At 37.6% G+C, this 72,089-nt stretch overlaps 4 protein-coding genes across 6 annotated transcripts; 3 read left to right on the forward strand and 1 right to left on the reverse strand.

The window, feature by feature from the left end:
• Nucleotides 1–28,036: 28,036 nt before the first annotated feature.
• LOC145104710 (uncharacterized) lies at nt 28,037–28,723 on the reverse strand. Its single transcript, XM_079041904.1, has one exon. The coding sequence runs from the start codon at nt 28,721–28,723 to the stop codon at nt 28,037–28,039; it is 687 nt and encodes a 228-aa protein (XP_078898030.1).
• A 7,729-nt stretch (nt 28,724–36,452) lies between these two features.
• Nucleotides 36,453–38,662, forward strand: LOC145109865 (uncharacterized). Of its 2 annotated transcripts, XM_079046990.1 has the most exons (4): nt 36,453–36,627; nt 36,769–36,979; nt 37,439–37,553; nt 37,626–38,662. In XM_079046990.1, exons 3-4 carry the CDS (start codon nt 37,441–37,443, stop codon nt 38,542–38,544), a joined length of 1,032 nt encoding a protein of 343 aa, XP_078903116.1. In that variant the 5' UTR covers nt 36,453–36,627; nt 36,769–36,979; nt 37,439–37,440; the 3' UTR covers nt 38,545–38,662. The 2 variants fall into 2 exon arrangements, with proteins under 2 accessions (XP_078903116.1, XP_078903115.1); XM_079046989.1 differs by having other exon boundaries at nt 37,439–38,662.
• Nucleotides 38,663–41,773: 3,111 nt separating this feature from the next.
• LOC145104711 (uncharacterized) lies at nt 41,774–42,856 on the forward strand. Its single transcript, XM_079041905.1, has one exon. It carries the CDS (start codon nt 41,774–41,776, stop codon nt 42,854–42,856), a length of 1,083 nt encoding a protein of 360 aa, XP_078898031.1.
• A 4,410-nt stretch (nt 42,857–47,266) lies between these two features.
• Nucleotides 47,267–49,251, forward strand: LOC145109866 (uncharacterized). 2 transcript variants are annotated; one of them, XM_079046991.1, is made up of 2 exons: nt 47,267–47,477; nt 48,060–49,251. In XM_079046991.1, exon 2 carries the CDS (start codon nt 48,071–48,073, stop codon nt 49,136–49,138), a length of 1,068 nt encoding a protein of 355 aa, XP_078903117.1. In that variant the 5' UTR covers nt 47,267–47,477; nt 48,060–48,070; the 3' UTR covers nt 49,139–49,251. The 2 variants fall into 2 exon arrangements, with proteins under 2 accessions (XP_078903117.1, XP_078903118.1); XM_079046992.1 differs by having other exon boundaries at nt 48,069–49,251.
• Nucleotides 49,252–72,089: the final 22,838 nt, after the last annotated feature.

Raw genomic sequence — 72,089 nt, forward strand, 5'->3', positions numbered from 1 at the left:
TCAAGGATGGAAAGATCAAGCCATCCTACACAGGTATTTACACTATTAAATTTAATGATTCATCACATGCTATTTCTTGGGTTCTTGATACAGGACGTGGTTTTCACATTTTTTCTGACTTGCAGGGCCTAAGAAGAAATAGGGATGTGGAGCATGGGAAGATAAACTTGATCATGTGGAACAGAAGATCGTTGCCTGTCACCAAGATTGGATTTTAATCTTTAGTGCTTATTAATGGATTAGGATTAGATTTAAATAATTGTTGGTATTCGCCAGATATGGAAAGAAACATCATTTCTATACATGGTTTGTATAGACAAGGGTTTAGATATTCATTTGATAATGAAAAGGGTTCTATTAATGCTTATCTTAATGGTGTTTTCTATTTTGAAGCATTGCCTTGTAATGGAATATATGAAACTTGATGGTTGTAGATAACTTAGGAAATGATGTGTTGTGTATCGATTCTTCCAATAGTTTGGATAAAGCATGCTTGTGGCATTGTCGTCTTGGACATGTCAACAAGAAACGCATATCCCAACTCCAAAAGGATGGAGTGTTGGAGTCATTCGACCTTAGGGACGATGACGTGTGTGAGTCTTGTTTGCTTGGAAAGATAACCAAGTCACCCTTCACTGGCACTTGTGAAAGGGGTGAGGGTTTATTGGATCACATACATACAAATGTATATGGACCTTTTAGATCCACCACAAGGGATGTGTGCCGCTTCTACGTGACTTTTACCGATGATTATAGCAGATATGGTTATATCTACTTAATCAGGCATAAGTCAGAAACCTTTGAAAAGTTTAAAGAGTTCAAACAAGAAGTAGAGAATCAATTGGGCAGGAAAATCAAGATGCTTCGATCCGATCAGGGAGAAGAGTACCTATGTCTTGAATTCCACTACTACCTTAAGAAATGCGGAATTGTTTCGCAATTGACGCCACCTAGGACACCATAGTTGAATGGTGTGGTTGAGAGGTGTAATCGAACCTTGCTTGACATGGTTTGTTCCATGATGAGTCGTGCTTCGCTACCTATCTCATTTTGGGGTATGCCTTAGAGACTGTCGCCCATATCCTTAACTTAGTCCCTACAAAGAAGGTTGCCAAAACACCTCACGAGATGTGGACAGGGGAAGATCCCTTGTTGGCACATATCAAGGTTTGGGTTTGCGAGGTTTTCATAAGACGAGAGACTCACGACAAGCTCGAACCTCGTAGTGAGCGGTGTATTTTCATCGGCTACCCATAGAAGTCCTTTGGATATCTCTTCTATAGACCGAGTGACAATGTTGTCTTCGTTGCAAGGAGAGGGGTTTTCCGAGAGCGAGAACTCATAAGCCAATGGGACAGTGGGAGGCAAATTGATCTTGAATAGATTCAAGAGTCGAGCGATGAAGGAGCCTCTAACATTGGCGCCCAACTCAAGGAGGAAACCCCGGTTGAACCGATTGACGAATCCTTACCTCTTAGACGTTCCAGTAGAGTTAGTGTTCCGCCCGTGCTATATGGTTTTCATATAACCAGTGAGGGTGATACGTTTATTAGTGACAGTACACTAATAAATTTGGATGAACCTAATAGCTACAAGGAAGCCATGGCAGGCCCGGATTCTGCAAAATGGAAAGAGGCTATGGACAGCGAGATTCAGTCCATGTATGACAACCAAGTTTGGAATTTGGTTGACAATGTGCCTGGTCGTAAGACGGTCGGGTGCAAGTGGATCTTCAAGAAGAAGACCGACATAGATGGAAATATGCACACTTATAAAGCGTGATTGGTTGTGAAGGGCTTTACTCAAACTCCCGGAGTTGACTATCATGAGACCTTCTCACCGGTTGTGAAGATAAAGTCTATTAGGGTGATGCTAGCCATTGCAGCATTTCATGACTATGAAATATGGTAGATGGACGTCAAAACCGCTTTCCTTAATGAGAAGTTGGCTGAGGATGTTTACATGAATCAGCCAGAGGGTTTTGTCGATGCGAAGCACCCCAATAGAGTGTGCAAGCTTGAAAAATCGATTTATGGATTGAAGCAAGCATCTCGCAGATGAAATCTTTGTTTCGACGAGAAAGTCAAAGAGTTTGGTTTTCTGCGAAGCAAGGATGAATCATGCGTATATGTCAAAGCCAGTAGGAGTATAGTTAGCTTCCTCGTATTGTATGTCGATGACATACTACTCATAGGAAACGACATCCCGACGCTGCAGGAAGTCAAGTCCTGGCTTGGGAGGTGTTTCGCTATGAAGGACCTCGGAGAGGCTGCCTATATTATGGGAATAAGGATAGTGAGAAACAGAAGTAAGAGACTAATAGGACTTAGTCAGAACACTTACTTAGAGAAGGTACTAAAACGTTTTAGTACAGAGAATTCTAAGAAAGGGGAGTTACCAATCCAAAGTAATGCCAAGTTGAGTAAGCCTCAAAGTCCGAGTACCGAAGTCGAGATAGCAGAGATGAGCCGAGTACCATACGCTTCCGCAGTAGGCTCAATCATGTATGTTATGACTTGTACTCGCCCTGATGTGGCCTTCGCTTTGAGCATGGTCAACAGATATCAAGGGAACCCTGGAAAAGCACATTGGACCGCAGTCCAGAATATTCTTAAGTACCTTCGGAGGACTGTTAGGTGCAATTTGTGCACCTTTTTGCACACCTTTAGTCCCATTTCATGCATCTATTTAGCATAATTGTTCTTCCTTTTTATTGCATTTCATCATATTCATGTTACTCTCTAGAACAACCTTATTTGCACACTTTCATGTCTTTTTCAGGTAAACCGGAGCTTGGAATGCGCTTTGGGAGGTGCCAGGAAGCATTAGTGAAGATTTCGGGATGATCGGGCGAAGAACGAAAAAGTTGAAAAAATCAAGTTTGGATTCGGAGTCAGAGGGGTACACGGGGCGTGTTGGATTTACACTGAAAAGTGAGCATAGGACGTGTTTGACCAAGAAGAAGCTGTTGACCATGCTGAACACGACCCGTGTCAGTTTAGCCTATTTTAACACGGGCCGTGTTTGACCCAAAAACTGTCTTTTGACAGTTTTTCCTATTTTTCATATCACAGGAATTGGGTCATTTTTTACACAAACAGAACATACCAGAGCACTTTTGGAGAGGAGAATTCAAGGGTTTTAGCAAGGGTTTGTCCGTTAATCATTGGGAAACATTTTAATTTCTTCTTTGTAAGCACTTTAGCACTTAATTTCATCTTTTAAACTTGTTAATCTTGTTCTAGCCATGTGTGGCTAGAACCCTAACTTCTCCAATTTCATGTTTTGACTTTTTGGTTGTGAATCAAATCATATGACCTGATGTTTGTGTTTAATTTCTATCTAGTGAAACTGATTTTATTTCAATCGAATGTTTGATTCTAATAATGATTCTTATTGGCCATTTGAATTAGGGTTAGGTCATTCAAGTTATTCATTTTGCAAAATCCGTAATTGTTTTGTGAATTGAACTAAGTAACAAGCATTAAATTGATTTCTTATGAATAATTTAGTGTAAATCTTTTCACACATTCTTACGCTCCCGAGCTTGTGAGGAGTATTGGGTGTTGTTGGGAACATTCACAATAAGCTTAATGCAATCTTTTAATCTAATTCTAAGAGCTTGTTTAGATTAGGTTAGCAAGGTTAGGATTAATCAAAGAGCTTGTTTTGATTGATTAATGTGGTGAATGGAAAGTGTTAGAGCTTGTTAACACTTTCAAGTACCAACTTGGATAGAATGAAACAAATGTCTTGTCATCTTTGATTCACATTGCTGGATTGTTATACATGAAGCTGGAGTCCTTACAAAATCTGAACTTAATTCACGCCTTTATTTGATTGTTTATGTTGTTTTTTGTTTGTTTAATCACTGCATTCTAAACCCCCCTCTCTTTACTATTGGTGACCATAGTACCTTGTGCAAAGAGGTATAGACCAATTGTCCCGTGTCTCTGTGGATCGACCCTGCTTGCCTTGTACTACCTTTTAGTGCAATATAGTAGTGTTATTTTGGAGTATATATCGTACCCCTATTATTTGTTGGGTCTGACACCCCTAAGAAATTGGCGCCGTTGCCGGGGACACGGTCTTACTAATTGTTTATGCCTAGATTTTTGTGAGCAGGTACATCTCTATAAAATAACACAAAAAAAAAAACAAAAAGTGTGGCTCGGAAATGAACACTCCTTTCATTAAAGACCAACTTTCTGAGCTAGCTCAGTTAGTTATGATGATTGGAAATGACCAAAGTGCGCAACCTACACCTATTCCTTGTGATTTTTGCACTCAAAATGGACATCATTCCAACATGTGTCCATATTTACAAGGGGAATGGGAGGAAGCGCATGAAATGGGAAGCTACTACTGGCCAAACCAATGGAGTTATGATCAACCTCAACATGATCAATGGTGGGAAAACAACCAAGCTTAGGGGAACAACCAATGCCAAAACCCATACCAAGCTTGGGGAAATGACCAATACCAACTAACTCCACAGTTCCAACATCCATATCTTCCACCTCCCCAACAAACTGAAACTTTGAGCATGTCCTTGGAAGACATTGTGAAAAGCATTGCCACTACTACCCAAATCTTCCATGAAACAACCAAAACTAGCCTCAAAAGCTTAGAGCAACAAATTGCACAACTTACTCAATCTGTGAGTATATTGGAAACTCAAGGAAAATTACCATCGCAGACCGAAGAGGACCCAAGGCATACTGTTTCTGCCATCACCTTGAACGATGGGAAATTTTTTGATGACCCAAGCTTGCAATTTGAAGATGGGGAAGAGGAGGAAGAAGTAGAAGTGGAGAAGGCTGACATGGAAGTTGTAGAGGATGTGTTGGAGGTTGATGAAAGAGAGGCTGAGCCACCCACTACCAATGATAAAATCCTTTCACTGGTAGACCAAACACTAGAACCGAAAACGATAAATCTGTCGGAACCTTCAAAGGATATATATCCCGAGAAGGAAGAGACACAATCGGTCATCAACTCAACCACCCTATCAAAGAAAGAAGAGTTGATTACCTTAGTGGACAAGTACATGAAAATGGTCAGTTTGATGATTGTTATCATCAAGGGTCTAAGTCCAACATGGATCCCAAGAAAAAAGAAAGTCAAGTACAAGATAAGTTTTCCATTGAAGGAGGTGGCGAAGAGTTTACTGAGTTGGAGATCCCCACATACTTAGATCGATGCATATTTAGGGGTCATGTCGAGCCAACGACTTTAAAAAAGGGCGGCTAACCGGGAGGCAACCCGGGGGTATTTTTGTCCTTTCTTTTAAAACTTTTTAGTCTTTGGTAAATTTCAAAATTTTAATGTCCCAAATGGTTATAAACTTGTTTTTGCCTAGAAAATGACTCTCGGGCTCCAAAAATATTTCACGAATAGCTTGGGGAAGATGAAGAGAAGGTTCTCACCACAATTGTTAGACTCTAAGAACGATTCGGTAAATTCTTTCCATATCTTTAATCGTCCACATTTTGCTTAAAATTTCAATTTGTGTGCACTTATGACTGTTTTGGACCTTACCCGACCCGACTACCATCCCGCACCACCTTCCGGTGATTAGGTTGTTCCACCCTCTCCGAGCATCGGGGACGATGCTTATCTTTAAGCTTGGGGAGGGGTAGAGTTGTACATTAGGTTTATCCATGCATTTCATGTTCATATTCATGCATAAAAAAAAACTCAAAAAGATTTTAGCCTTCTTATTTTCTTTTTCTTACATTCTGCATTTTAAAATCTATAAAACCCAAAAACATTTTCTAGTTTTTGCATCCCATTTTCATTCATTGTTTTCAAAAAAAAAAAATTAATACGAGATGAACACAATCTTTACATACAATAGCTCCATGAAGTGGGAAAATGAGAATTCAAATGAAAAAAATTATGAGGCGACCGGATAGTTATCGGAAGTGTAGAATCACCTGTCATAACTAGGGGGCCCAAATACCGTAATTCGAGACCCCAGCCTTAGATAATAAAAAAATGGGATACTGAAACGTTTTTGTGGGTGGTAATAACAAATTTAGGATGATTTGCTTCTGAATGTTGAAAAAGAATCCTTATCGACAACTCTGAACCCACAGAACACGGACCTATATGTTGACACGCATTACCCTCGCGGTAACAGAGAGCTTAAGTATCAGATCCACACACTCAAGAAGGAAGAAAGGGTACAACTGTCATATTCAGTACCCAAATCAGAATTTCAAGTACTCAAACGAAGAAATTTTCAGAAATTCAAAAGATTGAAGAACTGAAGCTCAAAACGAAGATACAAATCCAAGTTCAATCAAAAATCAAAAGCCATCTCAAAGTCAAATCTGGCGAATGAAGAACTGTGTGATATGATACTTGTGGCTCTCGAAAAAGTGAAAGCATAGGAGTTGGGCCCCTTCGGGTGGGCTCACTGTTTCAACGAAAGTTGATTCGCCGTGACGGGTTCTTAAGGATGTGCCGATTCTGATTCTTGACTATCTAGTCTTAAGGACATGAGATCCCGAACTGTGTTATTTTCGCTTGCAAAAGCTAATTAAGGTATGAAGTTTAAATAAAACTATGGTTGGATTATTGGATTACACCGTTTCGAGGTATTCCTCACTTTGGGAGTCTGTGATATGTGGAAGGTAGCAGGATGGTCGCCTAGGTATTAATGATTGGAGCCCCATTGATGTAAAGTCTGATCGTATATGTCCATATTTATATAAATAAATAAAAAGATTACTTGTGTTCTTAAATTTTTCTTTAGTTCATTTTTGTTCCTTAAGTATCTTTTGTACATATGTTTCTTTTTCATGGTTTTCATTGCATGCATTCATTCTTAGCTTTTAGGATCTTTTTGTCCCCATTTGTTCTATGTTTCTTTTGCCATCTAGAAATCGTCCTATTTGTCTGGTTCTTGTTCTTTCTTGAGGACAAGAAAGGTCTAAGCCTGGGGAGATTTGTTAGGTGCAATTTGTGCACCTTTTTGCACACCTTTTAGTCCCATTTCATGCATCTATTTAGCATAATTGTTCTTCCTTTTTCTTGCATTTCATCATATTCATGTTACTCTCTAGAACAACCTTATTTGCACACTTTCATGTCTTTTTCAGGTAAACCAGAGCTTGGAATGCGCTTTGGGAGGTGCCGGGAAGCATTGGTGAAGATTTCGGGATGATCGGGCGAAGAACGAAAAAGTTGAAAAAATCAAGTTTGGATTCGGAGTCAGAGGGGTACACGGGGCGTGTTGGATTTACACTGAAAAGTGAGCACAGGGTGTGTTTGACCAAGAAGAAGCTGTTGACCATGCTGAACACGACCCGTGTCAGTTTAGTGCAAATCAACACGGGCCGTGTTGACTGATGAACACGACCCGTGTCAGTTTAGCCTATTTTAACACGGGCCGTGTTCGACCCAAAAACTGTCTTTTGACAGTTTTTCCTATTTTTCATATCACAGGAATTGGGTCATTTTTTACACAAACAGAACATACCAGAGCACTTTTGGAGAGGAGAATTCAAGGGTTTTAGCAAGGGTTTATCCGTTAATCATTGGGAAACATTTTAATTTCTTCTTTGTAAGCACTTTAGCACTTAATTTCATCTTTTAAACTTGTTAATCTTGTTCTAGCCATGTGTGGCTAGAACCCTAACTTTTCCAATTTCATGTTTTGACTTTTTGGTTGTGAATCAAATCATATGACCTGATGTTTGTGTTTAATTTCTATCTAGTGAAACTGATTTTATTTCAATCGAATGTTTGATTCTAATAATGATTCTTATTGGCCATTTGAATTAGGGTTAGGTCATTCAAGTTATTCATTTTGCAAAATCCGTAATTGTTTTGTGAATTGAACTAAGTAACAAGCATTAAATTGATTTCTTATGAATGAATTTAGTGTAAATCTTTTCACACATTCTTACGCTCCCGAGCTTGTTAGGAGTATTGGGTGTTGTTGGGAACATTCACAATAAGCTTAATGCAATCTTTTAATCTAATTCTAAGAGCTTGTTTAGATTAGGTTAGCAAGGTTAGGATTAATCAAAGAGCTTGTTTTGATTGATTAATGTGGTGAATGGAAAGTGTTAGAGCTTGTTAACACTTTCAAGTACCAACTTGGATAGAATGAAACAAATGTCTTGTCATCTTTGATTCACATTGCTGGATTGTCATACATGAAGCTGGAGTCCTTACAAAATCTGAACTTAATTCACGCCTTTATTTGATTGCTTATGTTGTTTTTTGTTTGTTTAATCACTGCATTCTAAACCCCCCTCTGTTTACTATTGGTGACCATAGTACCTTGTGCAAAGAGGTATAGACCAATTGTCCCGTGTCTCTGTGGATCGACCCTGCTTGCCTTGTACTACCTTTTAGTGCAATATAGTAGTGTTATTTTGGAGTATATCGTACCCCTATTATTTGTTGGGTCTGACACCCCTAACAAGGACCAAGGAATGGTTTCTAGTCCTCGGTGGGAGAGACGACTTAAGGGTGCGAGGGTATAGTGACGCCAGTTTTCAGACCGACAGGGACAACTATCGTTCGGAGTCGGGCTAGGTATTTACCCTTAATGGAGGAGCAGTGACTTGGAAAAGTTCCAAGCAGGAGACCGTAGCTGATTCAACGTGCGAATCAGAGTACATAGCGGCGAGCGAAGCGTCAAAGGAGGCGATATGGTTGAAGAACTTCATTGGAGACCTTGGAGTTGTGCCAGCCATAAAGGAACCTATGGAAATTTTCTGTGATAACAAAGGTGCGGTTGCCTTGACCAAGGAACCGAGGGATCATGGCAAATCCAGGCATATCAACAGGAAATACCATTTCATTAGACATCGGGTAGAAGAAGGACTCCTCGTAGTGAAGTGGGTATCGTCGGAGGATAACCCAGCAGATCCCCTTACGAAGGGACTGAGTAGGGTTAAACACTTGCAGCACACTAGGAGCATCGGGCTGAAGGACGATATTAGTTTAGATTAGATAGCTTCAAAACATGTAATAGATAAATGTAATTGAAATTTGATGATTAAATAAAGGAGTATTATTTATAAGTAAAGTTACTGTCTTATGTTAATTATTTACCTATTGTTTCATTTTGCATTGTTTTGACTTCCTGAATAATAAGATTATTCGAACAGTCCACATTCGTTCATATGTTGGAAGTAGATATGAAAGAAGACTGTCATGAATTGGTGTGTAGATTGTCTAAAGTGTATTAGACATAGCAAAAGTATGCTACAACGTTCATGAGTGCTTATGAATTTGATTTGAGCATTGGATTAGACCCACGCTTGCTGGTATCACTTCATGGAATTTATCTCGAGTGATCGCAAGACGATAATATCATATGGTCTTAAAACCTAGATATATGGTTTATTATTTACAAGTTGGTTATTCATTGATAATGCGTAAACGCATTAGTAACTTGATGTTATAAAACGCATTGTTGTGCATGATTTGATGAGTGGATGGTAAATGCATATAAGTCGAAGTTTATCTGTTCCTTTTATCCTAAGAGGGTAAAACCGATATCAGGGCCCCTCGATGATTTGGTTTGACTTATGTGTCGGGCCCGGTCAGGACTGAATTGATGTGTTCAATTAAGTTCTATGTCAGACGAATCAGAGATCGAGAAACAAACAGCTGGACAATAAGTATGACTATGTTCCATGTAATTGTCCGCACGATATCTAGAACGGAGGACTATACGATCCCTTATCTAAAGGACATGTTACTAATAAGATCAAAGTTTGACAGCGTCTTTGAGAGCTACGATTGCTAATCGGATTGTACCTACACTATAGTTACTAGACTTATCCAAGTGGGAGACTGTTGGATTAGTGTCTAAGCCCGTAACTATATTTGGTAAGTACTTTACCCGGTTGTCCATGGTCTTTTTGGGTTGCCTTCACCAAAGCAACTAGATAGGATGATTTATGAAGAGAGAGGTTATTATGGTTTATTAATATATTATGTGAATAATATATAGTATTAGACAAGAATTAATTAAGAATTAATTATGTGTCTAAAAGACATTAATTAAATAAAGGGGACTAGAACTGTCAGTTGTGTGATAGTTGAATATTGGGCTGAGAAGCCTTATGGATTAGGCATGGACGAAATTAAGGATGTGCCCATCTTAATTTCAGCCATAAGGGCCCTATTCCAGAAGGTTCCTTGGATTGCTTAAGGCCTAAGTTGTCCATTAGGGTTTTGACTAAAACCCTAGCAGCACAAGTATAAATAGACCCCTAGGGCATCAGTTTTCGGCCACTGGAAACCCTAGAAGAGTTCATAGCCGAAATTGTGCCTCTCCCCTCTCTCTAATATCATCTTCTTGCTTGTGGTGTTTGTAAGCCATTAGAGGAGTGACATTTGTGACTCTAAGCTCCAAGAGAAGAAGATTCAAGCCATTGTTGAAGAGGTAATCATCTAGATCTGATTTCATATGATAATTTTGAAATATGTATGCTAGATCTAGGGTTTATAAGTCTTGGATGAATTGACTGTATAATAGAGAAACCTAGATCCAAGCTTTAGGGTTTGCATGAGCACATACGATGTTCTTTTGTATAAAACATATCAATGTCCACCATTTCAATTGGTAACTGTTTATCTACAACTCAATTTATTGTTATTGTCATTCAATTTTTATATTTAACTTAGTTTATAAAAATATTGTTTTATATCTTATCATTTCTTATGTCACATAACAAATACATTCTCTTATTAATTATTATTACGATAAACAAGGGTCAAAGACAATCGCTATCAGATGCGAAGTCGTTTTTGAGACAACCAATGTTAATTCATGAACAATTTTATATGTAATACGACATCTGATGTTATATATTGAATTACTTACTTTATTCATTATATCTTTTGTATTTATGTAAAAGTACTACTTTAAAAAAATATTTGATGCTTACGATTTTATCTTAAATTTTTTTTTAATAAAGATGTGTAGTACATAAATCTCACAATTGAAGAATTCAAGTTTATCAATGACTACATGTTATGATTGGTGAAAGATGAAGGAAAAACCTATATGAGTTCAGATTCTAGGTTACAGATTGTTAGGATTGGAAGTCACGTCATTGAATCCCGAATCATATATTATAGATTCTTCAACGAGACTACTTATATATCTCGCATGAAGTTTACTCCTCCTGATAAAATAATCTCATTCCGTTTTCAGTGGAGGCAATTCTCATAGTTGTTTGTTTTGCTATGATCATTAACAAAATTCAAGGACACTCATTATCAAATGTTGGATTATACTTACGTAGACCCGTCTTCACTCATGGTCGGTTATATGTCGTTGTTTCTCGAGTTACAAGTAAAAAAGCTTGAATGTATATGTGGCGATGAATGTCATCCAACTAATGAAACAAAAAAATATTGTCCACAAAGAGGTCATTCAACGATTATAGATATTCATACATTTCATTGTTTTTTTCATATATTTCAATGTTACCAATAACGCTAAATATGTTTATGTTACTTTATCTTTATTATTATTATTATTGTTTTTTTCATATATTTCAACGTTGTTTCTCGAGTTACAAGTAAAAAAAGCTTGAATGTATATGTGGCGAGGATAATGGTACTTATAAGGATAAATTGTTATTTGCAGCCAAAATAGAGGCATTTTCGAAGTAAGGGACCAGAATTGACAATATTTGGAACTTTGGAGGCTTGAAGGGAAGAAGGATGAAAAACTCCGCAAAAAAAGCGTTCTCACGACGTGAATTGTTCATGATTCATGACGTGAGAAGAGTATTCCAGAAGATTTACATCCGGGTGAAAGAGTCCTTGTCGAATACGAAAAGATCGCATTCACGACGTGAATCCGTATGGTTCACGACGTGAACTCGGGAAATCAGAAAACTATAAATTCCCTTGCCAATTACGATTTGAGAACTTCTTGGCTGAGAGAAAGGTGGCCTGAAGACGATTTGGAGCAGAAGAAGAGTTCTGGAAAAGGCTTTAAACACCCAAAGGGGGTAAAGGTTCATAATTAGTTAATTAGTTTGATAGTTATGAACATGTTTGATAATTTGATTTGTGTTTGCTTACTTGTTACTATGAGTAGCTGAATCTAGCAGCTCTTGTCTAGCTAGATGAAGCTTCTGAATTATGTTTTAGCTTAATGACTATTGAATATGTTTAGTTGATAAATTACTTGTGTTTGATTATCATTACCTAGCATGTTATTTTAGTTTCTTAGTTGCTTAAATTCATATTCTGTGTAGCTTAGTGACCATTAAATTACATGAACTTGAAACCTAGTAATTTAGTGAACATTGAATTGCTAGAGCTAGGATCGACCAAAATCTTAGATAAGTGATAAAAGTAACTAATTTAGCTGTGCTAGAGGACATAATTTATGACCATAATTGTGTTTGCTTAGATAAATCTTACATAGCTCACTTATAACTGATAACTAATTCTGTGTTTTGCTTATGTGTGACCATACAAGGTAATTCATGAATTGGTAAAAAGATTAGTAAATTTGGACTTAAATTGCTAATTACATACTAATCGGTGACCAACTTTGATAATAAATAATTATTAGCTAAACATAAATAAAGAAGTGGATTCAAACTAGACAGGAGTAATTTTAATTAATTGATTGAATTTTGTGACTTAAGTTCATCTGGTCTTGCAAAATCAGATAAAACCTCATCTTTATTCTAAAAATAGGTTAATTTAGTAAATTAATTAGTTGACACCGTTCCCTGTGATCGACACCCGACTTACCCAACTATTCTATAATTCGACTAGGTACACTGCCTAGGTGCATTTTAGTTAGTTAAGTTAGTAGGGTTACAAATTATAAAATTAGTGGGTATTTTTGTGCACATCATATATATATATATATATATATATATATATATATATATATATATATATATATATATATATATATAGGAAGGATCATTTGAGAACCTAAAGTTTCCCGAAAACCCGAGAACTAAAAGTGGAACGTTAGATCAAAACTTTTAATGGCCTAGATCAAATGTAGCACTCGGTTCCCGGTATGTAATTTATTTTATTGTATTTTGCATTTTTGGCCTTGGACTCGGCGAGTTGAGGTCCAACTCGTCGAGTCGGAGCGTATTGGACACAGAAGTTTAATGACCTACTCGACGAGTCCACGTCCTGACTCGGCGAGTAGGCGCTGTCCGGACAAAAACCCTAGATGAGGGTTTGCACCCTATTTAAACCACTTATTCAGCCTCCTTTTCGTCCCCAATGCTTCCAGAACTCCCCATAAGGAAACCCTAGCCGTTTTTGAGAAGAGCTAAAGCATTTTGTTGGATCTTGCTAGTTGGGACCATAAGGAGGAAGGGAAAGGCTTGAGGAAACAAGTGAAGACCAGGGGAAACCGAGTTTATGCATCTTCTACAGTCCATTGGAGGTATAAAGCTGTAACCTTGTTCTTTCATTTGATAGATCCCTTTTTGGGGAGATTTAGGGCTTTTATAATCCATTTTGGTAACCAACCATGATTGCAAACATGGTTGGGGGTCAAGGCTTCGGATCTAGCACTTGGGAAGAGTCACAAGGCAGATTTGGGTTGCTATTGCACCCAAGAAAGGTCCCATGCATCATAAGAGCTTATTTTATGTCCTTTTGAGCTCAAAGTCCCATGCATGCACGTAAAGTTTGTAACTTTACGTGCTAGAACGATTGAAGGAGCTTAGATCTATCTTTTGGTTAAGTGTTGTACATCAGAAATCGAGGATTTTGGTAGTGGACGTTATCGACTCGGCGAGTCCGTTCTTGGGACTCGACGAGTCCAAGGCTTCGAGTCTCATATCTGTTGAGGGTCAAAAGGACTCAGTTGGGTGTTAGAAGGGTTGTAGCAGGACAGAAAGAGTGACCCAACGCATTGGACTTAATTTTAGACCTGGAGTTCATGGGACTCGACTAGTGCTAGAACAGACTCGGCGAGTCCAAGGCAATCTCCTTATGTTTGAAGATGAACTCGACGAGTTGTTCATACAACTCGGCGAGTCGAGGTCAGGACTTGTTCATCAGTTGAAGGTGAACTCGACGAGTGTTCATACGACTCGGCGAGTCGGATGAAGGTTCATTGATGTTCGTAAGGAAGGGGAACTCGTCGAGTCGTTGCCAAACTCGACGAGTCGAGTCGTGGATAAGGACAAGTAAAGGGAAGGGACTCGACGAGTTGACGGACCAACTCGGCGAGTCGGGTCAACTGGAAGTTGACTTTGACTTGGACTTGGTTGGGGGTAAAGTAGTCATTTTTGTTGGATTAGTGTCTAAGTCCATAACTATTTTGGTATGTACTTGACCCGATTATGAGCATGGTCCTTTTGGGTTGCCTTCACCATAGCAATATGTAGGATGAATTAAGGAGAGAAAGGTTTAATTATGATTTATTAATATATTATAAGAATAATATATTAAAGGAGAAATCATATTGTTTAATTAATATTAGTCAAGAATTAATTAAGAATTAATTTTGTAGCTAAAAGAGATTAATTAAACTTAGGGGACTGGAATTGTAATTATAGGATAATTGCAATTGGGCTATGGATCACCTTGGAATAATAGGTTGGACGAATTCTATGGGGAAGCCCATTAGAAATCGTCCAAGGCATGTTCCAGAAGGGGTCCATGGGCTGCTTAGGGCTTAAGCAGTCAAATTAGGGTTTCCTTGTTAGATAACCCTAATTGCCTACCTATTTAAGGAGCCCCTAAGCCCCAAAAACATGGACAACTAATCCTTTAGGGTTTCCAGCCGTTTTTGGTGCCTCCTCTCTCCTCCCTCTTCATCCAAGTTGCTTAGTGGTGTTTGTGACTCCATTAGAGGTGCAACACTTGAGGCACTAAGCTTTATGAAGCCAATCAAAGAAAGGATTGATTGTTATTGCTATATAACAATCAAAGGTAATTACTAAACCCTTATTTCAGTTCTTATATGATAGATCTAGGGTTTGTAAGTCTTGGAAGTTTATTGCATGTTCAAAGTAGAAAACCTAGATCCAAGCAATTAGGGTTGCATGAACACCATAGGATTGATGTTATGCTCAAAACCCAACAATTTTACCCTAAGGATACATGTCAGATTATGACTGAGTGTTTTGTGGGGATTGTAGCCGGACGATTTTCGGAGCAGCAGCAGACAGAGGTTTCCCGCCCGGAGTATCAGCAGCTACTCGTACGAGGTGAGTTACCTTCCAGTAGGGGTGGGTCTAAGGCCACAATGCCGACCCACCAAAGAGGAGTATTTAGAAGATGATTGTCTTTGTGATAATTATCTTGGTCTGGTTACATGCTTTGGTCATGAGTTTTATTTGTATGATATGTTACGTGTATGATAGGGATTGGTATCCCTGATAGCGGTCCTTAGGACCAAAGGGTAGGTCAGTACCCGGATATGCCTGACTGTATGTTTATATCTTGTTGTTGTATGCTAGTGGTAGGGGGTGGAATAGTCCCCAGTTACCGGTTGAAAGATACCGATGATGATTACCGGTTGAAAGATACCGATGATGATTACCGGTTGAAAGATACCGACGATGATTACCGATTGAAAGATACCGAGGATATTGTATGGTATGTGGTATGATGGGGGAACTCACTAAGCTTTGTGCTTACGGTTTCGGTTTTGGTTTCAGGTAACTCTTCGTCTAAGGGGAAGGAGCCGGCGGCGTAGCATCGCATCACACACACACACACATGATTTCCGCATGGAGCTTTCTGGGATTGTACTCTGATATGTATTATTTTATGACTTGGGTTTTCAGACATGATGCTTAATTTTATGAGATGACGTGTTTTCACAGTATTTTCTTATGAATGTTTTTATGAGTCAGTTAATCAAAAAGAAATTTTTGGACTCGAAAATTAGGTCGTTACAAGTTGGTATCAGAGCCCTGGTTTGAGGGATTCGGACACACCCTCGGGGTGTCTGGACTCAAACTGAGGGGCTAAAAGGTTTTTACAAGGAAAAATGATTTTCTAAAATCTAAATGGAAGGATTTTAAGAAAGACGAAGTGTATGATGCATGCGACCGGCCGGGCTCAAGTAAGTTTTCCCCAAGATACCCATACTTGATATGTTATGCTATATGGTTTTCATTCAGAAAACTGCATGCTAGAATAGGACTAAGGATCTAGGAGGATGCCTTGTGTGCCTGATATATGATTATGAGAATTGCATGCTAGTTAGGGCTAAGGATCTAGGAGGATGCCTTATATGCCTGTTGTATGAGCTGTATGCTAGGACTGTTTAGTCAGCAGTAGGATGGCCTGTGTATGTTATGCCTGATTTGGTTACCCAATGCACGAATGCTGCTTGCTTTGTGCTATGGGGGAACTCACTAAGCTTTGTGCTTACGGTTTCGGTTTTGGTTTCAGGTAACTCTTCGTCTAAGGGGAAGGAGCCGGCGGCGTAGCATCGCATCACACACACACACATGATTTCCGCATGGAGCTTTCTGGGATTGTACTCTGATATGTATTATTTTATGACTTGGGTTTTCAGACATGATGCTTTGTTTTATGAGATGACGTGTTTTCACAGTATTTTCTTATGAATGTTTTTATGAGTCAGTTAATCAAAAAGAAATTTTTGGACTCGAAAATTGGGTCGTTACATCAAACATGACATATTTGTAATTATTAACAATTTCAATGGTAACATCGACTTTTTACAATAAATTACAAGGGTAGTTAAGGGATACAAATTAACATACATAATAATGAATCAAAATTAATTTTGAAAATAGAACTCTCTTTCACCTTCTTTCTCTCTCCTTCATGTTCATCTTCATTCCATGAAATCACCGAATCTCACCTCTTCATCCCAGATTTTAAGATGAAATCACCGAATCTCATCGCATTCTTATTGTCGTGTTCAGTCGCCGGAGTGTATCACCTCCACCTTTGCTCTTCCACACTCCTGTGAATCACCAATTGTCTCATTGCCATTGATTTTCCCTAAAAGAATTTATTCATTGCTCGTACACACTCCTTTGAATCACCAATTTTTGATCTCTGACTCCTATCCGTTCATCGATTTACATCTCCACCTCATTTAATCTCATCAAGGGCGACGAGCGGCGTATTTCAGTTGATTGTGTGGATGACTTTTAGGGAGAAGACCATCATGTCTGTAAAAGGAGGAAGAGGTTAAGATATCAAAGCCATTAAAACCACGGGTGCTTGAAAGGAGACCGAAGTTGAAGTCGACAAGCCTTTTGGCCTCACTTTAGGTCCTAAACCTAGTATTGGTAGTGACGTTGTTATCACTGTGCAATTGAGGCGTCCAAACCAAACAAATCCTTTTCAATGACTTTGTGGAAGAATCATCGGCTCACAAAGCAGATTCATCTTCCTCCCCAGCTCCACCGCTAGCACGACCTCTATCAACTCTCCCTAATTTCCTCGAATCGGAACTGTCTGGAGTCAGATCGACGGTCTCATCACTAAACGACTTAAAATTAGTAAGTTTATTCACCTGATTTTGTTGCGATTGCCCTTGGAGACTTGAAATAAACTGTAGCAGCTTCAGGTCTCGTTGTCGTTCTGTGGCAGGTGACTATGAAAGCACTTTCTTACAATCTCAATTAATCGCATCATAATCTGTTTTTTGTTCATTAATAGGTGATTGAAATTTCAGCTATTTCAGTTACTCATGTTCATTTTTATATTTCAATTAGGCTAGTACATAGTCCCACACGTTCTTGTATCATGTCCATAATGATGAAGAAAACTTTATGCACATTGGGAAATTCTTGAATCCTCGAAGATTACTTCCTTAGTTCCTCTATGTTATCCAAATTATAAACGTATATTTTTATTGCATGATGTTATCTGCTCCTGATTCCTAAAGGATAAGCGATGAACAAACTTGAATATTAAATTGCGACAATTTTAAATTGCATGGTGATGATCCCCTTGTGCATAACTTGCTGACTTGTTGACGCTAGATTGTAAGACATCTCTGTTCTTGCGGAGTTGTTTTAGGTGTTATATTCCTTGAAACAAAGTTTTGATCTTGCTAGTGCAGAGTTTCGATCACAAATCACTTAATATCATGGAAGAACCACAATCTGTTAAGAGCGAGGAATATGAACACCAGGGGTAAAATCGTCCATCTTCCTGCTATCATTACTCCTGAGGTTAAAACTGATCATATAACACCTGTAACAACCATTAGTCACCCTATAATCGCTAATACCAACACTACACATATTCCAATAAGAAATTATTTTTAGTTTGTGTTGTACAGTACAAACTAAAATTTAATGGAAATGGTTCTCTTTGATCTAGAATCATACAAGAATGATGGGTTTAGAGAGAAGTTGAAAAATATCACATATAGAAAAGCATACTCGTTAGATTATTTTAACTAGCTACACGTTTAAAACCAAAGCAACCAAAGTTTTGGTGGTATTATAAAGATATGATGATATCCTAATGTACAGTTACTACATTTCATACCAATTAATTTTCATTTTCCATTGTAGTAAGGTGACTTTGGCCTCTTTGATTCTTGATACTTTTTAGCCTATTACTAAGCTTGTAAAACTTTTCAGGGACATATAAAAGCCTTGCCAATCCAATAAGAAAATGTATATGTTTATCAACGTTCAATGTTCTAAGAAGAAAAAAATTGACTTCACAATAATTTAAGTTTTTATTAAAGTGGGACTTAATAGAAAAAATGAAATTACAATGCTAAAATAAATAAGTAAATGGAAGTACATTGCTACTTCCTGCATTTAACCTTTTTTGAAATGTTAAAGTACATGCTTACATGTAGTCTGACTTTGTCTCCTTTTAATTGTTGATTTTGTTTTTTTTCTTATAAAGGATGGGAAAGGAATCACAGATCTTAATTCTTCTCTTCAAGTGATCATTGAGTACTCACTTTTTACACTTTGTTTTATTTTTATGATAACACAATACTGATCTTTATAATTTTTTTTCTTGCATAACATTTTTGCATATAATCTTGTTGAGACAAAAGATGACTTCCTCAAAACATTTTCCACTGAGAGTAATTATATCATGTATGACCCAAAACATTTTCCTCAAAAAATTGCATCTTGTTACATGTTTTTCTCTATTGATTCTTGATGGTTTTTCATTTACAGATCTATGATCTCAGAGGGAAAAACAATTTAGCAAATTGTTCCATCTTCATATAACAATGAATCAAATGGGACTTTGAAAGCAGATTGTTCTGAGCTTGAGGTGAATTTTACTCTTTATCTTTTTTTTTTTCCATTCTGGAAGTTTTGTTGGTTTAAATGGTTTATTCTTTTTTATTAGGTTGTTCGTGTTGAGAGCACATCTATGGGCCTTCTGTATTGTAGATTGGTGTCACTTGTTCTTCTTCTTGTTGATGGTAATATTTTAACCAGTAAGCAATAATTCACAATCTACATATACATTTTCTTAACAACTTGAACATGACTATAAGTGTGTAGTGATTCACATGTAAATCACATATGAATTATATGTGATTCACATGTAAATCACATGTAATTCACATATGAATCACATGTAAATCACAATTACATGTGATTCACATGTAATTCACATATGAATCACATGTGATTCACATTTAAATCACATGTAATTCACATTAAAATCACATATGATTCACATGTAAATCGCAATTATACGTGATTCATATGTAAATCACATGTAATTCACATATGAATAAGATGTAATTCACATGAAAATCACAAGCTGGTCACATATGAATTATATATGATTCACATGCCAATCACAATTACACGTGATTCACATGTAAATCACATGTAATTCACATATGAATCACATATGATTCACATTTGAATCACACGTGATTCACATGTGAACCGCATGTGATTTAGATATGATGTCATATGTAAATGTGATTCATATGTGAATCGCATGTGATTCATATGTGAATCGCATGTGATTCATATGTTAATCACATGAAAATCACATATGTATTTTTGTGAGTGTTTTTGCATCAATCATTTTTTTTTTAATTTTCTTGTAGATTTGAATTTTTTTTTGATGAATATTGAAGATGTGAAAAATGATAAATTGAAAAAAATAAGGAAATATTGACACGAAGACATGAAAACACTTTGTAATTTGTAGCATTTTTTATTTTTTTTATTTTATTTTGTATCGAATGAAATACTTGTACTATTATGTTTGTAGATTAATTAATAAAAATGAGATTTTTTATGATTTACTTACCAATATTATAGTATAAGAAATATGCATATATGCATTTGAAAAAATATGCATATATGCACCTAAAACTTTGATTTTTATTGTTAAAAACAAGAGTGTTTTTTTAAAAATATTCTAGTTCATTTTTTTAAATTTATTGATTGTTAAAAATTTACTTTTTTAAAAAAATGCAGTTTTTTTGAAAAAATTGCAGTTTTTTTAAACATAGTTTTTAAAAAAAATGCATTCTTTTTTTGAAAAAAATACAACTTTCTTTAGAAAACCTGCAGTTTTTTTTTTGAAAAAAATGCAGCTTTCTTTAAAAAAATTGCAGTTTTTTTTTTGAAAAAAATTGCAGTTTTTTTATTTAAAAATGCATTTTTTTTAAAGTTGCAGTTTTCTTTTAAAAAATTGCAGTTTTTTTGAACAAATTGTAGTTTTTTTTTTGAAAAAAATTGCGATTTTTTTTTTAAAAAAAAAATGCAGCTTTTTTGAAAAATAATGCTGTTTTTTTTAAATTGCAGTTTTTAAAAAAAAATATTTTTTTCAAAAATTCATGTTTTCTATAAAAAATTAAAAAATCTGCACTTTATTTTAAAAAAAAATCGAAAATACTATTTTTAAAAAAAATCCTAAAATTTGATTTATTATTTAACTTTTTAAACATTTATATTAATATGATAAATAACATAAAAAATTAAACATTAAATGAGATTGGTAAGATGACGATCATGTCCTTAATGAATAAATTTTGATCCAACGCTCCACTTTTAGTTCTCGGGAAACTATGAGTTCTCAACCGATGTCACCCCTATATATATATATATATATATATATATATATATATATATATATATATATATATATATATATATATATATTTATATATATATAGGGCTAGGTTATTTTGTTTCTTACATTTATTGTGTGCTAGAATGCACCAATAGGAATTTAATAAATTAAATAATTATTTAATTAAATAAATATAGATATTAAATGATTTCCATAATTATATGTATATTAAATGATATGTATAATTATAATTCTCTTTTTATGGAAATTAATTAAATCCGTCATGAATGTCAGCAATAACATTCTTTGAGAATGAATTCGCATCTAGGTTTTTATGTATGAGTTCATATTTTATTTCAGGACTCACTTACTTAAAATACAATAAAGTTGCATGGAATATGAAGAACGAAAGTTTATTCTACTAGAATACACTCTCATTCTGCTGAAATACACTCTCATTGTTCTTGATATGAATTTATTCTGAAAGAATATTATTGTTGATATTAATGACGAATTTAATTAGTTTCCATAAAAATGAGTTATAAGTATGGATAACATTTAATATACGTATAATTAATACTAAATTTCTATTGGTGCGTTCTAACACACAATAAATATGAGAAACATTTGAACCTACCTCAATAGAAAACCATAATTATTGGTTCTTCAAGGAACCAAATCTTTTTTTCAATTTCTAGAGCTTATTCTTTATCGAAAAAAATCTAAAAATATCTAAATTCATATATTAACATTGTGAATGTGAAAAATATTTTTCGGATTCACCGTGTGAATCCGGATTCACATTGTGAATTTTCAAAGATTCACATTGTGAATTTGACGTAAAAAAAAAATCGAATTTGATATCATTGGAAAAAGGATAAAAAGTTATGAATTTCTGTATTTTTAGTTTTTTTTTTTGATAAAAAATAAGTTCTAAAAGTTAAAAAAAAGATTGGTTTCTTGGTTCCTTGGTTAATTATGGTTCTCTATTGAACCTCACCCTATATATATATATATATATATATATATATATATATATATATATATATATATATATATATATATATATATATATATATATATATATATATATATAACATCTCCTTTATGGAATAAAAATCAACCAAAAGAAGGAATCACGTTCCGTAAGAAATGCTCAATTGCTCATGCTCTATTTTATTCCTTATGGCATCCAAATAAGATTTTTTTTTTTTTTTTATTTCCCCGAAATTCTTAATTTAATTTCTTCTTTGATTATTACATACCAAATGCCACCAAATATCTTTGCATCATGTTTATTTGTTCAAGTGAGAAAAGTTAAATTAAATGTGATTGTTACAATGCAATTAATTTATATGAAGACATTACCACTGAGCCAAACAAGTATGTGGTTAAGATGTCAAAGCCATATGGATCACAATTAACCAAGAAATATGCTGAACCATTTGATGACTAGCCACAAGAACCTGCTTCACAAATTGTAAATACGGCGTTATTATGGATTTCAAGAAACGAATAACAATACTATAATTTATCTATTTTAGGTGGCCCACAAAACAAATAAAAATTCAAGCAATTTAGATAAAACAATACATAAATTAATAAACCACAACTTGTTTTAACATCAATCCAAAGAGATTAATCAAATAATTAATAAACAAAATTGCGAACTAAAAACTAGAAATTAGGTTTTTAGCATAATATGGCTAAAAACGATCTCAAGTCTAAACGATGAATTAAATGTTAATTAAAATTACAAATGATAGAAAGTAGAAACAAAGGTTTCCATATGGCTCTTGACGACTAATGAATTCAAAATAGACTTCATAGTGCTCTGAAATCAAATATGTTAAAAATAATGCAAAATGACGACGTTTTTACTAAATTAGAAATACTACTTAAAGGTAGTTATTGGACTTCACACAGACCGTGTGTGTTTTTTTTGCCTAAGAACCCACTGCATGTGCCCTTCCAAATGTGTTCAAACCATAGGACATTGCTTTTTCTGTTGTCTTCCCAACACACATGACCTTTGCCTTTTTTGCACTAGAAACCCACAACTTGTATCACTCTTGAAAGTACTATGCCTATTTGTTGAAATAGACAAATTAGATATTCCCAACATCTTCATTTCTTATATCATTTAAGGATTAAGAAACAAAGGTTTTCACCATACTTACAATAGAAAACTCTCTACAAAAAATCTAATCTACTCTCAAAATTGTCATTCATCCTAATCTATATCAATTCTACAACTCATCTACCAGATGTTTATACACATAATAGAACAAAACATTGATTATAACAGATAAAAGAACGAGAGAGATACAGAGACGAAACCCTAATCCATTTGATCTAAAACAACTGAATGAATGAACTCAGTAGTCTCTCTCTCCACCTTTATATCCCAGCTCATAGAAAATGAACCGGGTCCGGGTTTAATTTGAACCACAAAAAGATCCGCGTGCTTTACCTGCAACTTACTTTCACACCCTTATATAATTCAAACTTAACATAACAAACCCTTTTCACATTAATAAGAAAAATAACAAATATATGATTGTATTTAAAATATTTATTATTTTTAACATCCCCTCAATCAAAATATTTATTATTTTTCTTTTCTGAAAACATCTATAAAACCCATTTTGTTTAACAAAAAACTATGTTGTTTAACACTCAATGACTTAGTAAGAATATCAACATTTTGATCAGAACAATTTATTTTTACCAATTTTAACATTCCATTTGAAATCTTTTCTTTAACAAAATGAAGGTCAATTTCAAAATGTTTTGTCCTTTCATGAAAAACAGGATTAAGTGCTAACTTAATTGTTGAGTCATTATCACAGAAAACTGACACATGAATAATACCTTTAATATCCAACTCAAATAAAATCTTTAAAATCCATATTATTTCACATGTGATAGATCCAAGAGCTATATACTCAGATTCAGTAGATGATCTTGAAACACTGGACTGTTTCTTACTTTTCCATGAAATTAAGAAATTATTAAAATACACCATATAACCTGTTACAGATTTTCTAGTGGTCAAGCACTTAGCCCAATCTGCATCAACAAACCCTTTTAGTTCAAAGCCACCAGACTTAGTCAAATCAATACCTTTTCCAGGACTATTTTTCAAATACCTTAATACTCTAAAAAACAATCTTTAAATGAGATTTTCTTGGTTTATGCATAAATTGGCTAAGAACTTGAACTGCATAAGAAATATCAGGTCTTGTAACTGTAAGATATATCAATTTCCTAATAAGCTTTTGCAATTTCATTTTATTATTCAACAATTCATCCCTTGTATCAAACTCCCCTGAACTTATTACAAAATTAGTTTCCAAAGGTGTATTTACAGGTTTACATCCAAGCATTCCATATTCACGCAAAAGCTCAAGACAGTACTTCCTCTGATTTAAACATAATCCATTCTCAATATTCATAACTTCTATTCCTAGAAAGTATTTAAGAACACCTAAATCTTTAATCAAAAATTGACTCTTCATAAAATCTTTGACCTTTTTAAGTTCAGACTCATGACTTCCTGTTAAGATAATATCATCAACATATACTAACAAAACAGTAATTGAACTTTCACATTTTCTAATAAACAAGGAATAATCACTAACACTTTGTTGAAAACCAAACATAACAGAGCAGCACAAAGTTTCTCATTCCATTTTCTAGGAGCTTGTTTAAGGCCATATAAGGACTTAGTCAGTTTGCAAACCCTAGGATCATTATCAGAATAATAACCAGGTGGAAGACACACATAAACATCTTCTGAAATGTCACCATAAAGAAATGCATTATTTATATCCAATTGATATAATGGCCAAGAATTATGGACAGACAAAGAAATAATCATGCGAACAGTTACAATTTTTGCAACTGGAGAAAAAGTTTCTTCAAAATCTATACCCACTCTTTGATTATATCCTTTTGCAACTAGTCTTGCCTTATAACTTTCTACTTCACCATTTGACTTATATTTGATTTTGAACACCCATTTACGACCAATTGGTTTTCTGTTATTAGATAACTTAGTTATTTCCCAAGTATGATTTCTATGCAGAGCTTCCATTTCCTCATTCATTGCCTTAACCCAATTTGGGTCAGACAATGCTTCATTAAAAGTCTTAGGTTCAATTGTTTTATTTAAACTGGAAATAAAACATTTAGTTTCAGAACTAAGACAAGAGTAATTAACTGTTCTTTCAATACCATATTTGTATTTACCTTCAACCACATAATCAGCAAACTTAACTGGCATATGTGACTCACGCCTAGTCCTAGAAGCACCTATAGACTGCTCAGTTGGAGGAGAAAAGTGTGACTGACTACTTTCCTCAGACACACTTGAGGAAGAAGGAACAGAAAAACCAGTAGGAGGCACAGTTGCCTCGCCACTACGGTTGATAGTCTCACTGGTACTAACATCATCCAGGTTGGTGGCTGCATTAGCACCATCCAACTGGGATTCAATTCTCAGCTCATCAAGATTAATAGAGTCATTAAGATGTTCATTAGTGTAAAAAACATCGTAGGAAAACGGATCACTAGGGCCATGATTACTTGATATTTTATCAACATAAGTTGATTTTAATTTGAATGGAAAGACAGATTCATAAAATTTTACATCCCTGGATACAAAAGAAGTATTAGTATCCAAACTAAGAAGTTTATAAGCCTTTTTATCAGAAGAATATCCTAATAGAACACATTTCTCAGCACGTTCAGAAAATTTATCATTGACATTTAGTTTAACAGCAAAACATAAACAACCAAATACTCTTAAATGATCAAAACTAGGAGTCCTTTTAAAAACAAGTTCATAGGGAGACAACCCATTTAAAATATAAGACGACATCCTATTTATTAAAAAAATAGAAGTCAAAATAGCATCTCCCCAATATTTAAGATGATCTCCTGATTGAAACAAAAGTGAACGAGCTACATTGAGAATATGACTATGCTTTCTTTCCACAACTCCATTTTGTTGTGGAGTGTAAGCACAAGAAGTTTGATGTAAAACCCCATTTTCAGAACAAAAATAATTCATTTGATTATTAACAAATTCTATTCCATTATCAGTACGGATTAATTTGATTTTTACACTAAATTGATTTTGAAGAATGTTTACAAAAGATTTAAAACATCCAAAAACTTCACTTTTTGATTTTAAAAGAAAAACCCAAGTGGCTATAGTAAAATCATCCACTATAGTCAGAAAATACTTAAAACCCTCAACAGAAGCAAGTCTATATGGTCCCCAAACATCTAGGTGAACCAATTCACCAAGTCTAGTTGAATTATGTTGACTATGTGGAAAAGATTCTCTTGTTTTTTTGCCTTATGACAAACATCACAAGGTGGAAGAGATTCATTACCAAGTTTTAATTTTTCTTTTAAAGAACTTAAAGCTTGATCAGCTGGATGACCAAGCCTACTATGCCAAGTAAGTTTAGAAACACAACACTTAGTGTTAGTTGTAATAGTAGAATTACCTGAGGGGATACATTCAAGATAATACAGCCCCCAGATTCTCTACCATTCTCCACCATCTCCTTTGATATTGAATCCTGAATTTTGCAATTATGCTCAGAAAAAACAACTTCACAACCATTATCTTTACATAGCTTATATACAGACAAAATATTAACACTAAAGTCAGGAACAACAAAGACATCAAACAAAGTAAGATGTGAGGACAACTGGAGATTTCCTATTTTGTTTATAGGAGCAGATGATCCATTTGGATGTTTCACAAGAAGATTAAGACCAGACACATCCACTGCATCTCTAAGTTGAGACTCAGAAGATATCATATGTTGATTTGCCCCTGAGTCTACTATCCACCTTTGAGAGTTATCAGAACTAACAAAAGAATTTCAACACTGAAAGATAGATGTACCTGCCATATTAGCAGTAGCAGTAACATCCTCACTAGCAGAGTTCTCATTGATGAGACGAAGGAATTTGTTGCACTGTTCACTAGTGAGATAGTGAGCATCACTATTATGAACAACCTCAGAAGGTACACATGTGACGCTGCTGTTAGACCCAATAGAAGAAGAATTCACAGCACTGTTTTGAAAACCAGACCGGACCGGCCGGTTCAACCGGTTGAACCGGGAACCGGCCAGGAATCCAGTTTAATAAGCCTCAAAAACCGCCTGTTTTGAGAACCAGAAAAAACCGCCGGTTTAGTCAAAAACCGGTCAAAACCGTTGTGGTTCAACCGGTCAAAACCATATTTAAAATTTTAAATTGCTAAAAAACTTCGGCCATCTCAAGTAGAAACGCCAACTTATGTCACTATGAGCCACATTTGTTTTGCAGTAAGCCCATTTCTAATCATCTGGTGGAACTTGGAAGCCGTTTAAATAATAAATGTGCAGACCCATATTTTCTTCACTTGGTCGATGTGGGATTAGAATGCTTTTCATTCTTCCTTTAATATTTATTACTTCTACTGTTATACAACTTTTCTTTCTCTTTTCAATTTTTGAGTCAATCATTCTTAGACGAAATTAAAATGCAATGTCACCTTTTAACTTAAACTCTATTTCATGTGGGGAAAATCTTATATAATTGAATGATATATATATATATATATATATATATATATATATATATATATATATATATATATATATATATATATATATATATATCCGGTTTTTAAGACCGGTCCAACCGGTCGGACCAGTTGAACCATCGAGCCAATAAGACGGGCGGTTCGATGTCCGGTCCGGTTTTCAAAACATTGATTCACAGAAAAGGTTTTACTTTGATTATTATTTTCATTTCTAGGTTTAAAATCCTTTGGATACCCTATCAACTTATAGCATCTATCAATTGAATGACCTTTAAGACCACAATGTTTACATTGTAGTCCCTGATTTATATATCTATTTTGACCCTGTGCCCTTTTAAAATCATTGACTTTACTATTAAAAACTGAAACCTGTGATTTTGAAGAACTAGAGGAGCCTAGAGAACCATTCTTTTAAAGAGATTCTTCTCTAGAAAGAATAGAAAAAACAGACTTAACATTCGGTAAGGGTTCCATCAAGAGAATATGAATTTTGACTTGACTATAAACATCATCAAGACCACTAAGAAACTGCATTAGTTTCATTAGTTTAGAGTGATCATTAAGCTTGGTAGCAGCCTCACATACACATTCAGTTAAGCTAGTTAAGCCATCAAAATCTTTCCACAAGGAATCAAGTTTGCTATAATAATCTGAGAGAGAAGAGCCATTTTGTATTAAAGTATTAATTTGTTGATGAACATTAAAGATTACAGAACCATCAGCTTGGTTATACGTTTCAAACAACTCATTCCAAATATCCTCAGCTTTATCAGAATACACATGACTAGCATATATAGTTTCAGATATTGATCCTGAGATCCAATTACACACAACAACATTAACACGCTCCCATTTGGAAGCTTTAGATGATCCAGTTTTCCCAAGAGTAAGAGTACCATCTACAAATCCTAGTTTATTCCTAGCTTTTAAGCCTCTTATCATAGCACTACACCACAAGCGATAGTTCTCATTTCCACTAAGTTTAATAGTTATGATAGAGGTTACAACATTATCATAAGGATGAACATATAAAGGATCATCCAAGTCAATAGGACTATCTTTAGGAGTACTACTTCCTTCAGGAATATCACCAGACATAATGAATCGCAAAAGATATAACAAAGAGAACAAATAACAGACAACTATGTTGACTTAAAGTCCAGATGGTCACGACAGTATGTCGGGGCCCAAGACAATCAACACAAAGTCAACAACAAACAAAAAACAATCAGAGAACAAAAGACAAATAACAGGTGTACACAAGACAACCAGGATCCCACGTCTACAACTAAAAAGAAAGAAAGAAAGGAACGAGAAACCCTCACAGTGCAATAGGCAAAGATGTTTGTTGGAATCGACTCCATGAATCCGTTCTCTTCAAGGGTTTATCGGTGATGAAATCCGACCCCAAGAGAGTTATTTCAGATTAGAGGGATTGATCGATTAATCTTCACAGTCTTAGCCAAAGATCACAACAATAACACCTTAGTCAAGGAACCAAGTTCACCGATCTGCAAGATCAACCAAAACAACTCGCAGTACCAGGATCTTCACAAAAAATAGATTCGATTTTAGGGGAATAAGAAACGAAAACCCTAAAAGAATAGAAAACTCTAAACCTTCACAGATTCAATCGCAAAAGGAAAAAAAATTAAAATGAACAAGAAAGAATACCTTTCAACAGATCGTCGTGAAGAAACACCCAACGATGAACAAAACGTCAGGATCGAGAATCACGAGCCTTACAGCTCTGATACCATGTTGAAGTAGACAAATCAGATATTCCCAACATCTTCATTTCTTATATCATTTAAGGATTAAAAAACAGAAGGTTTTCACGATACTTACAATAGAAAACTCTCTACAAAAAACCTAATCTACTCTCAAAATTGTCACTCATCCTAATCTATATCAATTCTACAACTCATCTAACAGATGTTTATACACAAAATAGAACATAACATTGATTATAACAGATGAAAGAACGAGAGAGATATAGAGACGAAACCCTAATCGATTTGATCTAAAACAACTGAATGAATGAACTAAGCAGTCTCTCTCTCCACCTTTATATCCCAACTCATAGAAAATGAACCGGGTCCGGGTTTAACTTGAACCACAAAAGATCCGCGTGCTTTACCTGCAACTTACTTTCACAACCTTATATAATTCAAACTTAACATAACAAACCCTTTTCACATTAATAAGAAAAGTAACAAATATATGATTGTATTTAAAATATTTATTATTTTTAACACTATTTCTTCTCTGATTTCCAAACTAATGTCCCATGTGAAATGCATGGATAAAATCATACGACTCGGGTGGTCTTTGAACTCCAAAGTCTTGATTATGAAAACTTGAATCTTTCATTTTGTGCATGTTGGTCCCGAAATTGATAGGCAAGCTCCCAAACATATTGTAAGCTTCTAACATTCTCAAAACACGTAAAATTACAGTAGTCATAAAATTCCATCAAAAACTACATAATGTCCCAAACATGAATAAAATACATTAGCTTAACAAAAATACTATACTAATACGCGAAATAAACATGCTAAAAATGCATAAATTGCCTCAAACAATGTTGTAAAAAACAGTGTAAACCATCTCCATACATAACTCTAGCTATTTTTACATGAGATATAGTTTTATGAATAAGTTTACTCCAATTTTGTAGCATCACAATTCATTTGCACCAAAATAGTATTGAAGTTTCACTTTGCATATTTTGGTCATCAAGTTTAAGTTTTAACTATATCTAATCTCTTTAATTTGTTTCAATTTTGAGTTAATTTAGTTACATCACATTAAATTTGAATTATTTATATTCAAATTATCTGTTTGCTTATATTTACGGTAACAATTTTTTTAGATATATTTGAAAAATATAATAAATAGAAGTGTTATCTATAAAAACATATAAAAGTTAAGAAGAAATGAATATATTTAGAATTTTGTTGGGGTAAAAAATAGAAGAGTTGGTGATTAATATATATTTACAATATATTTACATTTTTTTTATAAAAAAAGGAGCATGGTTAAAGATGGTACTATAATACCATATGGATAGTTGTTTTATATATATTTTCTTAACGACAAACGTACACGCTATTATTTTACTCGTAGATTATATAATTATTTTCTAGTTGTATCTAATTCATAGTTTGTTTATAAAACATAAAATAGATGTACACCATCGACAATCTACCTGTAACTCCTCTAATAAATGAATCATATAAATGTCACATGTCACTTTTCTAACCTCTGTTTTGCCACATGACATCTTCTTATTAAAAGTTTCTCTCTAATTCGTTCCTTCATCTTTAATCTTTATTTAGTCCCTACAAATTAGGATTTTCAAATAGAAAGTATTCTATTATCCAACAATTCAACAACAAAATCATCTGATTGAGGAGTGATTTGGATTTTCAAATTTCAAACCCCTATCCCTCTTATTCGTATTTCACTTTTGACTGCTCTACTTCCCACAATCAAGACCAGAATCGTTGAAGCTTGAAGCGTAATTTCTTCATTTATCTATTTACAAACACATTATGATCGAGGGTTTGTTATATCTATGTATTTTTAATTATTGTTTTCTTTCTCAGTACACCGATGGAAATCCAAATGGATGTAACTAACTTAAGGCTTCATGCTTCCTATTCTCGACCAATTGGTTAAACAGGTTTGATGGTTTGTTTTCTTTACTCTATTTACGAGTTTTGTCTCCAAGTTAACTTTAGTGGCCATTCGACATATATCTTGCTATCAACTTCTTAGATATCTTGATATTCTGATGGTTTAAAAACTAATATGCTTTTAATTAAATTTGTTTTGAATTTTTGATACTCACAATATGGCGTTTCTTCCTACCCTATTATTGCATTGTAGGTGTTCGATAAAATGCCCATGAGAACTTTGGAATTAAAAATTATTTGAATTCATGTCGTCTTACCTTCCCTTCAATTCGTTAAGGATAATTTTTAACGTTTCCAAGTTTTATTTCGAATTGTAATACAATATAGGGTTTGGTGCTCCAAGGTTTTTCTGTATACATTTTACAACAAGGTTTTTCTCATTTGGTATTTTGTTTGGAAACTCCATTGATTTTATGCTTATTTTTCTTCACTGCTCTTGAATTCTATCTAGGGAACTTTCAATTCAAATTGCTCAGCAATTTGAGGCCTTGAGATCAAGCATTAGTTTAAAGACAAAAGTGGTGAGTTTTTTTAATGTTGTTCCAGGTCATATAAATATTAGTTAGATTGTGTTAAATTACATATATAAGAAGACAAATATTTTTGTGACTACATTTGCATTTCTATTTTAATAAACACTTGCATGTTAATTGGATATTTTCACTACCCGAGTCATCAATATCAAACTTAATGATGATTTAACACCAATGTTCATATCATTCTCCATTTATGTTCTTTCTAATGATGTCCAGGTCAGTTTTGTTTGGTTAAGAGGGGATTTTAACTAATACTTTCATTAAAATGTAGTGAAAATGTTGGAAAAGCATATCTGGAAAGAAGCCATGGGAGGATTTCTTAGGTCAAATTTAAGAAAATAACAAAGACATTCAATTTGGGATTCCAATTTGAATTTTTACCACCCCCCATGTAACGCCCCATTCCTGGTACGAAAGTAATTCTCTAAATGTTCATTTTATAAGAGCTACTCGACGAGTTGGTAGCCCTAACTCGTCGAGTAGATGCGAGCTGGACCGCGGGGTTTAAGTGGACTACTCGACGAGTCAGGAATGGACTCGGCGAGTAGGTCCATCAGGAGGAAACCCTAATCCTTAGGGTTTGCACCCTATTTAAGCAACATTATGAGTCTTTACCCCAGCCTCCATCACATCCACAGTCCATTCTCGAAAACCCTAGCAACCATTGAGTGTCCTAAAGCCTTTCTTGCCATTTTTGTGTGATTTGAAGTTAGGGGAAGGAAGAGAACTATTGGTGATTCAAGAAGAGGCAGGAGATCCAGAGTTTTTGTTGCATTTCAGAGCCCTTGAAGGTATAAAGCTTGTACCTTGGCTTATTTTCACTTAGATCTTCATGAAAGCTTGTTTGTTGCCACTTTTGGGTACTTTCCAAGCTAATTTCGGGTTGAGAGCTTTTGGGACTGTAAGGACTTTAGATCTAGGCACTCTTGAGCTCCAGAAGCTCAAAGTTGCACCTTTATTCGGCCAAGATCCCATTCTATGCCCTAGACTCTCATTTCTAGCTTGTTTTGGGTGATTTAGCTTCATAGCATCATGCATGCACGTAAAGTTAGCAACTTTACGTGTTATGCTAGCCTAAGGAGTCCAAATCTATGAATTAGAGGCAGTGGAATCACTTAGGATCAACTGTATAATCTGAGCATGCAATGGACTCGCCGAGTTGTTCTTAGGACTCGACGAGTCGGATCGATGTCCCCAAACCCTTCTTTGATTATGAGTGAAACCACTAGGTTAAGGAGATGACTCAGCGAGTTGGAAATGAGTGAGACTCGGAAGCAAAAGAACTCGACAAGTCCAAGGAGAGACTCGACGAGTAGAATCGAGATGTCCCGATGTTATGACCGTTTGAACTCGACGAGTCGGTAGAGGGACTCGGCGAGTTGGGTTGACTGAGAGTTGACTTTGACTTTGGCTTTGACTTTGACCATGGGTAAAGTGGTCATTCTTACCCATAAAGGAATCCTCAGTATTTGACTTAGTGTTATTATCGGAGAGTAATTGGAGCAGCAGACAGATTTACTGTGCATGGTTTTCAGCAGCCAGACTGAGAGGTGAGTTTCCTTCCAGTAGTAACGGGTCTACGGCCACAATGCCGACCCGTTTAAGTTGTAGAGTATGCCGGTGTGAGCCCGATGTTGCGGTTAGCCCGATGCAGTTTATATGTTTCCGGACCTCGGTCCGATGCCGGGGCGGTCCCGAGAAGTAGTTTAGTATGCTTGATGCCTTTGTGATTCATGCATGTATATGTGTTATGTGTTATGTGTTCCGGGGTAAGCCCGATTCCGGGGCAAGCCCGATGTATGTTAGTTTACATGCTATGTGATTATGTGTTCCGGGGTAATCCCGATGTCGGGGCAAGCCCGATGTATGTCAGTTATTATGCCATGCATTATAGGTTCCGGGGCAAGCCCGATGTATGCTAGTTTATATGTTATGATTATATGTTTCGGGCTTCGGTCCGATGCCGGGGCAAGCCGGATGCAGATCATGTGATTATGTTATGTGTTTATGATATATGTTATGCTGTGTATGTGCCAGTGTAAGCCCGATGTCGGGGCAAGCCCGATGCCGGGGTGAGCCCGATGCCGGGCAGGAGTCCGATGTCGGGTAAGCCGATGTCGGGATTCGTCCCGATGCAGTTGGGAGTAGTCCCAGAGTTATGTGATTGTTATATGTTATGTGTATGGTATGTGGTAGTTTGGGGGAGCTCACTAAGCTTCGTGTTTACAGTTTCAGTTTTGGTTTCAGGTACTTCAGCTAGCAAGGGAAAGGGCTCGGGATAATGGCATGGCACGCACCACAGTTTTCTTAGCCTGGGAGTTTACTCTGATATTTTATATGAGATTGTGATATGATTACAAATTTTATGAGATTTTGAGATACATGTTTTATGATTTTAAACTATGGCGATGATATTTATGTTGTTAAATGATTTTGAAAACGAAATTTTTGGCTAGTATTTTTGGGATGTTTCACCCCACCCCACAACCAAACCAGGCTTCGATCAAAGATGTGCTTTTCTTTGGATTTTCCAAACGACGATATTAAAATTCATCAAAGTTTAAATTTGTTTTCTGTTTATGCAAAACAGAGGAAGTATGGTTGTATGACCCCCACATGTTTGGTGAAATATCTGGCAAATCAGTTCTATCTCAAGAATTACTGCATGAATCTGCTTTGGGAATTACCGAATTCGAGTATTAGGTTCTATTTGTTCTCCTCATTTAGTTTTATACCGATAATGAGTAAAGTGTTTTTTATATAAAAATTGTTCTATTTTTGCTTTCCAATTGGCTGTTTTTGCATTAATTGCTACTTCATCAATCTTATTGATTAGCGTATCCGTTGTATTTGCTTCACCATCTTTTCATAGAGTTTTCTTGCTCCATATTTGCATGAAAATACAATAGATGAATAGTCATTCGACGAAAAATCTAATAGCTCTAGGCAACTACCTAACGGACTAAGAAGAAGCCCAAAGAAAGAGTCTTCTTACAGGCTTTATTTCTTCTATTATAGAATAGAAATCTATAAATGGAGGAGTAGGCTAGCTAGGTCTTTGCCGACTCTTAGCTGACTGGGTGAACTCCTTGAAACCGAGTAAATGTCCGTTTTATCCTTCGATAAAAAGTGTTTATTTAAATTTTTTTATAAATCATTATTTATTCAATCTTAATATTAATAAAAAAATTTAAACAAAACATGATAATTAATCATAATGTCGTTGAAATAAAGGATATTTGAACTCATTGAGCATGCTTTATGACCTTGCTGTTGGAATTAAGTCGAAAAGAAATATCCAGCAATAGATTGAAAAATTATTAATTTTCCTAGAAGAGTGTATGACCTCCTGATGTTTCTTTTGTTAAAAGCATAAATGACCTCCTGATGTACACATTGAAGAAGGTGATATACTAAAGTATAATTTCTTATCTAGGTTTCCAAGATTGAAGGATGCAATGTTTCAAGATCATATTAGAAGTGCTTTGTTGCAAGTTGATGAGAAAAAAGGCCTCTGAGATGCAATAGATTCAAATCAAAAGGGTGAGAAAGGGAAATTATTTAAACCTTTGTTCTCATTTTTTTTAATAAAGCAGAAGTTTTATTCATCGATTCATTCTATTTTATTGATGCTTTCTTCAATTGCGTTTCCGGTATGTAAATCTTCAACTCTATTTAAGGTAAATAAAACACACTATTCCATTTTTTGTTTTGTTTTTATACAAGGATTGATTGTTTTCTTTTCAATTACAACTTGATAATGTACCGGTTACTGAGTTCTATTATATCATAGTAATTGCTACTATCATATTCGGTTTATCTGCATTAATTTTAGTGTTTCACTTATACTATATATATATATATATATATATATATATATATATATATATATATATATATATATATATATATATATATATATGTTTTTGTTATTTTAAGTTGTCAACCTCGTGTAATACACGAGTTATAACCTAGTCATTATATAAAGTATAAGTATCTAAATATGATAATCTAAACTATCAATAATCGTTAGTTTTATAGGTTTTATGTTTTAACACATGTATTTCTTCAATCCGATAAACATATTTATATAATATTATTTTATGGTATATTTATTATACTTTAATAATGTATGTGATATAGTTGTAAGAAAACACATATATTTTCAATCATTGTGAGAGCAAGAAGATAATTTTTGTCGACCACTAAGTTGAGATTGATCTATTTGAGCTTTATAGTTTATACACGGCCCAGATGATGTGAAGCTTGGGCCCAAAAAGGGCCTAATTTTTTTGTTTGTCAAAATTGGGCTTTTTATGGATACTGTCAAAATGCTCTTGGATTATTCAATTTTGCTTTGGAGAAAATAAGTTTTTGGTTCTTAGACACTGTTTTTGTTTTCAGGATATAAAGTGTGAAGTCTAAAAGTTTCTGGGTTAAAAGTGAATCAGGAAAAAGTTGGAGGACTGAAGCTGTCAAGTGGAGTGGAGCAGTATTTTGAAGAAATACGCGTTGTTGTACGGAAGAATGGAAACTACACTGTAAAAATTGGAAGACACTTGCTAAATTCATATAATCTGAGTTCTTGGATCCTTTGATAAGAGTGTGTAATCTGAGTTCTTGATCCACAACTTTCACATGTGAGGGTTTTCTCTCTGATTGCCCTCTTTCGCTGTTCTTGCATTAAGATCAATCTTCTGGTTGTGTAATCTGAGTTCTTGGATCCTTTGATAAGAGGTGTTAGAAGTAGCTCTTAATTTTAGGCGTAAGTTTCTTGTCACGATACTATTCTTGTAAGGGTTTCAGTTAGATTGTTTGTTAAGTTCTTAATCAATTGAGTTTTTGGTTGATTTTGTTAAACAAAAAGTTGATATTCATATTTGTTAGTTATTTGGTTTGACAACAGATACGCATTACGGCATTAGCAATTAACTTGTAGCGAATAGAACTAGAGGAGACATCGTCATCGAATTAGGGGTTAAACAACATGGAAATTACTCGCAGCGATTGCTATCACGGAAGCAACAGTTATCTTGGAGTTCTATCTACCGATTAATTCTTAAACCTATAAACTCAAGCCGATTCTTCTACCAAAATCGTTCACTGCCTTCAATAAGGTAACTTTTTTGTCAGTTTTATTATTTCAATTGCACTTGGTTGGTTACTTGATTATCTAAGTCATTAATAGTTTATATCTATGCGATTCAGTATTCGTTTGTAACTCTTCTTGAGGTAATGATTTTCTGTTTTTGTAATGGAGTAAATCAGAGTTCAATGTTTATTGATTTCTTGAAATATGTTACTGTAGAAATTTACACTTTGATCCATTTGATACGTGGGTTATTGGTATTTAATTCTTGATTCTTGTTTTCTTTAGTTGCCGCTGATAAAATGAAAAAACATAGTTTTTTTTTTTCATTCAGAAGTTGATTGATCCTCTAATGTTTTTCACAGTTTTGTCTGCTTTTGTAATCGAGTAATTGACCTAATGTTTTTCACAGTTTTGTCTGCTTTTGTAATTGACCTTTTGCATTTTCAAAGATCTTGAATATTTATTTTACTTTTGCCAAGTATAGGAATGGCTAAGACAAGGAGTATGACTAGAAACCAGAATCATGATGATGATGAGGCATCATCATCTAGCAGAAAGAAGAGGTTCAAGACTTATGATCACGGTGGCGTGGCACCTTGGTTAGAACTTAACCATGATTTACTTTTTTTAGTGATGATGCAACTGGGAGTTGTTGACTTTCTTGCATTCAGTGGAGTTTGCAAGTCATGGAGATCACTCGCACTCGATAACAAGAACAAGTTTATGGCCTCCAAACCACCCATGTTGATGTCCATCTCTGATCCTTCTTATAAGAAGAAAGAGTGCTACTGCTGTCTGGAGGATTTTGAAGGAAGAAAGTTCAAAACCATGATTCCCAATTCATCTGGAAGGACTTGTATCGGGTTAACTTGTGGCTACTTAATATTGTTAGGGGAGGAAACTCAAGACTTGTGGCTTGTGAATCCTATCACAAGGCATCAACTTCATTTCCCATGTGTTCCTTTCAATGCCCCTCTTTTTCCAAATGGAGTCAAGGCTATCCTCGTCTTTTCACGTACAATAAATGGGTGGGTGTTTGTTGTGTTAAATCAATCCCAGCATGAAATATGCTTTTCTATATCGGGTAAAGCTGCATGGAATCATGTCTCTACTTCCTACATCCTTGATTTACATGTTTTCAAGGGGAAGATATATACGATAGACGTGTATGGTGTTGTATGTGAAATGGTACTCACTCCAAACCCTAAATTGACATTACTCAAAATCAAGGATATGTTGAAGCCACAGTTCTTATATCCCGGGTTTGTAAGTTGGGATGAAAAACTTTATGTGATGGATATCTTTCTAGAATATTCCAACATGGTTCAGCTATTAGATCTTGATGAAATGAAATGGGTGACACAAAAAGAAAGGGCAATTGGAGAACTTGCTTTCTTTCTTAGTGTGTGGAGGTATGATGCTGCCATTAAACCAGAGTCATGGGTTGACTCTGTGGACCCTCTGTTGAAATATAAGAGATATGAACGCTTCATTGACACTAGTGATAAAAGTCGAAAACATAGGTTTTTTGCTGTAGACAAATGGTACTTCCCTGATCGTTGTGTGAATGTTGATCATGTAAATGAGTGATCATTGAGACTATTATAGACTTGTTACTTTTTTTTGTATTTGCTTTTGTTAGCTTCTTTCACGACATGCATGTTGTTGCAACTTATTGTATAAAAATAGACTATATCTCCCTTTTATGTGTGTGAAATTCAAATGGTGGATATAAAACTTGCAAAATTCAAATATCACGATAACAAAAAAACATTACAATGAGTACATTCAAATTTAACTATGCCAATTGACATATATTGATGAATGTAATCTTTCTAAATCTTTAAATATACGTACTTAATTGTAATTTCACTTTAAAAGTTTTACTTTTCTGTATATCCTACTTTAAACAAGAGAAGGACTTTGATTTCATTTAGCAAATAAACTGTAGAATCTTAAATTATAGTTATACAAGTAACTTTTTGCTGCAATTAGCACTCATGTAGACATGTAGTCGTATTGAAGATTGCTGTAGTGAAAACAGAAAATGCAAAAGAAAGATACCCATTAGTCCCCAAATTATGGGGAACTTGCTGTTGTTCGATTTTCCCTTGAGCTTCACCAAACATGACCCTTTGAGAACCCAAGGTTAAATCATCTATTCTATCTATAGGAAACACAGTAAGTTTTTTTTCTTCTTCCAAATATTTTCTCCCAATTTTTGGGAAGAAGGGGAGGAAAAGGTTTCATAAAACTTTGATATGATTAAAAAACCAAGGTTTATCTTACCAAGTATTTGAAATATATATATATATATATATATATATATATATATATATATATATATATATATATATATATAGTATACTATCATGTTCTCTTAAATCTGCATATTTACAATCATAATGTTCCTGAATAATAATGTCAATTATATATACCTTCTTTGCCCCACAAGAATTGAACCATTTTATCTCAAGGGTTTCTTATAATAATACATCCCCTAAGGTCTTTACGTCCAAAAAATACCACTTTACCATTATGATTTATGCACATTTATGTTTTGAGATATTGTGTAACCAAATTTAGGAACACGGATTCCAATTCAATGTGAAGATTACACATCATAAATGCATGTGTTATACATCTATACGCAAACACATACGTATTTTATATATATCGAAATCCATAAATTTTGTTATCATGTTCAACAATTTGAAGTGTCAAGATTATGATCCTGTAGTGTGTACTATACGTGCACAAACCGGATTTTTTTCTCACGCACAGTAATTTATGTTTTATAGGGTTGTACAGTATACTTTCTAAAACATAAATTGTTTATGAAGAAAAAATATAATGTAAAAATCACTTCCCATATTTTTAAGGTTGCTATTAATACTTTATTGTTTGTAACTTAGCAGCATCTTGTTAATTATTATTTACTGGTTAATAGTTCATGGGCACATTAGTTCTTTAGTTGGATATTATGAATGATACAAATATAAACATTTGTATGCAAAAAACTAAATAAATGAATAATATGTTAAAAAAAATCATTAATCATTTTATATTAGACAAAATTTGTCAAACATTGACAAACAACTTATTAATTATTATATTTTAATATCATGTAAAATAATTTAAATAATTATTTTAAGTCAAATAGTATTAAACATTTTTTAACATAGTTGTCAAAATCGCGATCCTGATCGTAGGATCATACAATCCTAGGTATGAAAAACAATCCGAATCGTAAACGGATCGTAGGATCGAGATCCGATCCGATCCTACCTTCCCTTGATTTTTTTTTTTTTTTGAAAATGAAATTTTTTTTACCACTTTATGTCTTTTACTCTTTACCAATTTACAATTTATCATTGTGTGTTGTGACTTATGACTAATATTTTGAAGTTTTTATAACTTTTGAACAAAAAATTGAATGTTTGAAATATTTTCATGATTAAAAATTATAAATTAAAATTATAATTTATTTTGTTGGATCTTAGGATCCCGATCCCGATCTTACAAACCAAAAACCGATTCTACGCAGGATCCCGATCTTGACAACCTTGCTTTTTAATTAAAATATTTCAAGCCGAAACACGTAAAAGTGTTGGGCCCAAAGGTTTTTATGTTTCAGCACAAAATTGGGGCCCATTATCGATACGCATTACAAGAACTACTGAGCGATTGTTATGATTATGGCAGCAACGAAAATCTTGGAGTTTTATTTCTACTCATGAAACTCTAGCCGATTCCCGAAATTGTTTACAACAATCAATCGGGTAATTTTTTTGTTTTATTATTTCAGCTTTTCTTGATTGATTACTTTGATTATGTAGCTTGATTGTCTATATCTATACGCTTCGAACTCGTTCATAGCTCTTCCTGAAATGATGATTTTCTGCTTCTGTATTTGTGTAAAACAGGGCCTAAATGTTAATTAAGTTCTTGAAGTATGTTACTATACAAAGTTATTATAGTTTTTCTGGTTAAGAGGTTAATTGATCATTTAAGTGCCCCTCATTTGATTCTCCACTGCTTTTTCTGCTATTCTAATTGAGTAATTGGCTTAGCCAGTTTTATACTTTTATATATTTGGAATGTAACTTTTTCTATTCAAAACCTACTTTGCTTTTCGTTTACAACTTTTGTAATTGAGTAATTGTCTTCATGTTTTTGTTTTATAATAATGTCTGATAAGTATTAAACTATATCATCAATGTCATAGAAAAGGTTTAATTGGGTCATGACTCAAGCACATATCATGATATGCAACTGGTTATCTTTATCATAATATGCTTAGATACAATTATTTTAATAAATTGGATTATCTAGGGTTGGTTTGAGTTTGGTATATTTGTTTCATGTAAGGTTTTGATTACAAGAAGCATGGCCAAAGACAAAAGTGTTTGAGTAAAAAGGGACATGTCATTATTGTGGTTGTAACCTTGTCTAGAAGGTGTAATCTTTTTTAGTTTTTTAAAAACAATGTTACAATTTCCAAGTAGTATTTTTTAAGAGCGTTCATCTTCTTTAGAAGTGCTAATTTTCACTCTTGAGTCATCTAGGACTTTCTTAATATTTCTAGGCACAATTAGATTGTATATCATGTAAACATTTTCGTGTTTGTTTTCACTTGAGGACCCTTTTACATTGTGTTTGTCTTGTCTTTTTCTTGCAACATTAACATATGATAAAGTTGTACTATTTGAGAAGGTTATAAGTGTACGCTTGTCCTGTTTCATAACTCATATATCATATGTAGAATTCGCATTTACCAAGATCTTGAATAGTTAAATTTTGTTTCACAGTTGTAGGAATGGCTAAGACAAGGAGTATGACTAGAAACCAGAATCATGATGATGATGCATCATCATCATCTAGCAGGAAGAAAAGGTTCAAGACTTGTGACAACCGTGTTATGTCACATTGGTCAGACCTTAGCCATGATATGCTTTTTGTAGTTACAATGCAATTGGGAATATTTGATTTTGTTTCATTCAGTGGAGTTTGTAAGTCATGGAGGTCATTTGCACTTTGTAACATGAAGAGGTTTATGGCATTCAAACCACCCATGTTGATGTGGATCTCTAATGATGCAAATATGAAAGAGTGCTACTGCTACCTAAAGGATTTTAAAGGAGGAAAGCGCAAAACCCTACTTCCCCATTCCACGGACACTAAATGTATCAGATTAACTTGTGGTTACTTGGTGATGTTAAGTTTGAAAACCAACGATTACTGGCTTGTGAATCCTATCACGAGGCATGAACTTCATTTCCCTGCTGTTCCCTGTTCACCAAATCTTAATCCATTCAGGGCTATCCTGATCTTTTCACCTTCCCTATCTGGGTGGTTGTTTGTTCTTATTCAGAGATTCTCCCGTTTAATATGGTTTTCAATAGTGGGTACAGGTGCATGGAATCATGTCTCCTGTGCTATCCCCATTCTTGATTTACATGTTTTCCAAGGTAAGATGTATACCCTAAACAAGTGGTGGGATTTGTGTGAAATGAGACTTGGTCCAGAGCCCAAATTGACATTACTTGAAATCAGGAGTTTTCCAAAGAGACGCTTCATCCATCCGTTGCTTGTAAGTTCGGATGAAAACCTTTATGTGATGGATGGTTATAGTTTAAAAGTTCCGTTTGAGGAAATGGATTTTCGTGAAATGAAATGGGTGTCACTAAAAGAAAAGACAATAGGAAAATATGCTTTCTTTTGTAGCGACTTTGCGTATAGGACTGCTATAATACCAGAGTCGTGGGCTGACTCTCTGTCACAATACAAAAGATATGAGATCTTTCATAACATTACTGAGAAATGTCAAAAAGGCAGGTTCTTTTCTTCAAGCATGTGGTACTTCCCTCGTGATTGTTTGAATATTAATCTTTATACGTGAGTGATAGACATCTTGCAACTTATTGTTTAAATACTTATGTTCTTGCTCACCCTTTTGTTTCATGTGGGCACACCTATCGTTTATATCTCCATTTGATGTGTGTGAAAAGGTCGATTAAAAACTTGCAAAATTTAAATTTTAGATTGCAACTCTTCTAATTAATATAAACAAAAAAAGGGAAAAAAAACATGTTAGTAGTCCTATTTTAGTCCCCTTCAATGTATTGTGATTTGTGAGCTTATTGAATTGATGTGTACCTCATGTATCATGCATAGTTCAAATTCAATTTTATGGATATTTGATGGTCGTGCTCCTATTTTTATATTGACGAGAGTAGTCAATCTACATCTCATCTATAATTTCATTTTAGTAGTTTTAAATTTGTGCTAATTTCATTTTAAATGATTTAAAAATTAAGATGTATACCCTAGTTTAAACCAGAGAAGAAGTTTGATTTTATTTATCGAATAGATTGTAGGACTAATATTATAAAACCCTAAATTTTTAACGCGTAATTGGAAAAAACTCTAATATTTTTTTATTATTGCTATGGCTACAACTTTTTCGCAGAGTTATCGCTCTAGCACACTTAACGAGTTTCATGGTTAACGTGGTTAACTTTTTTGCAAAATCAGTCCTAAAAAGTTTAAATTTGGTCCCTGAGGTTTGCAAAAAATTACACCACATGATTTTTTAACTTTATTTTTCGTTTTTTGTATACTTTATTTATTTTCGGGTTTTTTTATAAATATATATACGTTTTTTATTTTTTTATATATACTTTATTTATTTTCATTTTTTTAACTTTTCAACAATTTGATTTTTTTTTACCTTTTGGTTTCTATTTTTTTAGTTTATATATAGAGTATCTTAGAGTTTATTTTTATTTTTATTTTTTTATTTTTTTTGTTTTTTTAGTTTTTTTCATTTTTCTTTTCGTATTATATTTTTAATTTTTTCATCTTTTTATTTATTTTTTTCTTATTTGTTATCCAATTATTTGTTTTCTTGTTTGTATTTTTAACTTTTTTATTGACCTTTTTCAAAAAATATAAAATGTATTAATATATTAGAGTATATTACAATTTTGATAATTTATAGTTTTTGTAATTTTTTTATTTTTATTCAAGTAAATAAATAGTTATGTTTATATTTGTAATTTCGGTCCAACTTATTTTCTTTTTAGTCTTTTTTTCTTTAGTGCTATTATATTTATATTACGAAAAAATGAAAATTAAAAAAAAATTAGCTTGTTTATTGAGAATTAGTGTTTCAATGTGTTATATAATTTGTAAATTAAATCATATTTCTATATGTGATATCAGTAGTTTAAATTCAAGATAATATTTTTCAATTTGATAATAGACTAAAAGAAAGAACAAAAAATATAATAATAGCCGGTCTCCATAAAAAAAACTTGTTATAGTAATTTAAATTGAATTCAAGTTCGTTTACTTGAATCAAAATAAATAAAAACATTAGAAAAACCATAAATAAGTAAAATAGAAAAAAAATAGAAAACAAAAGGTAAAAAGGTAAAAAAAAAAACAAATTGTTGAAAAGTAAAGTTAAAAAATAAAAATAAATAAAGTATATAAAAAAGAAATAAAAAATGTATATATATTTATAAAAAAAACCAAAAATAAATAAAGTTTACAAAAAACGAAAAATAAACTTAAAAAACCATGTGGTGTAATATATAAAAAATGTATATATATTTAGGACTGATTTTGCCAAAAAATTAACCAAGTTAACCATGAAACTTGTTAAGTGGGCTAGAGTGATAATTCTGCAAGAAAATTGTGGCCAAAACAATAATAAAAAAAAATATTAGGGCTTTTTCCAATTATGCATTAAAAATTTAGGGCTTTTATAATATTAGTCCTAGATTGTACAGTTTAAACATGAAGTTAAATCATTCCAAAACCATTCCAAACAAAGATATTTGAATTGTAGACATGAACAAACCCATTCCAAAGCATGAAGCTAAACCATTCCAAACAAAAAAAAACATTTGGATTGTAGACACGAACAAAATTATTTCAAAACATGAAGCTAAACCATTCCAAAAACAATGCACACAACACCCATACAAATCAATCTCTTTTACCCCTTCCAAAAATTTTCCAAGCAACAACTCAAGGCAATTCACGAAAAATGGCAATGTACTTTAAAATTCAGTTCTCTTCGGTTTTGGAACTGAAAATACGGTACCGATACCGCCACCATACCTTCCTATTTGATTTGACTAATTTACACACTTTAATTTATTTTCTTGACATTTCACAATAAATCCTTCAAGCCAATTCCTGTATATTTCTAAGGTTTGTAACACATGAAATCGTTTTCTGGACGTGGATGTTGCTCTTTCTCACACATACTTTATCTTTTTTTTTTCTCTTTGTTTAGTGATTGCATTAATTCTTTCCTAATCGTCTTTTCTCCGATTATCATTGTGTTGAAAAAGGTTGCAACATCTTACTATTGAGAATATGCAATTTGCAATGATTGGAGTCAAAGAAGATGGCGATGCAATTACAAAAGTTTGTATTAATTTTTAAATAACCTGATTTGTAAATGATTTATTTTGGGAGTGCAAGTTTAACATGCAAATTAACGTTTAGAATACAAGTTTTTGGAGTAAAAACTTGGGATATATACACTAAAGTCCCAATATTTTCATCGAGTTGACAAGAAAGTCCTAAACTTTATTTTTTTGACAGTGAAGTCCAAATTACCGGTAGTTTTTGACACTTTTACCTTTTTTTTCCAGTTAGCCGGTAATTAGGTTTTTTTTGTCAAAAAAATAAAATTTAGGATTTTCTTGTCAAATCGTCAATTAGGACTTTACTGTCAAAAAAATAAAGTTTAGGACTTTTTTGTCAAATCGTTGAAAATATTGGGACTTTAGTGTATATATCATTTTTTTTGTTAGAAATTTAATGGTATGATACTCTTTAAGCATAAGAGTTAGTGAAACCTTCTCTAATCAGCTATATCATATTGAAATCCTTAACGTTTGCTTCTTGTTAAATCGTTTTTTAATCTCAACAAACCGACATTGAAAAAATGGAGATAATTAATAAAGAAAGAAAGAACCAGGGTTGTGTTGGCTTTTTGCATTCCCAAAAATGGAGAAATAAGAAACCGAAAAAAACGAAATTGCCCTTCTTTCCCTTCTCCATTTTTTTAAATGTCAGTTTGTTGAGATTAAAAAAACGATTTAACAAGAAGCAAACGTTAAAGATTTCAATAGGATCTAGCTGATTAGAGAATGTTTCAATAACTCTTATGCTTAAAGAGTATCATACCATTAAACTTCTAACCAAAAAAATGATATATACACTAAAGTCCCAATATTTTCAACAATTTGACAAGAAAGTCCTAAACTTTATTTTTTTGACAGTAAAGTCCCAATTGACGATTTGACAAGAAAGTCCTAAACTTTATTTTTTTGACAAAAAAGTCCTAATTACCGGCTAACCGGGAAAAAATGGTAAAAGTGTCAAAAACTGCCAGTAATTTGGACTTTACTGTCAAAAAAATAAAGCTTAGGACTTTCTTGTCAACTCGATGAAAATATTGGGACTTTAGTGTATATATCCCTAAAAGCTTAACATGCAAAAGATTTATGTTTAAATTGTATTTTGAATAGATTAATGATTAATTTGGATTTTTATGATTTTCTATATATATTTTTACTTATTCAGCAAGTTGGTTCATATATGATATGTTTTATATTTTATAAAACATGAACATATCACTCAAGTAAAATAGTTCGGAAGGGTAAAATGATCATTTTTATCATTCAATTCGGTCATTCGTATATCTAATGAAACATCTTGTTTTATTTCATATGCAGATTTATTGAGAACTTCTACACCATTCATGCATTTAGAAATCAGTTTGATCCTACGAAACAACCCTAAAGAGTATCATTGTGTACAACAATTTGTCAACTTGAGATTGATCGATGATCAGTTTGAGTTAGAGATCCACATTGGCTACCCCAGACCGATACCAAACAGTCACAAGTCGGTCTTTTTCAGTCTAATCCTTTTCGGATTGGTTTTGATCTTTTTTCGTATGGCCATGAATGCGTCTTTTTTGGTTTGGTATCAGGGTTTTATCGGTTCCGTTTTTGTATTTCAAGTGTTTTGGTTTTGGCTTCGAGTTTTTTCTTTAATAAATATGTGATTAACACCAAAATGATGGATTAATATTTGTGATTAACACCATAGGAGCATGGTCATAGGAGCATGTGATTATCCTTTTAGTGTTTTATCCCATTAAAAAAATACGTAATTAACATACAAGTTATATGTATGTAAATTTTTAAAACAGACCGTTTTTTTTTTTTTTTTTTGACCGATTTCGCGGTCCAAACAATATCGGACCGATTGGGGCTTTTTTGATCCTGTCTTATTTTAGAACTGATTCGGTTGAGGCGATTTCGTCGTCGGATTAGGGATAAGCAACACCAAAATTACTCGCAGCGATTGCTATCATTATGGAAACAACGGTTATCTTGGAGCTCTAATTCAGTATTTATACCCATTGGTTCCTAAATTTATTAACTCAACTGATTCTGCTACCGAAACCATTCACAGCCGTCAATCAGGTAAATTTTTTTTGTCGAAAATTTGTACTTCAGTTTCATTATTAAATTTTTGCTTGGTTGATTGGTTGATTACTTGATTCTCTACGGTTTTATTGTTTATATCTATGCGATTTAGTGCTCGTTCATTAGTCTTACTTACGTAACGATTTTTCTGTTTTTGTAAGTCAAAGTTTTCATGTTTATTGATTTCTGAATTTTTTGGTTTCCGAATCTTATTCTATGCATTTTATCTCACGCTTGTTTATTAATTGATCATTTAGTTGGTATTTGATTGACATGTCGGTTATTGGTTTCTTTATTTCTGTTTCTGAGTGTTATTTAATTCCTTTTTTTTTTTTTTTTTTTTTTTTTTTTGAGTTGCTGCGGATAAAAGTATTTCGTATAGTTTTTCTGGTTCAGATGCTCCTGCTCATTCAATTCTTTATAGCTTTTCTGCTTTTGTAATTGAGTAATTGACTTAGCCAATTGTATATAAGGAATGTAAGTTTTTCAAGTCTTGTAATTGAGTAATTGTCTTCATAATTCTTATATCTTATGTGGAATTCGCATTTACCAAGATCCTGAATAGTTATTTTTCTTTAGTAAGTGTAGGAATGGCTAGAAACCAGAATCATGATGATGATGATGCATCAACATCTAGCAGGAAGAAGAGGATTAAGACTCGTGACAACAGTGGTGTGGGGCCTTGGTCAGAACTTAACCATGATGTGTTGTTTTTAGTTATGATGCAACTGAGTTTCGTTGATTTTGTTGCATTTAGTGGAGTTTGCAAGTCATGGAGGTCATTTGCACTCAGGAAGAGGTTTATGGCATCCAGACCACCCATGTTGATGTCCATCTCTGATCCTTCTTATATGAATTCATACTACTGCCACCTGAAGGACTTTGATGGAAGAAAGTTCAAAACCCTCCTTCCCCATTCTGTTGGCAGGAGGTGTGTAGGATTAACTTGTGGTTACTTGATCTTGATAAGTTGGATAACCGACGACTACTGGCTTGTGAATCCTATCACGAGGCATGAACTACATTTCCCTGCTATCCCCATTTTACAAAATCTTGTTCTATTTAAGTGTATCCTTGTCTTTTCAAATATAATAAATAGGTGCGTGTTTGTAGTTATAGATAGACTCTACTTCAATATATGGTTTTCAGTAGAGGGTAAAGGAGCATGGAATCATGTCTCCTCCACTTACTCCATCCTTGATTTACACGCTTTCAAGGGGAAGATATATGCCCGAAGCAACACTTGGCGTGTGTATGAAATGAAACTCAATCCAAAGCCCAAATTGACATTACTCAAAATCAAGAATTTTCCAAAGTCAAAATCAGCGAATCCGGTGTTTGTAAGTTCAGATGAGAACCTTTATGTGATGGATCACGGTTTAAAAGAACCGATTGAGGAACTAGATTTTGGCGAAATGAAATGGGTATCACCAAAAGAAAAGACAATAGGAGAATATTCATTTTTTTGTAGTGATTGGAAGTATGGTGTTGTATTTAACCCAGAGTTGTGGATTGGCCCTCGGTCACAGTTAAAGAGATATGATTGTTTCTGTCGTCACACTACTACTGATCAGAAATGTCCAAAAGGCAGCTTCTTTTCTACAAGGATGTGGTACTTCCCCCATAGTTGTTTGAATGTTGATATCATAGATGGGTGACTGATATACTTGTTACCACTCTTTAGTCTTTATCTTTGTTTTTATTTTTTGCATGTGTTGACTATTTCTAAGACATTGCATCTTTCGAGTTATTATTTGAAATTTAAGATGTATATACTACTATAAACAAGAGAAGGATTTTAATTTTATTTAGCAAACAAATTTACAATCTCAAATTTTGGCTGTACAACTAATTCTATTGTTGCAAATTGCACTCATGTAGTGGTATTGAACAATATGCAAAAAGATTTCTTGATGAAATTTCAAAAGTATTTTTAAGGCAAACAACACTACTGTAACCTTCTTATGGTATGCGTGTAAGATTATGTTTTGGCTTGTCATATAAGGTTACGCAACATGAAATTAGTTGTTCATAATTTGTTTCTGGTGAAGAACGAACATTCAAAATGTACAAAATAATCTCCAAGCTTTGAATTTAACAAAAAGTTAGGTAAAAATTCTTTAGGATACAACATTAAGCCATTATATAGTGAGAAGCAACATACAAGCAAGCAGTGACAGCAGATAGGATGAAAGTATCCTTTGATTATTTTTCGTTCTAATATATATTGTAAACGATTTAAACAAACATTTGATTAATTTTAAATTGGTGAAACATTGAAAGTAAAAGAAGATACAAATTAGGCGATTACTCCTCGAACTATGGGGAATCTGTCCTTAGTTGTTTGTAGAGATGCACATTGGAGGTCCTGGACCGGGATTGGGTTGGTTTCGAAATGGTTAGATCTTTTTGGGACCGGTCTCGAAACAATCATGTCTTTTTTCGGACCGGTACCGGACGGTCTTGAGCCTGGGTTTTTTCCGGTTCGGTCTAGTCTTGCGGTCTTTGCGTCTACATTTTTCGGTTGGGTTTTGGTATTTTTCAGTTTTTCTTGTTACGGTTTCGAGTTTTTTCGTAAATAAATGTTTGATTAACAACAGAATGATACATTAAGGTGGTGTTTGTTTTTTTGGCGAAAAGTCTTTTTGACTTGTTATGTTTGCGGGCAGAAAGACTGTTTGTTTTTAGAAAAACATTTGAATTATAGACATGAACAAACCCATTCGAAGGCATGAAATTAAACCATTCCAAACAAAAAAAACATTTGGATTGTAGACACGAACAAAACTATTTCAAAACATTGTTGTAAATAATTGAAAAAACACGAAGAAACAAGAATTATACTTATTATAGCAAAGAAACTATCTCAAAACTTTGCTACAATCAACTCTCTGTAACTCTCTTGATATGATCGTACTTGATCATATGCATCTATATATAGCTAACAATTAGAATTCTACTTGATTACAAACTACCATAAATAAAATTCGCTTGTTCCCAAAGCAACCGATTTGCTTGAAATCTAAGCATCTTCTTAGAATTCCTTATTGCCCAATGAACGATCCTCTTCCTGATGGATTTGATGAGGCAGAAAATAACATAACTCTTAAGTTCACATGCAATCTAATTGGATCTATGTTTTCTCTATTGATAACAATTGTCACACCCCCGAACCAGACGACGGAAACGTCCGAGGGCTCGTGTGACTTAAATTGAAATATCATCACAATGCATATACATGAAACATAACACAATCATCACCAACATTACATAGTACAAGCATCATTGTTTACATCAAGTACATTGTTTTACATTACAACTTCACAGAACATAAATTGTTTAACGATTGACATTGCACAAAAGAAATTTCAGAAACACGCTTGAAGGTTCTTTAGTCTAACGATTTCCTGAGAATACAAGTTATTTTGAAAACGGTCAACATATATAATGTTGGTGAGTTCATAAGCATGCTTGATATAAAAATAGTTTGTATTGTTTGTAAAACCCAGAAAATCCAATATTTTCTGTAACAAAAATTCTTTACGAAAAAGATGTGATGATCCCATAAGTATATATGTAGGTGATTTCAAAACATGTAAAAGTGAATGTTCTTCATAATTGTTCTTTTATTGTAGTTGTTGTATGTAGCAGTGAATAATGTCGTTCCCCGGAAAACCCGATGTTTTTCAATTTAAATAGTATGATAGTTTTGTATTATTGTATAAATCACTTTGCATCGTCACAGTGTGTGAATATGATTTCTCATGAACACTTAGATGGTAATGGATCTATATGTGAGTCGTTATAACCATGCATAATAGTGACTAATTCGCCTGTCTTGGCATTTTTCCAAACGCCGGTTTTGATCAAGATTTTGTCACCCTAGACTGACCGAGTCTAACTGTAGCGAACAGCTCAGGTGTGGGGGAGTCACCCCCGTATAAATCTATACACAAACTCTCGCCCTCCCTCCAGGAGACTTTGGTTATAACTACAGGCTACGGCCGACACTTATTGGTGCCAACCGATAATTCTCACTAAATCCCTATTATTACCCCATGAATTTGAATAACATTGATTACAACCCATTTGATGTTTACATGAATATGAATAAAGCCTAACAAACACGAAAAATGACAACTGTGACCCACTAATCATGTATGTTATTACAGACTGTCGAGTATGCGACAGACACGTTAGCCCATCAAGCATATGATAATTGATTTGGACCATATTAGCGATGCAAATGGGCCACGAAGGCCCAATAGCATGTAAAAGCTAATGAGGGTCCATTAGGCATGTAATTGGGTCACCGGAAGCCCAATAAACATGTGTTGATTATATTGGGCCCAATAATCGTGTAACTGGGTCACCGGAAGCCCAATAAGCGCGAATGGGAAACATTGGGCCCAACCGTCGTATCATTTATAGGTTTATCAATATAAGTTGTGGTATGGGATTTGGTTTACACTTAGTGTTTACTTTCGATGTTAAATACTCAATGTTGGTTTATAACGATATTCTTAGTTTTTATAAAAATACCATTTTTAAACCTTCATGTTGTAAAAATTTATATCTTTGGTCAAATTGTTTAGAAATTTACATATTTAGCCCAAAATGTTTATTTGACCATTTCAGTCCCTTTTTCATACAAAATTTACCTTTTCAACCCTTAATGGTGCAAAATGACACTTTTAGTCCTTTTTGATGAAAAATGACATTTTAGTCCATTTGATTACTTAACTTGGTATTTTCGGCCCAAATAAAATCTTAAATTATAATTTCAGCCCAAAATACAACTTTTGACATTTTCAGCCCTTATTTGTTAAAAATTTACATTTTTGGCCCATTTGCCGTAAGTTTTACACTTTTGGCCCAAAATCTGAAAACTTTGCATTTTTAGTCCAATTTAGCAAAAAGAGTCATTTTCAGCCCCTGCAATAGTTTAATTATGTTTTAGACTCATACTTTTATGAATTTATAATTCCAGTCCCTAAAATTCTTCATTTTCGCAATTTTGGGCCCAAAAATCCGTGAGGCCCAAATATAAGCCAATTAAGCAAAATTCTATATCTTTGGCCCTTTGAAAAGTATTATTTTCATAAAAATCATCTTTTATATAAATAAATACTTTATAACCCTCATAAAACCAAAAATTATCATCTTTCAACCAAATCTTTGTTATTTTTGCAAAAATGACACTTGTAAAGATCTTTGGTTTTGTTTTTCACTTCTTAAACTTAAGGACTCTTAGATCTATGATGTATGTTGTTTATTATGTCTTTGTTTATGAATCTTTCGCATTTTAGCTATAGATCTCGAAATATAATAAGTATTAACACATTATCACAACATAAACCAAAGAAATCACATATAACATGCAAACACACATAGATCAACACATAACACTTGTATTCTCCCCCCAAAAACAAGTAAAAACCAAAAACAAGGGGGTATGAACTCACATTGGGTTTGTTGTTTCAGTTTTTGAAGAATAGTAGAAGAAGAGGGTGTGGTTTTCGGCCTTAGCAAGCTTCTTGAAGGGACCTTCAAACTTTGATGAGTTCTAGGGAGTATGATCAAGAGATTAAGGTTGTAAGAAGAGTGAGTGAGTGTATAAAGAAAGTATATTTGTAAGATCTTACCACTAGTATATAGCTTGAAGTGATTTTGGATGAAAGCCTCCTTGAATGCTTCCAATTCTCGAAAATTTAGAGGGTGAAGGAGAGTTGTTCTTGAGAGAATTGAAAATGAATTATGTGTGTGTGTTTTTCTTGTCTCTCGGTCGAAGGAAAGAAAAAGGGGAAAGGGAAAGAAAGAATGGCATGGAAACATGAGATCATGCATAGTTACATGTTGTGTAATATGCTTAGATGACCACTAAACAATAATGAGGTGGCTAACACTCATTAATCCTCTTAGTTTCTCTTTCTTTTATATGGGTCGAGAGGGAGAAAAAAGAGAGGTGATTTGGGCCTTTAATGCTCGATTCTAATAATATGAGGCCCATTTTGATGGTTTTCGGCCCATTGGAGTTTTAGGATGGTTCACGGCCCAAATTGTATAAAGAAATGGATTTATGGTCCTTTAGGGTTAGTTTAAATCAATTATAGCCCAATAAGGCCCATTAGGGTAAACCATTTCATTTTAGGCCCATGATGGCCCAAAAGGTTAGGTTTTATGAATGTGGATCCAATTAGAGCCCAATTAAGAGTTCTAAGCCCAAAACAGTCGAATTGAAAGCTTATTGGCCCATTAAGCCCAATAAGGAAATCCTAGTCCAAAATGGACTTAGGTCGGGATTCTTAGGGCTTTCAAACCCTAACTTGACTTTTGTAATGTTTTGCATGAAGTTTGGGCTTTATAATTGGATTTTTGATGAAAGTTTGCTGTTATTGAATAACATCATATGCATATCAAGTTATGGTTACAATTTGTTGTAACATCCCAAAAATCTTGAACAAAAATTTCTTTTCAAAACATTACTAAATCATAGTATTAAATCATTTCAACATAAAAAAAGGGTTATATAATAAATCAGAGTATCTTTTCAAAACACTTGTTCATTTTATCAGAGTAAACATCCCAGGCTAAACTTCTTTGCTCTGTGTGTGTGCCATGCGATCACCCCGAGCTCTTCCCTCACCTACCGGAAGTACCTGAAACCAAAACTGAAAACCGTAAGCATGAAGCTTAGTGAGTTCCCCAACCTACCACATACCACATACTGGGCCTCGCCCACTGCATCGGGACCTGCCCGACATCGGACCGTAGTCCGCCCACTGCATCGGTCCCCGCCCGGCATCAGGCCCCGCCTGGCATCGATCCCCGCTCGGTATACAGATCTGTTCTCTTAGGCCCCGCCTGTCTCTGGGCCTCGCCCGCTACTAACAAATACAAGCATATAGCATAACACATATCATAAAGCTAAACATACTCTATTGTACTACTGATGTAAGGCCTCGCCTATCTTGGGCCCCGCCCCTGTCCTGCTACTGGTGAGCCATGAAACCCCATCCACACTCCTGCTGATAGTGAGATACGGGCCCCCGCCCACACTCACCTCCCTCCTAACTTGGGCATCGCCCCTGCTCTGCTACTAATGAGATACGGACCCCTGTCCATACTCGGCTAGTGATGAGATACGGGACCTCGCCCGACTCACCTCCCTACCAGGCACATATAAGTATCACAAAGACAACAAGTATAACTACACATCCACTACTACCTCGGGTACCACCCGGCATCAGACCGAAGTCCGGAACATATAAACTGCATCGGGATAACCCCGGTAACGGATCTAAATCCGAACAAATCATAATAAGTGCCTAGGGCTAACCCCCGGGTCTTCCTACTACACATAACCATAAGCATATACATAATGGGCCGACATTGTGGCCGTAGACCCATGCACACAGTGAGGTGACTCACCTCGTACTGCTGAAACTGCTGATAACCCTCTGGCTGCTATCCAACAACTCTCCGAACTGCTGCTCCTCTAGCTCCCCGAGCTACCAGTACCAAATAATAGTAACACTTAGCCTAACTGTCCTCAAGAAGTCAACTAAGTCAACTCTGGTCAAAGTCCTTCTCAAGGTCAAAGTCCTGGTCAAAGTCAACCTTCCAGTTGACTCGACTCGTCGAGTTATTCTGCCAACTCGCCGAGTCCATGCTCCTCAAATCCCAAAACAACCCCGACTCCACTCGTCGAGTCTAGCGAGAACTCGATGAGTTCTCCTTCATCTAACACTTCGGGACTATCTTCAACCGACTCGCCGAGTTCATCCCTTAACTCGTCGAGTTCATCATCATCGTATGAATACCTAGGCCATGACTCGACGAGTTGTATGAACAACTCGTCGAGTTCATCTTCCTAACTAAGAAGATTGTCTTGGACTCGCCGAGTTCCTCTTCGAACTCGTCGGGTACTATGATCTTCATGTCCATTACGGACCCAATCTGGTTGAATCCTTTACTAACTCTACTCACTGATCCAAATCAAAACAGAAGGGTTTGGGTTTGCGACCCGACTCGCCGAGTCCATGCACTGACTCGCCGAGTCTACCTTGTGACATCTATATTCTGTCGATTACAGTCCATTGCAACACCTTCAACCCATAGATCTGGACCTCTAATGCTAGCATTGCACGTAAAGTTGTTAACTTTACGTGCATGCAAGGTGCTATGAAGCTAAAACTCTTAATCCAAACTAAAATGAAGGTCTAGGTCATGAAATGAAGCCATGGCTGGGTAAAGCTGTCCCCTCAGAGCTTCTAAAGCTCAGAAATGCTTAGATCTTAAGTCCTTTTCGTCCTCAATGGCTCAATGTTCGGATTGACCTTGGAAATGGTCAAAATGTGACAAAATCTATGCTAGAAAGGGGATCTAGATGATTAACAATCAAGGTATAAGCTTTTTACCTCTAAATGGTCTGAAATGCTACCCCAACTCTGGATCTATAGCTTCTTCTTGCACCACCAAGGTCCTTCTTCCTTCACTAAGCTTCAATTCACTCTCAAGGCAAGAACTAGCTCAACAATGGAGTTGGGTGGCTAGGGTTTCGAGTTCTGGACAATAGGGGCCGCAAATGAGCCCTAGGGAAGAGAATAAGATGCTTAAATAGGGTACCAAGTCCCAGAATTAGGGTTTCCAAACCCAGACCAGACTCGCCGAGTCCACTAGCCGACTCGCCGAGTCGGTCACTTAATCTTTGACATGGAACCCGCTCCGACTCGTCGAGTTCTTCCCTAGACTCGACGAGTTGACCCCTTTGACTTAGGGTTTCCTTTTCTTTCTTGGTCTTTCTGATTCTGGGTGTTACAACTCTCCCCCACTTAAACTAGACTTCGTCCTCGAAGTCCGCTACGACCAACTGTCCTGCAATCTGCTTTCAACCTTCCTGCCTGATGAATCTAACTCCTGCTGACCACTTCCATTGACCTTCCTCCTGGTCATTACGGCTAAACTAGTCCCTGCAGATAATACCCTCGAGTGCGTTCTAATCCCGTCAATCCTGAGAACGCAACTTACTCAACTGACAATCCTTCCGGTACTCCTCGAGTACTTATGCTGGACATCCTAGAGGTTCACCCCTTTTTTCCTTGCGTATTTTCTGGCCTTCCCAAGGCAACGTTCCATAACTAATCACCTCCTCTATCACCATGAAGGACATACCCTTTGCTGTATCTACATCTCCAGCCACTCCCAGTGTTGGTCACTTCACTGATACCTACTGAATGCTTCCTCTTACTATATCCTGATGCTGGATACCCCTCCCAGCGAATGGACCAGATAATCCTTCGAGTAATAGACTCATCCCTGCAACGGTTAGACTCAAACGAGAGCTACACAACAGAGTCAAATCACTCACTCTGAGATTATTTAATCCTGCTGTTAGTGGCCTAGCACCTCTCAGTCAACTAACTACTTCCACTCACGGATCCCCTTATTGTTGTCCTTGTCTGAAGATTCTGCTGTCTCTGATCTGCTCTCCGGACGAACCGAGACCACCCCGGTCCCAACTAATTTGTCCTCATCTTGACCACCGAACTCCTACCGGTTACTGAACTCAAACTCTATTTCTCAGTCGCTCTCAGCGACTCCCGAACAAAACTTCGGCTAACTACAACTGCTCTGTCTACCTTGCCACCCTGGCTCTCTAATTCCTGGGATCCTCGATCCCCTATCTTGACTCTAAAGTCTCTACCAGGTTCCACTTGTGCTGCTAAAATCTCACGGGTCTCGCCCACGGGTCTCATCCAAACTAGATCTAGAGCGGTCTCTCCCTCCAGTTTCACATGTACTGCTACTAATATACGGGCCTCGCCCACGGGTCTCACCTAACTGTATCTTGGAGTGGCCTCTCCCTCAGGTCTCACCTATCTAGGGCTATGCAGGTGTAACGCCCCGATTCTCAGGTATTGTTTAATTATGAAGTTCTTTGATTTCAAGCTCTACTCGACGAGTTGGTTGCCCTACTCGTCGATTAGTAGCGGGTTGGTCCACGTGTTTTAGTGACCTACTCGCCGATTCCATGAAGGGACTCGACGAGTAGGAGCTGGAAGATGAAACCCTAAATTCGGGGTTTTGCACCCTATTTAAGGAAGCATAAGCCTCCTTTGGCCTCTTTGCAGTCCATTGAGAGCCCAGAAAACCCTAATTCGTGTGATGTTTCATTCTTGTGTGTATTAAGCTTGGGAGGAAGATCCTTGGAGAAAAGGAACTTGGAAGGCAAGGGAATTGGAGCAAGGAAAGTGTGGGAACCCGAATCTACCTCAGCTAGCATCTTCCAGAGGTATCAAGTCGCCACCTTTACTTCTTTTCCCCTTCTAGATCTCTTTTTGGTTGAGTTTGGGGCTTTTATTGATCTTTGAGTTGATATGGTGGACTATGGCCTAGATCTGAAGTTGTAACTTCAGATCTGGACCCTTCTTAAGTCCTAGAGTCATAAAGTTTATGGTTTGGGCATGAATGAAGCCTTCCTTGGGTAGGAAACCCCATTGTGAGCTTGGATTTGACATTTAGAGCCTTTGTGGCTATGCATGCACGTAAAGTTTGCAACTTTACGTGAAAAGCATGCCTTAGAAGCTTGGATCTGTAGTTTGGAGCCGCTGCATGGCTCAAATGAGTCTGTTTGGCAAAAAGGTCTGAAGGGACTCGGCGAGTCGCATGGTCGACTCGGCGAGTCATATGAAGATAGGCATTGAACTCGACGAGTTGGATGAACAACTTGGTGAGTCCGATGAATATTGCCGTAGACTCGACGAGTGGATGAACAACTCGGCGAGTCGGTTGGGGTTTCCCCCAACTTATGTACACGTGTGTACCCGTCGAGTTGCTAGAAGGAAACTCGACGAGTGAGCTTAGGGTTTCGATCGTAAACCGAAGGAACTCGGCGAGTCACCCCGGTGACTCGGCGAGTGGGCAAGTACTTCAAAGAACTCGGCGAGTAGCTGAGGGTACTCGGCGAGTTAGGGTCAACATGGACAGTTGACCTTGACTGAGGACTTTGACTTTGTCCAAGGGTTGACTAGTTGGTCTAAGGAGTACCTTGTAAGGTCAAGGGCTTACGGGTATTTTCGTATTATGGTAATAGGTGGAGGAGTCTTTGGCAAGTGATCCGAGAGTTGGAGTTTATCTTCCGAGTCGACATCTGCAAGGTGAGTTATCCTCACTATATTGATAGGGTCTAAGGCACCAAGGCCGACCCTTTTAGTTGTTATTGTTATGGTATGTTACATGTGGTTATGATTGTTAGATCAGAATCCGGATAGACAGTATGTTATGCTCTCTTGATCCGTAGGGATTGATATGTTAGTGACCTGCTAGGTCAGTACTCTAGTTATGAGAGATTGTTATGTTTGGTGATCAGTGAGATAGATATGTTTGATGCTGTATATGCCAGTATATGTTAGTTATGCGCACATGGTTAATTGCTTGTTGCTTGGGTTGAGGCGGTCCTGCTTTGTGCTGAAGGCCAACACACCCTATGAGCGGTCCGGGGAGACTGTAGGCCCACGTGGCGGTCCAGTCATGCCGAAGGCTCGGTATAGATCCAGTTAGACTGTAGGCCCTGTAGGGCGGTCTAGTCAGGCCGATGGCCCAGTATGCATGTTGATTGATTGATTATTACGGATATGGTATTATCAGTGTGGTATATTGGTATTTTGGGGGTAGCTCACTAAGCCCTCGGGTTTACAGTTTTCAGTTTATTGTTTCAGGTGCTTCAGGAGTTCATGGCAAGGCGAAGGCGTGACCGTACCGCTTCTCATCCTTATGATCTGGCTTTTGGGACACTCTGATTGAATAATGATTTGAAAACATTTTTGTAAACAACACTATTGGGTTTTATTTATGATTGAAAAAGTTTAAATTTGGCGTAAAATTTTTGGATGTTACAAGGTGGTATCAGTGCCTTGGTTTCAGTGAATTGGGGGAAACATACGTGTGAACCCAGTCTCAAATCAAGGAAATTTTCGAAATAAATTCTAAAATGATTTTCAAAATAAAGGATGGAGGATGCAGAGGGTACGATCAGTCGGAGCCTGTAAGTAAACCCCAAAATACCATACAGTTATTATGATATGTTAGAACAACATGTTAGTGCTAGGCTAGGGATCTTCAGGAATCGCATGATAGACTTGCCTGATTATATGATGCCTACTAGCCTAGGGTTTCTTGTATATGGAATTGACATCATTACTGTAGTCGTTAGTGTAGGCGCCACGGCTGTGTGTAATCAAGATCTTATAGCATGAGAATGTTTGATCCAGTCTTCGGATAGGATTGGGTATTCGAAAGTCTATTGGGTCCAGTGTTATGTGCGACTAGCCTGCACTAGCCCTGCAGGGGTTGATGGAAGTTTCATGGATGTGTGGGTTGTGAGGAGCTGTGAGATCAGTTATGGAATAGGCGATGTTTCCCTAGGAGTAAGGGTTGAGCGCATGTTATGTTGATGATAGTTTTAGGGTGTTGTGGTGATACTTGAGACAAATATGGGAGGGTGTGGAAGGTAGTATGGGCCCGTACTACTGAAAGCACAGGACCCATACGCGTAGCAAGGAAGTCACAACCCCTAGAGTTTGTGGGTTTTGGTCTCCCGATATTATGTTATTTATCTGATGACTTGAATATATATTTCAGTATGGTGGTGACGAGACGTGTTGCTAGTGGATCCGGATCAGGATCAGGATTGGGAGACGGAGGGTCAGAGGTGCCGATAGCACCTGAGCCCGTGGTACAGATAGGGACCGAGGAGCTGGATGCCAGGATCCGGGAGATTATGCATGACGAGATTGCCGCAGCGTTCCGAGCACAGCTGCCAGAGATGTTTGGGTCGATTAAGACCGCGATGGTTGAGTACTTTGATGAGCGTTATGCAGCTCTAGCAGAGACAGCTGCCGCTGCAGCCACTTCGGCTGTAACTGCGGCAGGGGTTGGAGGAGGAGCCAGCAGGGCTTTCCAGTACCGGGACTTCGATAATACGAAGCCCCCGACGTTTGATGGTACACATGATGCGATCAGGGCTATGAGGTGGTTATCTGACGTGGAGGGATGTTTCTTCACGTGTTCATGTCCTGCTGACCAGAAGGTCAGGTGTGCCCTGAACTTGCTGAGGCTTGGGGCAAAGGACTGGTGGAGATTGACGACAGGGTCGTACACGGATGATCAGCGAGCTGCTGTTACTTGGGAGCAGTTTCGGGATATGTTCCGCACCCGCTATGTTCCACGTGTTGAGCGGGAGCGGCTTGCTCATGAGTTTTTGACATTGAGACAGGATGGGGAGTCAGTGATGGAGATCACTCGTATGTTCACGGAGAGGGCTATGTTCTGCCCGGAGTTTGCTTCAGAGCAGTCTTAGATGACTCGTTATCTGAGTATGCTCAAGACTGATATTCGACAGTTTGTTGCTACGCAACGTTGTGAGACTCTTTTGGATCTTCAGGAAGCCGCGAGGCGGCGCGAGTTGGAGATAGAGCTGCAGTTGAGGGAGCAGCGTCAGGTTCCGGCACAGTCTCAGCCGGCACCTAAGCGGTCCAAGACCGCTGATACTCGGACCGGGGGTCAGCAGAGCCGCACTTGTTGAAAGTGTGGCAGGGGTCATTCAGGGATTTGTCGAGCAGGAGGTGGTTGCCACAAATGTGGCAAGGAGGGGCACTATGTTAGGGACTGTCACCAGTTCGCCCCTCCAGCAGATATGAGGATTTGTTACCAGTGTCATCAGGTTGGTCACGTGAAGACAAACTGCCCGCAGCTCGCCGCCAAGCCGGCGCAGGGATCCGCACCGGCTACTTTGAGGATTGGGGATGGGAGGCCAGTCAAGGCGGGGCCTCCGAAGGCTCAGGGGTGCGCCTTCCAGCTCATGGATGAGGAGGCCAAGGCAGCACCGGATGTGGTTGCTGGTATGTTTCTATTTTCTGTTTCAGTCATTTTATCTATGTTGTGCTTATCGTTGGTGCCTGTGTTTAGGTACGTTTTTAGTAAACTCTTTGCCTGCATTGGTTTTATTTGACTCGGGGGCGAGTCGGTCGTTTGTATCTCAAACTTTCAGTAGAGAGTTCGGTGTGTCGGTAGATGAGCTTGAGTGTCCGTTGCGAGTTTCGATCGCCAACGAGCATGAGATTTCTGCTTCTTCAGTTTACCGGGGATGCAAGCTGGAGATCTTCGGGGTATCATTCCCGATAGATTTGATTCCTATTCCCATGGGGGAAGTATGTGTGATCGTAGGGATGGATTGGCTTAGTCGGTTTGGCGCCATGATCGACTGTGAGGGACAGCGAGTAGTAGTTCGAACCCCAAGTGAGGGAGAACTGGTGGTATATGGTGAGGGCACCATAGTAGGATCAGGGTTTTGTTCGGCCGCCAGGGCTCGGCAGTATATTCAGCACAGATGTGCAGGCTATTTAGCGTGTGTGGTGGACACGCGGGTCAGGGATCAGACTTCAGTTTCAGAGGTCCCGGTGGTTAGAGAGTTTGCTGACGTGTTTCCAGAGGAGTTACCCGGAGTGCCTCCGGAGAGGCAGGTGGAGTTCAGGATTGATCTGGTGCCGGGTGCGGCCCCTATCGCGAAGGCGCCGTACCGACTGGCACCGCCAGAGATGCAGGAGTTATCATCTTAGTTGCAGGAGCTGCTGGGTAAGCAGTTTATTCGTCCGAGTAGTTCCCCATGGGGAACACCGATCCTCTTCGTCAGGAAGAAGGATGGTTCACACAGGATGTGCATCGACTACAGGGAGTTAAACAAGCTAATGGTGAAGAACCGTTATCCACTCCCAAGGATAGATGATCTTTTCGACCAGCTGCAGGGTGCATCTTGGTTTTCCAAGATCGACTTGAGATCCGGGTATCACCAGGTCAGGGTGAGGGAGGAAGACGTGGGGAAGACCGCGTTTCGGACTCGTTATGGTCATTACGAGTTCGTGGTGATGTCGTTTGGGCTCACTAACACACCGGCAGTATTCATGGATTTGATGAATCGGGTCTGCAGACCGATGCTCGATCGCTCGGTCATTGTGTTCATAGATGATATCTTGGTGTATTCCAAGACCCGAGAGCAGCACGAGGAGCACCTCAGGGAGCTGCTGGAGGTTCTGCGACGAGAACGACTGTATGCCAAGTTCTCGAAGTGTGAGTTTTGGTTACGAGAGGTCCAGTTCCTCGAACATCTCGTTAACCAGGAGGGGATTTTGGTCGACCCGGCCAAAGTCGAGGCGGTTATGCAGTGGGAGATTCCGAAATCTCCCTCCGACATCAGGAGTTTCTTGGGATTAGCAGGGTACTACCGGAGATTTATTCGAGATTTTTCCAAGGTTGCAGTACCCCTCACTCGTCTAACGAGGAAGGGGGTTGATTTCTGGTGGGGCCCTGAGTAGCAGAGGGCGTTTGAGACCCTCCGACGATGTTTGTGTGAGGCGCCAGTGTTGACGCTCCCCGAGGGAGTCGAGGATTTCGTAGTATTTTGTGATGCGTCCATCACAGGTCTGGGGGCGGTCCTCATGCAGAGGGGACGAGTGATAGCCTATGCATCGCGGCAGCTGAAGCCGCATGAGACGAGATACCCTACGCACGATTTTGAGTTGGGAGCGGTGGTCTTCGCTCTCAAGATTTGGAGGCATTATCTGTACGGGGTCCGATATACTATATACACGGATCACAAGAGCTTGAGGCACATCATGGATCAGCCGAACCTGAATATGAGGAAGCGCAGGTGGCTGGATGTAGTCAAGGACTATGATTGTGAGATCCTTTACCATCCCGGTAAAGCGAATGTGGTTGCGGACGCTTTGAGCCGCAAGTCAGCTGGGTCTTCTACCCCGGCAAGGTGTATGAGGATAGCGGTGGATTCCCCGCTTGTGAGCTTGATTAGGGATGCTCAGGTCGAGGGCATGAGACCAGAGAACTGGAAGATGGAGCGGATTAAGGGCGAGAACGCCCGGTTTGTTCAGGATAGCCGCAGATTATTGACCCGACACGGTCGGGTTTGGGTTCCGATGTCCGGAGGGGTCCAGCAGACAGTGATGGAGGAGGCTCATAAGTCCCACTTTTCGATACACCCGGGGGCCACCAAGATGTACCGGGATTTGAGTTTGAGCTACTGGTGGTCGTGCATGAAGTGAGAAATCGCTTGGTACGTCGAGAGGTGCTTGACTTGTAGGATGGTCAAGGCCGAGCATCAGAGGCCGCATGGTAAACTGCAGCCCCTGGAGATTCCCATGTGGAAATGGGAACAAATTACGATGGACTTTATTACCAAGTTGCCGAGAACGGCGAAGGGGCTTGATGCTATATGGGTCATCGTGGATCGATTGACCAAGAGTGTCCATTTCTTGGCCATACGGGAGAGTTCGTCGGCCGAGAGATTGGCCGATATGTACGTCAGCGAGATTGTCTCTCGCCATGGGGTTCCAGTCTCCATTGTCTCCGATCGGGATGTCAGGTTTACTTCCCGTTTTAGGCAGAAGTTCCACGAGGAACTGGGTACACGGCTGCACTTTAGTACAGCATTCCATCCGCAGACCGACGGTCAGAGCGAGCGGACCATTCAGACCCTCGAGGATATGTTGAGGGCGTGTGTTATTGATTTCGGTGGAAGCTGGGATTCTCACCTACCGCTGGCAGAGTTTGCCTACAACAACAACTATCATTCCAGTATTGGCGCCGCGCCTTTTGAGCTGTTGTATGGTCGGAGATGTAGATCCCCGGTCTGTTGGGGTGAAGTTGGACACAGAGTAATGGGTCGAACAGAGGTAGTCTTGCAGACTACCGAAAAGATCCAGCAGATCAGACAGCGGCTGCATACCGCTCAGAGTCGGCAAAAGAGTTACACTGATAGACGCCGATCAGATTTAGAGTTTCAGGTTGGTGACATGGTACTTCTGAAGGTCTCGCCCTGGAAGGGTGTGATCCGCTTCAGGAAGAGGGGAAAATTGGGTCCCCGTTATATTGGGCCATTTAGGATTATTGCCAGGGTTGGCAAGGTGGCTTATAGGCTTGAGCTACCGGAGGAGCTCAGCCGAATTCATAGCACGTTTCATGTTTCACAATTGCGAAAGTGTATTATGGATCAAGAGACAGTAGTATCGATGGATGATATTCAGGTCGATGAGCGCCTGAATTATGCGGAGAGGCATGTAGCCATCTTGGAAAGGAAAAAGAAGATTTTGCGGAATAAAGAGATACCTTTGGTAAAAGTGCAGTGGGAGCATCGGAGGGGATCCGAGTGGACATGGGAGCCGGAGGCGGAAATGCGAGAGCATTACCCGACATTGTTTATTCCAGCAGACTTCGAGGGCGAAGTCTAGTTCAAGTGGGGGAGAATTGTAACGCCCCTATTCTCAGGTATTGTTTAATTATGAAGTTCTTTGATTTCAAGGTCTACTCGACGAGTTGGTTTCCCTACTCGTCGAGTAGTAGCGGGTTGGTCCACGTGTTTTAGTGACCTACTCGCCGAGTCCATGAAGGGACTCGACGAGTAGGAGCTGGCAGATGAAACCCTAAATCCGGGGTTTTGCACCCTATTTAAGGAAGCATAAGCCTCCTTTGGCCTCTTTGCAGTCCATTAAGAGCCCAGAAAACCCTAATTCGTGTGATGTTTCATTCTTGTGTGTGTTAAGCTTGGGAGGAAGATCCTTGGAGAAAAGGAACTTGGAAGGCAAGGGAATTGGAGCAAGGAAAGTGTGGGAACCCGAATCTATCTCAGCTAGCATCTTCCAGAGGTATCAAGTCGCCACCTTTACTTCTTTTCCCCTTCTAGATCTCTTTTTGATTGAGTTTGGGGCTTTTATGGATCTTTGAGTTGATATGGTGGACCATGGCCTAGATCTGAAGTTGTAACTTCAGATCTGGACCCTTCTTAAGTCCTAGAGTCATAAAGTTTATGGTTTGGGCATGAATGAAGCCTTCCTTGGGTAGGAAACCCCATTGTGAGCTTGGATTTGACATTTAGAGCCTTTGTGGCTATGCATGCACGTAAAGTTTGCAACTTTACGTGAAAAGCATGCCTTAGAAGCTTGGATCTGTAGTTTGGAGCCGCTGCATGGCTCAAATGAATCTGTTTGGAAAAAAGGTCTGAAGGGACTCGGCGAGTCGCATGGTCGACTCGGCGAGTCATATGAAGATAGGCATTGAACTCGACGAGTTGGATGAACAACTCGGCGAGTCCGATGAATATTGTCGTAGACTCGACGAGTGGATGAACAACTCGGCGAGTCGGTTGAGGTTTCCCCCAACTTATGTGCACGTGTGTACCCGTCGAGTTGCTAGAAGGAAACTCGACGAGTGGGCTTAGGGTTTCAATCGTAAACCGAAGGAACTCGGCGAGTCACCCCGGTGACTCGGCGAGTGGGCAAGTACTTCAAAGAACTCGGCGAGTAGCCGAGGGTACTCGACGAGTTAGGGTCAACATGGACTGTTGACCTTGACTGAGGACTTTGACTTTGTCCAAGGGTTGACTAGTTGGTCTAAGGAGTACCTTGTAAGGTCAAGGGCTTACGGGTATTTTCGAATTATGGTAATAGGTGGAGGAGTCTTTGGCAAGTAATCCGAGAGTTGGAGTTTATCTTCCGAGTCGACATCTGAAAGGTGAGTTATCCTCACTATATTGATAGGGTCTAAGGCACCAAGGCCGGGCCTTTTAGTTGTTATTGTTATGGTATGTTACATGTGGTTATGATTGTTAGATCAGAATCAGGATAGACAATATGTTATGCTCTCATGATCCGTAGGGATTGATATGTTAGTGACCTGCTAGGTCAGTACTCTAGTTATGAGAGATTGCTATGTTTGGTGATCAGTGCGATAGATATGTTTGATGTTGTATATGTCAGTATATGTTAGTTATGCGCACATGGTTAATTGCTTGTTGCTTGGGTTGAGGCGGTCCTGCTTTGTGCTGAAGGCCAACACACCCTATGAGCGGTCCGGGGAGACTGTAGGTCAACGTGGCGGTCCAGTCATGCCGAAGGCTCGGTATAGATCCAGTTAGACTGTAGGCCCTATAGGGCGGTCCAGTCAGGCCGATGGCCCAGTATGCATGTTGATTGATTGATTATTACGGATATGGTATTATCAGTGTGGTATTGGTATTTTGGGGGTAGCTCACTAAGCCCTCGGGCTTACAGTTTTCAGTTTATTGTTTCAGGTGCTTCAGGAGTTCATGGCAAGGCGAAGGCGTGACCGTACCGCTCCTCATCCTTATGATCTGGCTTTTGGGACACTCTGATTGAATAATGATTTGAAAACATTTTTGTAAACAACACTATTGGGTTTTATTTATGATTGAAAAAGTTTAAATTTGGCGTAAAATTTTTGGATGTTACAGCAGGCCTGCCTCCATACTAAATCTCAACGAACTATGTCTACCTGATCCTGACCACACTAACTAGGAGATACGGGCCTCGCCCACACTCTGCTAACTAGGAGATACATGCCCTCGCCCACACTCCTCTAACTGGCTACTGAGAAATATTGCGGCTATCCCGCAGTCTTACCACACTCCCCATGCTGAATCTACACTGACTACTAATCCGAAAACATCCCATGTCGGACATTCACTCAATCTGCATCTTGACTCACTCGAGTCCTGCCAGCGATCCTCCAACCTGGTTTTCCGAACCAGCTATCGTCTAACGTGATTACTATGGTCATCCCGTAGCCTCACTATACTTCCCATATTGTCTACCTGCTGGTGAATACTACGGCTGTCCCGTAGTCTTATATCCTGGCTAAAATCACGTCCTGCCGAGAGAATCTTCAACCTGGTTTCCCAAACCAATCATCTACCGATCGCTATTACACGCACTCAACACAGGGAAGTTTCCCAAACTCCCAACTTACGTGTTTCTCATCCGAACAGCCACTCGAACTATTACCCTGCTCAATAGAGTTGCGAACTCATTCCAACTCCTTACTTACTTCTGATCCTGAATACTTTGAGGGCTCTCCCCCACTTTGACTCAACTAGCTCCTTGTAGTTTTCTGTCTGGAAAGGATTCCCAATCCTTCCTACCATTCCATAATCGTTCTGCTAAAAGCTGAGGTTTACCGCCGCCAGTGCTCCAAAGCTAACTAATACCATGACGTCACCGTCCTTGAAAGCTGGCGAAATACTTCTAGAGTCCCAATTTCACGCTTGCTACAGCGACCGCATCCTGAGTAACCTGCTCTAAAAGGGTACAACTACGAACTACCACTCTAAAACCCATGGTATGTAGATGGCATATAACTCAATCATAAGCAGGAAACAGAATACAAAGTACAATCACTAATACCGATGCAATACCATAGCAATTAAATCATAAATAAAACTGTCAAGCAAGTAAAGGATGCGCACCGGCCACATCCGGGGTTGCTCGTATGTCATCTGAAACCAACTGGTATGCCCTGCTCCGTGCCGTAGGCGCCTCTGCCCGGCCTTGCCGACCATCGGTGATTCTCAATGTCGCAGGAGCAGGTGCTATTACCTGTCCTGCTGAAAGCAAACTCGGGCACTAGGCCTTCTTGTGACCCCGCTGATTGCAATGGAAACATATCAGGTCTGATCCCTGAGCGATGGTAGCAATACAATCTCTGCTCAAATGGCCAGTCCGGCCGCACTTGAAGCAACCTGAATCCCCACCACTGCCACTCCTGCACGCACCCTCGTATGTCCTACCACACTTCCTGTAACATCCCAAAAATGCAACCCGAAAATTTCGTTTTAAATCAGTAATAAAACCATATTCATCAAACGTCATATAAGAATCATAAACAATGTATCTCAAAATATCATAACAACTGTCAAATATATCAGAGTATAAACATCCCAGGCTGAACAAATGGTGTGTGCACTGCAATCTTCGCGAGCTCCTCTTTTGAAAACTGAGTACCTGAAACCAAAACTGAAAACTGTAAGCACAAAGCTTAGTGAGCTCCCCAAACTACCACATACCATACAATAACATATAGCACATACTGGGCCTTGCCCACTGCATCGGACCGAAGTCCGGAACTAACCAGGGTCTTTCCCTCTGCATCAGACCGAAGTCCGGAAACTGCATCGGACCGAATTCCGGAACTAACCAGGGCCTTGTCCTCTGCATCGGACCGAAGTCCGGAAACTGCATCGGACCGAAGTTCGGAACTAACCAGGGCCTTGCCCTCTGCATCAGACCGAAGTCCGGAAACTGCATCGGACCGAAGTCCGGAACTAACCAGGGCCTTGTCCTATGCATCGGACCGAAGTCCGGAAACTGAATGAACATAGCATAGCATAATCGTAACTACTAACATAAACACATATACTGCATACTGCATCGGACCGAAGTCCGGAACACATAACACAAGACATACTTGAATCACAAAGACCTCAAGCACACTGAACTACTGCATCGGACCGAAGTCCGGAACTACTGCTAACTAAATGGACCGGTATTGTGGCCGTAGACCTGTTCCTACTAGAAAGGAAACTCACCTCACACTGCTGAAGTCCCGTAGACACAATCCCACACTGCTGACGTCCCGCAGACTCAACCCTAGCTGCTGGATGACAGATTCCCGAACTGTCAACACCAAAATAACACCAATTAATAATTGGGTTCTATCACATATCCATAATTTCATGCTTGGGGTAAAAGACTACTTTACCCTTAACTTAGCTTGACTCAGACCCAAGGCCCAATCCAAAGGCCCAAAGTCCAACTATGGCTCAAAGCCCAACCTTTGGCCCAATTTTCGAAATTGGGCCCAAACCTCTACATGGACTTCCCTTAAGGCCCAATTGTTCAGTCCAGTCCAACATGTCCCATTCTAAGGGCCCAATATCATACAACCATCTATGCCCAAACTATGGCCCATCTATGGCCTAATTTTCCAAATTGGGCCCAATCCTTCATATGGGCCTTACCCTAAAGGCCAACTAATTACTCTAGTCCATTTGATTATTCCTGGATGGCCCAACACAAAGCCCAAGTGAAATTAGGGTTTCACATAAAATGATGATTAGGGTTAAGTGTTTCTTACTTAACCCATTAAGGACTTAATCCATTAAGTCCTTTACTCTACTAGATCAATGATATGGAGAAATTGGGCTTAATACACAATCCAATCTCAATAGCCCAAAAGTGGGTCCAATAAGTCTAAGGCCCAATTACTCACAATTAGGGTTTTCTAAACCCTAATTAGGGTTTTTCACCCAAACGTGGCCCAATAAGCCCAAAACTAATCCTTAAGCCCATTAGGGTTTTGCTAGGTCAATTAGGGTTTGCTTGTGGGGCACCACCCACTACCACCTCGGGTAGTGGTTGTCAATGGCGGCTCACGGCAGCGGCCACCGCCTTACGGTGGTGGTTATTATTATTTTTATTATTCAATGCTAATTACAGTTACAAGGCTTTTATCCAAAGTAACACACACACACACTCACTAACACACACTAACTAATACACACACTAACTAACACACACACACACCCACACCATGGTGGCCGACGGTGGCGCTTGGCGGTAGCCACCACCTCACGGTGGTGGCGGTGGCTTTCTTGATTTATCCGGCCAGCAAAACCCAATCATTCGTCACTGAAATAACACACACCCACCCCTAAGCTAGGAAAGTAACACAGCCACCACCTGGTGGCGCTCGACGGTAACAACGATGGTCTTGGGGTGGCAGTGGCGTTTGGCAGCAGCTCCCGGTGACAGCCACCATGGCTGGTTGCCATGGTGGTCCTCTTGCGTTCTCAAGCCAACCCTTCACCCACACATCTCTTCGGAGACCACTGAAACACGCACAAAAACGACATTGGCTGAGATTCGAACACACACACAAAACACACACTACATCGCCACACATCAGGTGGCTTACGGTGACCCGGAAAGGGGTATCATCGGGATGCGATAGCCATCGGGCGGAGATGGCGACGCTCATGAGGGAAAAAGGAAGGAGAACGAGAGAGAGAGGGAAAGGTTTACCAATACTGGAGAACGTAGAGGCACAGCGGCCCCCGACGTCGGCCTTGACTCGCGCATCCGTCGGCAGCGAAACAACAATGATATTGCTCCGCTCACTTGGTGGCTCAACTGATCGGAAGAATAGCGTAACTGGTGGTGGCGGTTCCTCCGACTCCAACACTCTTGGCGGCCGCCGGTAGAAGAAGAAGAAGGAAGATGGCGGCTGCAGCTCTCCATATTAGGGTTAGGGTTACAAATCCCTTAAATATCCGTTCCCTTCTAGAAGTTTGCCATAATGGCAACTATAGCCCCTCCCCCATAATATTTCTTTCAAACCTAGTCCATAATTTATCTATTTAACCCCGCCTCCTAAGATTCTTTACAATTCAAATCCGAATTCTACGAATCAGCCCCTGACTTCATAAATACTTACAAAACTAATCTGGAATTTACACTTTTAACCCTCAACATCTAAAATTCTTCGCAAATCAGTCTGGGACTTACATTTATTAATTTATTTAAATAAACGGGGCGTTACAACTCTCCCCCACTTAAATTAGATTTCGTCCTCGAAATCGTTTCTTATCATTCCTTGTACACCCAACTACTATAGTGAGATGGTCACCATCCTGGGCACACCCTAGCCTTCCCAGGGTAACCATGACCAATCTTGCAAAGCCTTAGATTCCACTGGTGAATGGATTCCTCACAACATTCTACATCTACTCTGTCTGATATCTGCTACCTTGGGATGGTCTGATCCCCTGACAAAACAGTCATACTAAATCATTGCCGAATCCGGTCCTCGTCTCTCAGCTGCCTACCCATCTCCTGATAACTCAAGGCTCCCACTAGAAAGACAGAATCACAACTCCATTATCCCTGTGATTCACTTATACTTGGCCAATGCTCAGCTATTTCCACTGTGAGTGACTTGTCACTATCCATTTTAACCAGTTATTCTGTCCGCACTTGCAACCTAAACACAATTACTAACACTGCCCAAACACTGAAACTGTACGAACACTGATCTGCCCGAAGCAGTATGTTGCCACATGGCTGCTTCCCGAAATCTGTCTAGGTCTTCCTGGTCTCAACTGATTCGCCAAATCATCTGAAGTACCGGGTTCCGGCCCGGTTGCGGAGCCAAAGGACTCCCACTTAGTCGCCTCACATGACTTCTGAACAAATTCCTTCTCTAAAACTAGTTGCTACTAGTTATCTTGTCACTATGGCCCTAGTGGCCCTCTGATCTAACTGGTCGATTCCATACGTCGGATCCTGACGTCACCAAACCCAAGGCTAAAAGTGATTTCTACCTAACCAATGGTAGCTCTATACCACAAGCAATCGCATACAGTCCATTGCTTCCCTGATCCCATAACTGTAGTGACACTCCTACAGTCGTGTCACTGGCTCAACCCGATCTAATCCGTCTGGGTAATTCCGAAATCCAACCCATGGACTTCCATATCCTCACTGCTACAGCCGAACTGGTGGGTACTACTGTCCTTCCCGCGTCCTAACAACGCACTCACGCTATCTACCAACCTAGTGAATGCTACGGCTACACCTGGAGACTTACAACACTCTATCACTATCTGCTGCTAGTGAATGCTACGGCTACTCCCGCAGACTTACAACACTCTAATACTATCTGGCTGCTAGTGAATGCTACGGCTACACC

The sequence above is a fragment of the Lactuca virosa genome, chromosome 4, assembly GCF_052849685.1.
Source record: "Lactuca virosa cultivar CGN04683 chromosome 4, Lactuca_virosa_CGN04683_v6, whole genome shotgun sequence".
NCBI lineage: Eukaryota > Viridiplantae > Streptophyta > Magnoliopsida > Asterales > Asteraceae > Lactuca > Lactuca virosa.

Excerpts from the sequence above, each read along its gene's own strand:
- LOC145104710 (XM_079041904.1), bottom strand. The coding sequence starts at position 28,723 with ATGTCTGGTGATATTCCTGAAGGAAGTAGTACTCCTAAAGATAGTCCT.
- LOC145109865 (XM_079046989.1), top strand. The coding sequence starts at position 37,441 with ATGGCTAAGACAAGGAGTATGACTAGAAACCAGAATCATGATGATGAT.
- LOC145104711 (XM_079041905.1), top strand. The coding sequence starts at position 41,774 with ATGGCTAAGACAAGGAGTATGACTAGAAACCAGAATCATGATGATGAT.
- LOC145109866 (XM_079046991.1), top strand. The coding sequence starts at position 48,071 with ATGGCTAGAAACCAGAATCATGATGATGATGATGCATCAACATCTAGC.